The 61005-nt window shown below is 40.8% G+C and overlaps 5 non-coding genes and 1 pseudogene across 5 annotated transcripts; 5 read left to right on the top strand and 1 right to left on the bottom strand.

Moving 5' to 3' along the window:
• Positions 1–846: 846 nt before the first annotated feature.
• TRNAS-GCU (transfer RNA serine (anticodon GCU)) lies at positions 847–929 on the top strand. The gene has a single exon. It is a non-coding gene; the product is annotated as a tRNA-Ser (tRNA).
• A 2573-nt stretch (positions 930–3502) lies between these two features.
• Positions 3503–22391, top strand: LOC126062154 (etoposide-induced protein 2.4 homolog; annotated as a pseudogene).
• Positions 4138–4209, bottom strand: TRNAA-AGC (transfer RNA alanine (anticodon AGC)). The gene has a single exon. It is a non-coding gene; the product is annotated as a tRNA-Ala (tRNA).
• Positions 21414–21495, top strand: TRNAS-AGA (transfer RNA serine (anticodon AGA)). Its single transcript has one exon. It is a non-coding gene; the product is annotated as a tRNA-Ser (tRNA).
• Positions 22392–33796: 11405 nt separating the features above from the next.
• Positions 33797–33878, top strand: TRNAS-GCU (transfer RNA serine (anticodon GCU)). The gene has a single exon. It is a non-coding gene; the product is annotated as a tRNA-Ser (tRNA).
• Positions 33879–42644: 8766 nt separating this feature from the next.
• TRNAK-UUU (transfer RNA lysine (anticodon UUU)) lies at positions 42645–42717 on the top strand. Its single transcript has one exon. It is a non-coding gene; the product is annotated as a tRNA-Lys (tRNA).
• Positions 42718–61005: the final 18288 nt, after the last annotated feature.

Below are 61005 nucleotides of genomic sequence, written 5' to 3'. Positions count from 1 at the left end.
TCTTTGACACCCGTAATACAAGACAGACTTTTAACAACTCCAGGTTGTACAAAAGCTACCCTCGAAACCTCTTGTGGCTATTTACCCAACACATATTTCCAATCTCTGCCTTCACTTTCAAGTCCTATAAAGAATCAGCACCCTCCACTGGTTCTTGAGCCCCTCCTGCCTAGAGCAGGTGCTGATGTCTCTTAACACTGAGCAATACTACCTCAATGGTCTTAGAGTGTGAATCTCAGGAAGTAACACTTTTAGATAAAAGTTATCCAGCAGCACCTCAGGAACAGGTGTGTGTAGTTCAGTGGTAGAGCACAGGCATTCCATGTATGAGGCCCTGGTTTCAATCCTCTTCTACACTTTTTCTCTGCTCCAACACTGTTTAAACCCAATATTGAAGGAATACAAAATCACTTCTCTTAATATTTTCCATTCAATTCCTGCACACATAGACAGGAAAAATAGAACCCAATGGATTCCTTGAATGCTCTTCTTTCTATGCTATGAGCTTCTACATTCCTTAACGTGACTGTGACAGCAGAAGGAAGATGACAAGAAAGGGGAGAAAAGAAGAACCAGAATCTCTTCAATCACCCAGAACAAAAGCCTGCACATGAAGCACCTCTTTTGTACTGTTATTAAAGAGACAGAAAAAAAGATAAGGGGGAGGGAGTTTGAAAGGACCCTGGGGACAGTTTTGTTTTTTTTTTCTTAAGCAACTAAACCACAAAGCCCCCGAGTGAGGCTCTGGCTGGGCTACCCCGGGGATGTGCTGATGTCTAAATTATTTCAAAGAAAAACTGCGTGTATAAGCTTTTCTTCTCTTTGATTGACTTTCAGTTAACTCCTGGCGAGGTGGCCTAGTGGTTAAGGCGATAGACTGCTAATCCATTGTGCATTGCATTCGTGGGTTCAAATCCCATCCTCGGTCGTTCTTTCTTTATGTCATTGTGTTGTGGAAATGAGATTTCGAGCCCTGGTGGATTCTTGCTAACCAAAAAATTGTCAGTTCATATCCACCCGCTGCTCCTTGGAACCCCTAGGAGGAGTTCTACTCTGTCCCATAGGGTCGCTCTGAATCTGGATAAACTCCACTGCCACTGGTTTGGTTTTTTGTTTGTTTTTGTTTTTAACCTCCTGATATTTGCCCAGTGCTACCCAAGCAGTGAAACATAGCTTTGGACTATCGTCTTCCATTTGGCCAAGCACGGATTCTCCAGACAGACATCATTTTCCTCTTGCTCTTCATAACTTGACTGTATTTGGTTTGGATCCCCGATATTGTTTCAGAGAAATGTTCAGGCAGCAGGCAAAAGCCATAAGAGATAAGAAGCCTCCATAAATCAAGGGGAATCCATATTTGGACATGTTTTCCGCAGAAAACCAGTTGTCCTTATGCAGATTTTGACTCATGGTGACCTCATGTGTGTCCAAGTAGAACGATCTCTGTACAGTTTTCAATAGCTGATTTTTTGGAAGTAGATCACGAGGTGCCTCTGGGTGACTGGAAACTCCAATCTTGCCGTTAGCAACAAGCAAGTGTAAACTATTTAAGTCTACCTAGGGACTCCTTTCCCAGGGAAATACTAAAATCCAACTGCTGCATGGGGTATCTAGAGAGCAGATGATGGATTGGACTGCCGACCTTTGACTTAGCAGCTAAGCTTTTCACCACTTGCAGCACCAGGACTCCTTTCAGGAAAAGGGAGCAGTTGAAACCCAGGCCATTGAAATCTCAGCGATGGGCAGTCATTAATAACCAAAAATACTCACTGCCCTGGAGTCCATTCTGACTCATAGCGGCACCACAGTTTCCAAGGCTGTAAATCTGCAGAAGCTGACTGCCACATCTTTCTCCCTTGGAGCCGCTGATAGTTCAAACCATCAAACTTTCGGTGAGCAGTTGACCACCTTAACCACTGCTCCCTTCCAAACAAAAAACCGAAACCATTGCCGACTTATAGCAACCCTATACCCAGCAGTAATTCAAGTACCTTCAGCTTCAAACTCCAAATTAGTTATTCATCTCCAAAGTCTTCATGGTATTACAAATTTGCTACCCATCACATTGGGGTCCGCCTGTCCACTATTCCTGGCTATCAGAGCCACAGCAGATAATTGTCCTTAAGGATACAAATGAGCAGAACCCAAAAAGTTGACTTGGGAAACTTAGATGCACATCAAAGGAGAAAACAGATCCTACGCGAAAAACAGTAAGTATATGGTGTCACAGACAGTCACCCTTCTAGTAAACCCTGGAGTCCAAAACCCTGATTGGGAAATGGAGTAGTGGCTTTGTCTTGCAAAACTGCAGCTAGGGTTCTGAGAACCACAAAGAAGTATGAGGGAGGTGTGATGGGGCTGAGAAAGAACTGCAAGCATATTAACCTTTTGTAACAGCCCTCTCCTGCCGCTGGACTGTCATTCAAACCTCAGCCATCACAGATGCTAAAAGTATAGGAGTTTTAGCCTCTTGCCAAAATTTGTGGTATCAGTCAACCCACATGTGACATTTAGGAGGCAATCCTTAATCATTGTGTCTTCTCTTGCTTTTAGTTTTCATTCTGATATTTTTCTCACATGTGGGAAGTTTGAGTCTTCCTGAACATTAAAAAAATTAGAATACATTATATGTCAATTCTTTTGTTCTTCCCAACACTAGTGGTCTCCCTTACCCTAACCTCCCTCAGAAAACCCACTGAGGCTCAGGTGGCACTGGGAAGTAGCTGACATGGGTGCTTAGAAGCAGAAAGACATTGCAAGGTAGATAGTAGCAAAGTCCAATACAGAGTTGATAGGGAAGTAAATGCCTTAGATCAGAATGCAGTGGTTCCCAAAGCTGGGGAACTGCCTGAAAACTTTGTGAATATATGCATTCCTGATTCTACCTTTATAGATCCCAAATGGACTGAGAATCACTGGATATAGACAGGATGGGATCTGTAATGTTGAAGTCTCCACAGATGTGTCCATTCAGCCATGTTTGAGAACTTCCAGCCTAGGAAGTGGTGCTGAGGGAATTGGAGTGAACTGAAAAAAAAATTTTTTTTTTGAGCTGCTAGGAAATTTTCGCTAGGAGGAAGCACTGGATACAGGATAAAGGGGGGCCAGGAAAAAGGAAAGTGAGGGTGAAGATCACACATTATCTGATGAAAAAAATGAAGGGGAAGATAAGAAGAGGAAGGTGGATGTCGGTGTGGAAGAACTAGAAGAGAAGCTTAAAGAGGGTTTTAAACTAGGTCTTTAGGATGCATTGAACTGGTATGGCCCAGGATGTTTGAGACTACCAGGGTTGCCTACGTTTCCTCTGCTCTCTCTACAATGCAGGAAGTCAGAAAATTCCCTTCCTCCTAAGAAAAAGAGAGTAAAGGTATTTTTTACATAGAAAGATGCAGCTCTTTTTGCCCAAGACATACCTGGCTTGAAGAGAGCTTAGCAGATCTTTCCATTTCTGGAAATAATTTTATCAACTGTGGATGCTGGAAGACTAAGGGATTCCTGAGAAATGCCTTACCTGTGGATAGCATCCAAACACTTCTTCACCATTAACAAAGAGCTAGGATCACAGATCTCTGTGGTGGGCATCACAGGTATCCATGACAGGTGATTGCACTTGCTTTTTGCTGACCAAGAGTATGTGGGAGGGCATGGAAGTGTAAGAGGAATGGGAAAAAGAAAATCAGAAGGACACTTTTCTCCTGAACCTGCAATCTGTCCATTGGCACAGGCACAGGTGAGGGGGAAAAAGGAGAAGGCTCAAAAGGAATTTGTCCAACAGTCACTTACCCCTCTCTCTTTCCATCTGTCCTTTCCTTCCCTACTTGTTAATAATAAGGAGAAATTGTAGTAAAGGAGACTAGGCTGTCTATGAAGTGGTGGAATGTTGTTGCTTCACCGTCAGCAGGCCCTGAGTGAGCACCTTCTTTTATTTCAGTTCCTCCTGACTTCATTCTGCTTAAGCAGTCAAGTTGGGAGGCCCGAGGAGTGCCCAGGAGTATGGTCCACGTGAGTAACTATCAAACGATTTTTTTTTTTTATGGGTAGGAAAAAGGCAGCTAAAGATATTCACAAAGAGGAAAATAGGGAAACCAAGAAAGAAATTTGCCAATATTCAGCTGTGAGGAAAGAAAAAGGGTAACATGGAGGTGCTAGGAATTAAACCCAGGGCCTCAAGCATGCTAAGCACATGCTCTACCACTGAGCTACACCCCCATTTTGCATAAAGTTATGAGAACAATCCATAATACTGACTTGTAGCATAGTCTACAGGCTTTTTAAAACAACTTTCCACAAGTAAACATCCATTATGTTCAATTCTTGTGTTCCTGGATTAGATCCTGCCTCACAACTATGCCAGGAGAAGGAAAAAAAACACATTCCGGACCTAATGATTCTGAGATCTCCCAGCAGTCATTGGCTTTTTCAAGGACTACTTTTAGCCAATTGCCTGAGTGTCAGTTCCAGTCCACCACGAGGGAGAGTAGCAGGATTGAACGTTTGGTTAAGTCTTCTGATGTCTTCTTGAAAAGTCCTTCTTCTGTACCTATGAAGCTTGCAGAAAGACACAGAAGATAGTGCACGGGAATATGAAGATGAGTTCTAGGAAAGAATGAAAATCCAGGTGAGGAGGTAAGACTAGATGTTAAGTAATACAAAGAATTTGATGGAAACAGGTCCCTGGTGCACAGTGGTTAGGAGCTATGGCTGCTAACCAAAAGGTCCAAGGTCACTCCTTGGAAACATTATGGGGTCAGGATCCACTAGACAGCAACGGGTTGATTAGGCTGAAACGAAGAGTGACAAGTACAGTCATGCTCCTACAAACACCTGCGTCCAGCACCTGGATTTGGAAACTTAGTTTTGACTCCTTGATGCTGTAGCTCTGCTTTTGAAGAGGTAGAAGGTAGAAGAGAGGAGAATGATGTACTCTTCTATCATTAAAACGTCTCTTTTATACCAAAATTCCTTAATGAGGAAAGCACAAGAGATGCACTTAATGTGCAAATTCAAAATGAATTTGCTCTTTATTAACTTTCCCTAATCCCAGACCCACCCATCCCAGGAAAGTCAGAAAACTCCTGATGTGATGAGACTGTCACTCAGATATGAAGGAGAAATTCCAGATCTTTGTGGATGGAAGGGATGAGTGCCCGAAATCTATAAGTTAAGTTACTACTATACCACAAAGACACCTCTCTGGGAACTGGAATGCGAGAAGGAGTGGGCTCGAAGAAGGGAGTGAATACGAGAGAGTGGCAGGGTTTATAGCTGGGAGAAAGGCGGACACTGAGTGGAGGAGAGAAGCAGCAGCAGAGGAGTAGGTGGCAGAGAGAAGAGGAATAGGGTTTGAGGAAGGGTCTCTAGGAAAGTATAGGATATGGACTGGAACACAAGTAGAAAGGGACCAAGTTCCCATCTTTACTATTCTTTCTGCAGGCCCTCGGGAAAAGAGAAGCTAAAGTAAGTGCTTTCAAAGCATATGTCCCACAAACAGATAAGACTGGTTTTGCCCAAAATTTTGTGACTGAGAGCTCCTCACTGCTCTTCCCATCGCTGAGCATTTTGGAAAGTGCTTGTGTGGTTCTGTGTTTCTGGAACAGCCCTTGTTGGTATTGGAGGCTTTGGAAAAAGCCACAAGGAGGCAGCGTTGTCCTGATCCCAAGTGCCAGCAAAGCAGCCTGGGGCTTAGAAGCAGAATTCCCTGAGGGCTTTCAGCTGGAGTATCTTGCATTTGCAGCCACTTAGTTTTATTGTGTTTGAGCTAAATATTCAAGGAAAGAATGAGAAAAAAAAGTAAAGCAGTGACCAAGTGTTTTTGGTTTAAATACATTCTTAGTGAATCCATCAAACACCTGGAGAACTCAGTGCACCAGGCCTCTAGTCTGAGGATCTAGGACTCACTAAGCTGTTCTGGTGTAGATACTTTCAGTTTTCCCATACTTCTTTCTAACTCGTAAACAAAAGGCTACTGAGCCTAGCTTTCTCCTGGAACAGCTCTAGGAATATTTACAGTGCATTTTTTTGTTGTCGTTGTTGTTGTTAGGTGCCGTCGAGTCGGGTCCAAGTCATATCGACCCTATGCACAACAGAACAAAACACTGCCCAGCCCTGCGCCATCCTTACAATCATTGTTATCCTCGAGTTCATTGTTGCAGACACTGTGTCAGTCAACCTCGGTGAGGGTCTTCCTCTTTTCCACTGACCCTGTACTCTGCCAAGCATGATGTCCTTCTCCAGGGACTGATCCCTCCTGACAACATGTTCAAAGTATGTAAAACGCAGTCTCAGGATCCTTGCCTCTAAGGAGCATTCTGGCTGCACTTCTTCCAAGACAGATTTGTTCGTTCTTTTGGCAGTCCATGGTATGTATAGTCAATTTTCTTCGCCAACACCACAATTCAAAGGTGTCAATTCTTCTTCGGTCTTCCTTATTCATTGTCCAGCTTTCACATGCATATGATGTGATTGAAAAATACCATGGCCTGGGTCAGGCACACCTTAGTCTTCAGGGTGACATCTTTGCTCTTCAACACTTTGAAGAGGTCCTTTGCAGCAGATTTGCCCAATGCAATGTGTCTTTTGATTTCTTTCTTCACTGCTGCTTCCGTGGCTGTTGATTGTGGATCCAAGTAAAATGAAATCCCTGACAACTTCATACTTTTCTCCGTTTATTATGATGTTGCTCATTGGTCCATTTGTGAGGATTTTTGTTTTCTTTATGTTGAGATGTAATCCTTACTGAAGGCTGTGGTTTTGACCTTCATTAGTAAGTGCTTTAAGTCCTCTTCACTTTCAGCAAGCAAGGGTGTGTCATCTGCATAATGCAGGTTGTTAATGAGTCTTCCTCCAATCCTGATGCCCCGTTCTTCTTCATATAGTCCAGCTTCTCGGATTATTTGTTCAGCATACAGATTACCTAAGTATGGTGAAAGAATACAACCCTGACGCACACCTTTCCTGACTTTAAACCAGTCAGTGTCCCCTTGTTCTCTCCGAACAACTGCCTCTTGATCTGTGTAAAGGTTCCTCATGAGCAAAATTAAGTGTTCTGGAATTCCCACTCTTCGCAATGTCATCCATAGTTTGTTATGATCAACACAGTCGAATGCCTTTGCATAGTCAATAAAACACAGGTAAACATCCTTCTGGTATGCTCTGCTTTTAGCCAGGATCCATCTGACATCAGCAATGATATCCGTGGTTCCACGTCCTCTTCTGAAACTGGCCTGAATTTCTGGCAGTTCCCTGTCGATATACTGCTGCAGCCATTTTTGAATGATCTTGAGCAAAATTTTGCTTTTGTGACATTAATGATATTGTTCTATAGTTTCCACATTTGGTTGGATCACCTTTCTTGGGAATAGGCATAAATATGGATCTCTTCCAGTCAGTTGGCCAGAAAGCTGTCTTCCATATTTCTTGGCATAGACGAGTGAGCATCTCCATTGCTGCATCTGTTTGTTGAAACATCTCCATTGATATTCCATCAATTCCTGGAGCCTTGCTTTTTGCCAGTGCCTTCAGAGCAGCTTGGACTTCTTCCTTCAGTACCATCGGTTCCTGAGCATATGCCACCTCTTGAAATGATTGAATATCGACTAATACTTTTTGGTATAATGACTCTGTGGATTCCTTCCATCTTCTTTTTTTTTTTTTTTTCTGGACACTCTTTTTTTTTTTTTTTAATAACTTTTATTAAGCTTCAAGTGAACGTTTACAAATCCAATCAGTCTGTCACATATAAGTTTACATACATCTCACTCCCTACTCCCACTTACTCTCCCCATCTTGAGTCAGCCCTTTCAGTCTCTCCTTTCTTGACAATTTTGCCTGCTTCCCTCTCTCTCTATCCTCCCATCCCCCCTCCAGACAAGAGTTGCCAACACAATCTCAAGTGTCCACCTGATATAATTAGCTCACTCTTCATCAGCGTCTCTCTCCCACCCGCTGACCAGTCCCTTTCATTTCTGATGAGTTGTCTTCGGGGATGGTTCCTGTCCTGTGTCAACAGAAGGTCTGGGGAGCATGGCCGCCGGGATTCCTCCAGTCTCAGTCAGACCATTAAGTTTGGTCTTTTTATGAGAATTTGGGGTCTGCATCCCACTGATCTCCTGCTGCCTCAGGGGTCCTCTGCTGTGCTCCCTGTCAGGGCAGTCATCGATTGTGGCCGGGCACCAACTAGTTCTTCTGGTCTCAGGATGATGTAGGTCTCTGGTTCATGTGGCCCTTTCTGTCTCTTGGGCTCTTAGTTGCCGTGTGGGCTTGGTGTTCTTCATTTTCCTTTGCTCCAGGTGGGTTGAGACCAATTGCTGCATCTTAGATGGCCGCTTGTTAGCATTTAAGACCCCAGACGCCTCATTTCAAAGTGGGATGCAGAATGATTTCATAATAGAATTATTTTGCCAATTGACTTAGAAGTCCCCGCAAATCATGTTCCCCAGACCCCTGCGCTTGCTCCGCTGAGCTTTGAAGCATTCATTTTATCCCAGAAACTTCTTTACTTTTGGTCCAGTCCAATTGAGCTGACCTTCCATGTATTGAGTGTTGTCTTTCCCTTCACCTAAAGCAGTTCTTATCTACTGATTAATCAATAAAAAACCCTCTCCCACCCTCCCTCCCCCCCTCGTAACCACAAAAGTATGTGTTCTTCTCAGGTTTACTATTTCTCAAGATCTTATAATAGTGGTCTTATACAATATTTGTCCTTTTGCCTCTGACTCATTTCGCTCAGCATAATGCCTTCCAGGTTCCTCCATGTTATGAAATGTTTCAGAGATTCGTCACTGTTCTTTATCGATGCGTAGTATTCCATTGTGTGAATATACCACAATTTATTTACCCATTCATCCGTTGATGGACACCTTGGTTGCTTCCAACTTTTTGCTATTGTAAACAGAGCTGCAATAAACATGGGCGTGCATATATCTGTTTGTATGAAGGCTCTTGTATCTCTAGGGTATATTCCTAGGAGTGGGATTTCTGGGTTGTATGGTAGTTCTATTTCTAACTGTTTAAGATAACGCCAGATAGATTTCCAAAGTGGTTGTACCATTTTACATTCCCACCAGCAGTGTATGAGAGTTCCAATCTCTCCGCAGCCTCTCCAACATTTATTATTTTGTGTTTTTTGGATTAATGCCAGCCTTGCTGGTGTGAGATGGAATCTCATCGTAGTTTTAATTTGCATTTCTCTAATGGCTAATGATCGAGAGCATTTTCTCATGTATCTGTTGGCTGCCTGAATATCTTCTTTAGTGAAATGTGTGTTCATATCCTTTGCCCACTTCTTGATTGGGTTGTTTGTCTTTTTGTGGTTGAGTTTTGACAGAATCATGTAGATTTTAGAGATCAGGCGCTGGCCGGAGATGTCATAGCTGAAAATTCTTTCCCAATCTGTAGGTGGTCTTTTTACTCTTTTGGTGAAGTCTTTAGATGAGCATAGGTGTTTGATTTTTAGGAGCTCCCAGTTATCGGGTTTCTCTTCATCATTTTTGGTAATGTTTTGTATTCTGTTTATACCTTGTATTAGGGCTCCTAGGGTTGTCCCAATTTTTTCTTCCATGATCTTTATAGTTTTAGTCTTTATGTTTAGGTCTTTGATCCACTTGGAGTTAGTTTTTGTGCATGGTGTGAGGTATGGGTCCTGTTTCATTTTTTTGCAAATGGATATCCAGTTATGCCAGCACCATTTGTTAAAGAGGCTATCTTTTCCCCAGTTAATTGACACTGGTCCTTTGTCAAATATCAGCTGCTTATACGTGGATGGATCTATGTCTGGGTTCTCAATTCTGTTCCATTGGTCTATGTGTCTGTTGTTGTACCAATACCAGGCTGTTTTGACTACTGTGGCTGTATAATAGGTTCTGAAGTCAGGTAAGGTGAGGCCTCCCACTTTCTTCTTCTTTTTCAGTAGTGCTTTGCTTATCCGGGGCTTCTTTCCCTTCCATATGAAATTGGTGATTTGTTTCTCTATCCCCTTAAAATATGACATTGGAATTTGGATCGGAAGTGTGTTAAATGTATAGATGGCTTTTGGTAGAATAGACATTTTTACTATGTTAAGTCTTCCTATCCATGAGCAAGGTATGTTTTTCCACTTAAGTATGTCCTTTTTAATTTCTTGTAGTAGAGCTTTGTAGTTTTCTTTGTATAGGTCTTTTACATCCTTGGTAAGATTTATTCCTAAGTATCTTATCTTCTTGGGGGCTACTGTGAATGGTATTGATTTGGTTATTTCCTCTTCGGTGTTCTTTTTGTTGATGTAGAGGAATCCAAGTGATTTTTGTATGTTTATTTTATAACCTGAGACTCTGCCAAACTCTTCTATTAGTTTCAGTAGTTTTCTGGAGGATTCCTTAGGGTTTTCTGTGTATAGAATCATGTCATCTGCAAATAGTGATAACTTTACTTCTTCCTTGCCAATCTGGATACCTTTTATTTCTTTGTCTAGCCTAATTGCCCTGGCTAAGACTTCCAACACGATGTTGAATAAGAGCGGTGATAAAGGGCATCCTTGTCTGGTTCCCGTTCTCAAGGGAAATGCCTTCAGGTTCTCTCCATTTAGAGTGATATTGGCTGTTGGCTTTGCATAGATGCCCTTTATTATGTTGAGGAATTTTCCTTCAATTCCTATTTTGGTAAGAGTTTTTATCATGAATGGGTGTTGGACTTTGTCAAATGCCTTTTCTGCATCAATTGATAAGATCATGTGGTTTTTGTCTTTTGTTTTATTTATGTGATGGATTACATTAATGGTTTTTCTGATATTAAACCAGCCTTGCATACCTGGTATAAATCCCACTTGATCAGGGTCAATTATTTTTTTGATGTGTTGTTGGATTCTATTGGCTAGAATTTTGTTGAGGATTTTTGCATCAATGTTCATGAAGGATATAGGTCTATAATTTTCTTTTTTTGTAATGTCTTTACCTGGTTTTGGTATCAGGGAGATGGTGGCTTCATAGAATGAGCTGGGTAGTATTCCGTCATTTTCTATGCTTTGGAATACCTTTAGTAGTAGTGGTGTTAACTCTTCTCTGAAGGTTTGGTAGAACTCTGCAGTGAAGCCGTCCGGGCCAGGGCTTTTTTTTGTTGGGAGTTTTTTGATTACCGTTTCAATCTCTTTTTTTGTTATGGGTCTATTTAGTTGTTCTACTTCTGAATGTGTTAGTTTAGGTAGGTAGTGTTTTTCCAGGAATTCATCCATTTCTTCTAGGTTTGCAAATTTGTTAGAGTACAATTTTTCATAATAATCTGAAATGATTCTTTTAATTTCATTTGGTTCTGTTGTGATGTGGTCCTTCTCATTTCTTATTCGGGTTATTTGTTTCCTTTCCTGTATTTCTTTAGTCAGTCTAGCCAATGGTTTATCAATTTTGTTAATTTTTTCAAAGAACCAGCTTTTGGCTTTGTTAATTCTTTCAATTGTTTTTCTGTTCTCTATTTCATTTAGTTCAGCTCTAATTTTTATTATTTGTTTTCTTCGGGTGCCTGATGGATTCTTTTGTTGCTCACTTTCTATTTGTTCAAGTTGTCGGGACAGTTCTCTGATTTTGGCTCTTTCTTCTTTTTGTATGTGTGCATTTATTGATATAAATTGGCCTCTGAGCACTGCTTTTGCTGTGTCCCAGAGGTTTTGATAGGAAGTATTTTCATTCTCATTGCTTTCTAAGAATTTCCTTATTCCCTCCTTGATGTCTTCTATAACCCAGTCTTTTTTCAGGAGGGTATTGTTCATTTTCCAAGTATTTGATTTCTTTTCCCTAGTTTTTCTGTTATTGATCTCTAGTTTTATTGCCTTGTGGTCTGAGAAGATGCTTTGTAATATTTCGATGTTTTGGACTCTGCAAAGGTTTGTTTTATGACCTAATATGTGGTCTATTCTAGAGAATGTTCCATGTGCGCTAGAAAAAAACGTATATTTTGCAGCAGTTGGGTGGAGAGTTCTGTATAAGTCAATGAGGTCAAGTTGGTTGATTGTTGTAATTAGATCTTCCATGTCTCTGTTGAGCTTCTTACTGTATGTCCTGTCCTTCTCCGAAAGTGGTGTGTTGAAGTCTCCTACTATAATTGTGGAGGTATCTATCTCGCTTTTCAATTCTGTTAAAATTTGATTTATGTATCTTGCAGCCCTGTCATTGGGTGCATAAATATTTAATATGGTTATGTCTTCCTGATCAATTGTCCCTTTTATCATTATATAGTGTCCTTCTTTATCCTTTGTGGTGGATTTAAGTCTAAAGTCTATTTTGTCAGAAATTAATATTGTTACTCCTCTTCTTTTTTGCTTATTGTTTGCTTGATATACTTTTTTCCATCCTTTGAGTTTTAGTTTGTTTGTGTCTCTAAGTCTAAGGTGTGTCTCTTGTAGGCAGCATATAGATGGATCATGTTTCCTTATCCAGTCTGTGACTCTCTGTCTCTTTATTGGTGCATTTAGTCCATTTACATTCAAGGTAATTATAGATAAATAAGTTTTTAGTGCTGTCATTTTGATGCCTTTTTATGTGTGTTGTTGACAATTTCATTTTTCCACATACTTTTTTGTGCTGAGGCGTTTTTCTTAGTAAATTGTGAGATCCTCATTTTCATAGTGCTTGACTTTATATTATTTGAGTCGTTACGTTTTTCTTGGTTTTTATCTTGAGTTATAGAGTTGTTATACCTTTTTGTGGTTACCTTATTATTTACCCCTATTTTTCTAAGTAAAAACCTAACTTGTATTGTTCTATATCGCCTTGTATCACTCTCCGTATGGCAGTTCAATGCCTCCTGTATTTAGTCCCTCTTTTTGATTATTGTGATCTTTTACCTATTGACTTCCATGATTCCCTGTTATGTGTATTTTTTTTTTTAATTAATCTTGATTTGTTTGTTTTTGTGATTTCCCTATTTGAGTTGATATCAGGACGATCTGTTTTGTGACCTTGTGTTGTGCTGATATCTGATATTATTGGTTCTCTGACCAAACAATATCCTTTAGTATTTCTTGTAGCTTTGGTTTGGTTTTTGCAAATTCTCTAAACTTGTGTTTGTCTGTAAATATCTTAATTTCGCCTTCATATTTCAGAGAGAGTTTTGCTGGATATATGATCCTTGGCTGGCAGTTTTTCTCCTTCAGTGTTCTGTATATGTCGTCCCATTCCCTTCTTGCCTGCATGGTTTCTGCTGAGTAGTCTGAACTTATTCTTATTGATTCTCCCTTGAAGGAAACCTTTCTTTTCTCCCTGGCTGCTTTCAAAATTTTCTCTTTATCTTTGGTTTTGGTGAGTTTGATGATAATATGTCTTGGTGTTTTTCTTTTTGGATCAATCTTAAATGGGGTTCGATGAGCATCTTGGATAGCTATCCTTTCGTCTTTCATGATGTCAGGGAAGTTTTGTGTCAGGAGTTCTTCAACTATTTTCTCTGTGTTTTCTGTCCCCCCTCCCTGTTCTGGGACTCCAATCACCCGCAGGTTATCCTTCTTGATAGAGTCCCACATAATTCTTAGGGTTTCTTCATTTTTTTTAATTCTTTTATCTGATTTTTTTTCAGCTATGTTGGTGTTGATTCCCTGGTCCTCCAGATGTCCCAGTCTGCATTCTAATTGCTCGAGTCTGCTCCTCTGACTTCCTAGTGCGTTGTCTAATTCTGTTATTTTATTGTTAATCTTTTGGATTTCTACATGTTGTCTCTCTATGGATTCTTGCAACTTATTAATTTTTCCAGTATGTTCTTGAATAATCTTTTTGAGTTCTTCAACAGTTTTATCAGTGTGTTCCTTGGCTTTTTCTGCAGTTATCCTAATTTCATTTGTGATATCATTAAGCATTCTGTAAATTAGTTTTTTATATTCTGTATCTGATAATTCCAGGATTGTATCTTCATTTGGGAAAGATTTTGATTCTTTTGTTTGGGGGGTTGGAGAAGCTGTCACGGTCTGCTTCTTTAAGTGGTTTGATATGGATTGTTGTCTCCGAGCCATCACTGGGAAACTAGTTTTTCCAGAAAATCCGCTAAAAAAAAAATGCAGTCAGATCCCTATCAGAGTTCTCCCTCTGGCTCAGGCTATCAGATGTTAATGAAGCCGCCTGGGGAGGGTGGGGGAGGGAACAGAGAGATAGGAGAGTAGCACCTCAGAATATAGCCAGAGTTGCTTGTCTTGCTTGGAATGACTCTTATATCTGAGATTCCCGCGGGCGCATCGCCTATGTGTGCTGGCTGTGTGGAGATTGCCCCCGGGGGTCTGGCCCGCTGGAGTCACGGTCAGATCCTCCGCTTCCAGCCCCACGCCCAGCGTCAAGGCTCCCCTACTGGGACGGTGCACTCTCGACTCCAAAATCAGTCACTGCCTCCCGGGGACTTCTCGTCCCTCCAGCCGCGTGGCCGTGCCGCTTCTGAGAACCAGTTGGGCCTCCTCCCGGGGTTAGTTCAGATGGGTGGAGCAGCTCCCCGTGCTTGTGCCGTAACCGAGTGTCCCGGCTGGAATGCTGTTCCCCCCGCTCCAATACTAGTCGCTGCCTCCCGGGGACTTCTCCTACCGGCTGCGTCCCACGCCGCCCGCGTGACCCGGCTGGTCCCCTTCCCGGGGTTAGTTCAGGGGGGTGGAGCAACTCTCCGTGTTTATGGCGTACCTGCGTCCAGTCCAAATCCCTGCGGGATGGTTCCCCGGCTCGGATGCTGGTCTTTCTGCTCCAAGACCAGTCACTGCCTCCCGGGGACTTCTCCTACCGGCTGCGTCCCACGCCGCCTGTGGAACCGGCTGGTCCCCCTCCCGGGGTTAGTTCAGGGGGGTGGAGCAGGTCTCTGTGCTTGTGCCGTACCTGACTGGTACGCTGGCTCCAGGCTCTGGAAACAATCGCTGCTTCCCCGTATTAGTTCGTTCTCCGTCTCTAATTCTGTGTTTGTTGTTCAGGGTTCGTAGATTGTTAGGTATGTGATCGATTCACTTGTTTTCCCGTGTCTTTGTTGTAAGAGGGATCCGAGGTAGCGTCTGCCTAGTCCGCCATCTTGGCTCCGCCCCCCCTTCCATCTTCTTTTGATGCTTCCTGCGTCACTTAATATTTTCCCCATGGAATCCTTCACTATTGCAACTCGAGGCTTGAATTTTTTCTTCAGCTCTTTCAGCATGAGAAATGCCGAGCGTGTTCTTGCCTTTTGGTTTTCCATCTCCAGCTCTTTGCATGTGTCATTATAATACTTTACTTTGTCTTCTCAAGAGACCCATTGAAATCTTCTGTTCAGTTCTTTTACTTCATCAATTCTTCCTTTTGCTTTAGCTGCTCGATGCTCAAGAGCAAGTTTCAGAGTCTCCTCTGACATCCATCTTGGTCTTTTCTTTCTTTCCTGTCTTTCCAGTGACCTCTTGCTTTCTTCATGGATGATGTCCTTGATGTCATTCCACAACTCGTCTGGTCTTCGGTCAGTAGCGTTCAATGTGACAAGTCTATTCTTCAGATGGTGTCTAAATTCAGTTGGGATATACTCAAGGTTATATTTTGGCTCTAGGGGACTTGCTCTGATTTTCTTCAGTTTCAGCTTGAACTTGCATATGAGCAATTGATGGTCTGTTCCACAGTCGGCCACTGGCCTTGTTCTAACTGATGATATTGAGCTTTTCCATCGTCTCTTTCCACAGATGTAGTCAATTTGATTTCTGTGCATTCCATCTGGCGAGGTCCATATGTATAGTCGCCATTTATGTTGGTAAAAAAAGGTATTTGCAATGAAGAAGTCTTTGGTCTTGCAAAATTCTATCGTTTGATCTCCAGCACTGTTTCTATCACCAGGGCCATATTCTCCAACTACTGATCCTTCTTCATTCTTAGAATTCTTTTATCTGATTTTTCTTCTAGTATCTTGGTTCCAAGTGTTTTGTCTTCAATCTCACTAATTCTGGCTTCCACCTCCTCAGTTCTGCTCCACTGACTTTCTGTTTAGTTGTCTACTTCTGTAATTTTATTGTTAATCTTCTGAATTTCTAATTGCCATCTCTCTATGAATTCTTCCAGGCTATTAAATTTTTCATTATGTTCCTGAATAACCTTTTTAATTTCTTCAACTACTTCATCTGTGTGCCTTGGCTTTTTGTGCATATTGCTTGATTTCCTTCCTAATGTCTTGAAGGGTTCTGTATATTAATCTCCTGTATTCTGCATACGGTAATTCCAGAAAGTCAGTTTCATCTAGAAGATCCCTTTATTCTTCATTTTGGGATCTTGTTGAAGTGATCATGGTCTGTTTCTTTATGTGATTTGACATTGACTTTTGTCTCCAAGCCATCTATAAGTTATTATATTAATTTATTTTAAGTTTGCTTACTGTATCCTAGCTTCTTGCTTTGTTTTCTTTTGATATGCCCAGATGGGTTTCTTGAGTGAGCTAGCTTGATTATTTTCACCTTTGAAGCTCTGACATCCTGTCACCAGATGGCTAGAGCTGCTATCAGGTGTATTCGTCTAGGAGTCCATTTACTTTTCTTGTATGGATTCAGCTCAGGTGTCCAGGTAGCTGGTCATCAAGTGCTTGGTACAGGCTCTGTCCTAAAGTCTTAGAAGGGCAGGGGTGATTGGTGTAGGTACTGGTATCTGCTTGCAGCAGAGGGTCACACTCTAAACAAGGCAGGGGGCTGAGAATGGTCCCCCAAGTGTCTCTGAGGAACGCACGTTCCTCTTCCCTAGCTTGTACAGGTGGGTGTATTCTGCAGATGGACCATGGGCACCCAATGTTTTTGGTCGTAGGGGCTGGGAGGTACCAGTTATCCTTGGAACGCTGTCATGGGTGGCTGGGTGACCCAAGTGGAGCCACCAGTCCTTAGGCCCTTGATGTGGGTAGGTGAGAACCCCAGTTTAATTGGCAAAAGTGGTGTCAAACATCAAACACCCACCTCTCCACCTCACAGCTGAAAGAGTTGTAGTCTGCCAACAAGGGCCTATTCTCTTGAAATAGGCCCACACACTTCCATGCAGGGGGGAGAGGTACTCAAAGTCCACAGACTGTTTATGTCTGAAAAGGAGCCACTTCTGTCCTGAGCTCTCCAGCTTAGTTGAGCTGGCAAATTATCTTTTCCCCCAACTGCAAATTTATTCCTTCTCCAAGGCCGGGAAAATGGCTCTAGGCACTCAGCTGGGCCTATCTCAGACCCAGGGAGATCAATAGCCACTGAAGTCAGCTTGGGAGTTGGGGGCATGGTAAAATATATGCACATACTTAGCTTTTGCCAAAAACATCATTCCTCTCTGGTTCTGGAGCTGTGAGTAGGCTGTGTTGGTGGCTGCTTTTCCCTGAGGAAACTGGGGCATGGTGCTAGTACCAGCCTGCCACAGCCACTCCTGGGAATGGTGCCTAAGGGCTCCTGGGAATTCAGTTCCATTAACACCTCTCTGCTTCTGGTCTGTCTCTTCCTCCGCCTGCCACTCAGCTTGTTTTCTAATTTTGCCTTTGATGTTCAGGGCTCGGAGCTTATCAAAAATATACTTGTTTCACTTGTTTTTTTGGGACTTTGTTGCAAAAGGGCTCACGGGAAGCGTCGGTCTATTCTGCCATCTTGGCCCTGCCTCTAGAACCTTATGTCTTTCTTGAGTCGTTTTGGCCTTTATGCTTCTTTCTTAACTAACTTGCTGAAACAATGGTGCTCACTTAAAGTTATTTGTGTTCTCTCCAAGCACTCTCAATAATCACTGTTATATGGGCCACCGTCTGCATGCCCATTTTGTAGGGTTTGATGGAAAGCTGAGTGTTAAGAGGCTAGAGAATCTGAAAGAAGAAAAGTCTGCTCTAGTGCTTGGGAAAAATTGATGTTCCTTCTGCAGAATGGAGAACACAGGATTCTCAAATAATGTCAGGAAAAGAAGAATTCATTCTTACCAAAGAAGAGATCCTTTTTTTGTCTCATCCCCTTTTCTGGCATGTTCTAAAATGTTGAGAAGTAGATGTTTAACCCAGGTTTATGTTGAGGAGGCAAAGACTTGCTGCCAAGTCTTGTTGACCTCTCATTCATGGACTTGGATATCGAGCAGAAAGAAGCCACAGAAGAGCATAGAAATGTCTTTGTCCAGCTGTCCTGAACTCAGTCTCTGGGTGGATGGGAGAGTCTCACTTCATGAAGAAACTACCAAAGAAGAAACAAAGCACAAATCCTAAACACCATGGGCCAAAAGAGGAGAGCACAGACACATTAACCCAAAGACCTCGGGCAAGGGCTACATTGTTTCAGGACAGTTGCCACTTCCTTGTGGAACGATTCTATATTTCCCTATAAATATTTTCAATTATTGATCCTGAGAAGAAAAATAACAATCTTAATGAATCAATGTAGATATGATCATACAATCCAGAATATGAACTAAAAGGGTTTTTCTTGTGTATATGTTTTGACCTAAATAGGAGAAAAATCTTTTAGAGGGACCTTGCAGCCAAAGGCTTGAAGGCAAGGAAATGGCTAGTTTCTCTGTAGGAAGGAGCTATCAATTATGGTAGCAGAGGTGAAAACCCAAATGACCTGGAGGTCTTTTGTAATGCATCACCCCCTTTCCTCTTCTCTCCAAAAGCCATAACTATCCAGCTTCTAGCAGCCTGTCACAGGCCATCCCTAAGCCAATTTTGAGGTTACCTACTTGATTGACTTGGGAAGAACAAACCTACATTGCCTCTTAGCCTATACTATGATTGAGGAAAAGATGGCCGAGAATGTAGTTATTAAGGATTGTACAGAGTCTCTGACTCTCTGTGGTCACAGTCCTCACTTTAGACTCCTTTTGAGTAAAGAGCAGGATGTGAAGAGTAGAGGGGCCAGATAGAATTACTTTAGGAAAATGCTGGGTTTCAATAGGCTTCATTTAAGACTTAGAAATATGTGGAGCAAACAAGTGGAAACTTTCTTTTATATTATTTTCACTTTAAGCAAAACCTCATGAACTTCCCCAATTGCAGTGGTGCTTAATCTCAAAGCTGAGTGCCCATCCCGCTTCTTCTCTCAACAATGCTCCCACCACACCCATCCACTGAAATCAGGAAATCCCTGCAGCTCCCACTGAAGCCACCAATACCAACAACACCTGAACTGCAAACAAAAATTCAACCTGGTTAACCCTCTTCACAGTGCTCAGCATGTCTACCCCAGGAGAGAAAGAACAGTGAATCACTCTCAAAGGCAAGGCAGTCTTGGGGAAAATGAACCGAATGCTCTTCTGGAACAAGCCTCCTTCTCTTTTCCTTGACCTCTTCCTCTCTCTCATTTTTCTCTTTCTTTCGTTTCACACCACCCCAACTCTTTCCTCTGTCTCTCAGCTGACGTGTCTCTCTCCTCCCCCTTCCCTGCTGCGTACTCCAGAATGATGTTTACACAGTAGTTTAGCTCACTCCTTGCCCCATAAAAACTCATTTTAATCTCTGTATTGAGATTCACATGGAGTTGATATTAATTTCTTCCCTCCCCTAATAGACCTAGTGTAACATCTCCCCAGCATAGGCCCAGGCTCATTCAGACCAACCGTAGAGCTGGGAAAAATGGAATGTAGATGAATTTTTTCCTCTAAACTAAGAAGAATTGGACTTCATGCTAGGAAGAAAGAATTTGTACAAGAATCTAAAATATTTTTGGATGACATATTTTAAATACTTACATCCAAAATGACTGTCACATCAAAATGAAGTTAAGGCAGAAAGCCTCAACTCCTTTGCTCATCAGAGACTGAGTTTGAGAACCTGTCCAGACACATGGAGGGGTTTCATTAAAATTTACTTTGCAGATGGTCTTCAGCTGCTGCGATTTCCTCATTCATTTCAGAGAAGCTGATTCTGAAAGGAGAGCTGTCACCAAAGACAGGGTTCCTTCTTTATTTTCAGTCATGTCCGAGGCCTGTTTTCAGACCACAGCTCTCTAGCACATACACCACTTGTCATCTGGCTCCTTTAGCCTTCTTAACCTTGATTCACACACGTAAATTAGAGTTACAAAAAAATAATATTAATTTGACTTCCATGTTTAGCTAATGGAGTCCCCGAGTGGTGCAAACGGTTAACATGTTGGGTTTACAGTCAAAGAGTTGGATGTTGGAATCCACCCAGAAGCCCTGGGAAAAAGCCTGGACCATCTACATCTGAACAAATCAGCCTTTGAAAACTCTATGGAGCATAATTGTAGTTTGACATACATGGGGTCATCATTCATCAGAATCAGCTGCAATCAACTGGTTTGTGTTTTTAATTATTTTAGCTAATAATGTTAAATTACAAATATAGAAAGCAGGCTTAATTAAGATTAATATCATTTTAAAATAATAAATAAAAGTAAATAATATTTCATCAGATTTGTGTATTTGCTTGGGTTCTAGGTGTCCAATCAATCTTACAATTTTGTAAGTGGCAACACAGTTCTAGTGCTTGATGATTAGTGGCCGGCACCACATTCCACTCACCCAATTCCTGCAAATTGTTTTACTTGCTTAATAGGAGGGGTCCAATGTCCTGGCACAGTCAAATTGATACAAAAGTTTCTAATGCTCGCATACAGGCAAAACACAGTTCTTAGAAGGCATCAATTTGCATACTACAATTTCAACAGTGCTTAATGAGATAGGATGTGCTGGAGGTGAGAAGATATCCAAGGAAATCCTTCCTTCTTCTTTTTGTTTAAATTGAGGATTTATTCAGAAAGAGTAAGAGGCATACAACTTAACTGTTCAGCTCAATGAGTTATTACATATGTACATCTCACATGAGCAACTTGCAGACCAAGATAAAGAATTTTTCAGCTCTCAGAAGCTCCCTTGTATCTATCCTAATCAATTCCAATCTTCAGACCTCTACCACCGTTTTCCTGTGTTTTGAAATACTATAAATGGAATCATGCAATAGGTGCTTATTTGAGAACAGATTCTTTCACTTAATACGTTTTTCATTAGGTACATTCATATTGTGTCTAGTAGCAGTAGTCCTTTTTTATTGCTGTCATATTCCATTGTATTAATACTGCATATCACAATTTTTTCATTCATTTTGCTGTTGATGTACATATAAATCAACTAATGCTGCAATGAACATTTTTGCACATACCTTTCAAGGGCAATAAGCATTCATTTTTCTTGAGTCTAAATGCAAGTGTGGAGTTTCAGGGTTACTGATTTTTTTGTTTTATTTCGTTTCGGGCAATATTTCTAAATAGTGAACAAGTGTGAATGTGTCAGCTGACAATGTCATCAGCAATGTGTGAAAGTTTCAGTTGTTCTGTATTATCAGCAACACTTGATATTTTCACTCCTTTTATCTTAAGCCATTGTGGTGAAGGGGAATATTTTTTCATTGCGTTTAATTTGAATTTTCCTTACAGTTAATAACGTCCAGCTCTTGCATCCCACGAGACCAGCTGCAGGAATGGCTGCGAAGGGCACAGGTCCGATTCCACGTGGAAGAAAAGGCAGTTAAGTGAGTCAGCTGTAGTCGTGGCCGAGTGGTTAAGGCGATGGACTAGAAATCCATTGGGATTTCCCTGCGCAGGTTCGAATCCTGCCGACTACGGAATAGTTGGCGTCCTGGTGCTGCATTGGCTCCGAGTGACTCCTTAGAAACTCATTTGTCAGCTCCGGAGTTGATTGCACCGTAAAGGCTCTTTTTTGGGGGAAGGGGCACGGAGGAGGCGAATGGGCCCTTGACAGAGCTGCTTTGGCAATTCACGCCGACAGATTTTGAGGCAGCTCTCTCTCCCTTTGTAGTTGATAGTGAAGGACAGCAAAGAGATTGCCCACAGCGTCAAAACCTTTCCTCAAGACCTTGCAAGGGGAATCAAGGACTCCATCTGGGGTACCTGTACCATCTCAAACCTGGAGGCTCCAATACTGTAAAGGAGGGAGGAACAGCGTCAAAGAAGGCAAAACAGTGTCCAGACACAGAGGAGAGCCCAGGGTATAAAGCCAGAGCAAGAGAGTGAGCCAAGTATTCTTGGTAGAATTTTTGAGGGCTCACGCCTTGGAATGGAGGAGTATTCTGCTTGAGTCTCCTCTTGTTTTACCAAGTGTGTATTCCTGTGCTTCAGTTAGGAAGAGCACAAATTATTGGTGATGCATTACTACATGGAGATGTTTGGCTGTGGCTGGAATTCTTCCTCATGTCAATTTTTAGTGCTCTTTGGGTGCTCCCCTATTTGTGCTTAGCAAAGTTTTCAATGTCACTTGGTTTCAAGATATAGCTGGTATGGCATTTAAGGTATCAGGTAAGAAGCCTTACCCATGCCCTAGTGTCGGCAAAGTAATTGCTGATACGCTCTTCAACTTTTTGCTGCAGGCTCTTTTCCTTCCCAGGTGATGTTTGTGAGTCTCTTCCCCATCAATATTGTTGGTCAGCTTCATGTTTCCCTTCTGTATTCACTGTACTGCTTTGAATATCGCCAATTCAATAAGGGAATTGAAATGTACTAGTGGTTGTCAAACGTAGAAAGAAATTGCCCCTACTACTTGGATTTGGTTTGCCCTTGGCTTTGCTCACAGCAGTGAAGCAAAGACCCCTGACAAAGGGTATCTTTTCCAGTTGAGACTCTTCTCCCTGGGGGTCTTCTTAAATAACGGACCCAACAACAAGACAGTCTACCTGTAGTCTGCTCAACTTCTACAGAGAGGTTTCCTTCACCACATCTGTCTTCTGACAAACTGAAGGCTGCTGCAGGCCACTGACTTCACCTGCCACCCACAGGGGATGGGTAGGATTGGAAGGAGGATGTGGCAGCTCTTTTCACTCTTTACCTCCCCTGACCCAGGGAAGGCAGGACTCTTTCTGCCAAGGGCGCTTTACATATTCTGTTCTCTCTGAGGAACTGGAATTTTGTCTCTGGTGCACTTAAGCAGAATCCTCCTGACACCAGTATGTGGATTTTTAATACCATGAGTGTGAAAGGACCACAAGTTTTTCTGTAGCTATTTTCTTGCATATGCCAGACCTTGTGCCTGAATTGATTTGAATACTTTTTCTCTCTGTCCCATTTACTCTCCCACCTCCCCTCCCTGCCTTCCACTCTTGGATGAATGGGTTTTGTAAAATTAGCTGTTGAATTTGTGGATTTGTTATTTCTGTTCTTCTGTGAAGCACGTGTATTGGATGTGGAGGGTGAAGGAGTACCTCAGTTGGTCCTGGTCACTCCTTTTATAGCCATCACTGTCTTGTTTTTTTAACTCTGGATAGATTTTGATCTCTCTTGTTTCACTGCAAAAAATAAGTCTGAAGAGATGGGACAGGAGGAAAGATCTTGCAGCCAGATCTGTTGGGTTTTCAGGAGTGTTTTTCTTTCTTTCCCTTAAAGGGGCAAGGGTTTCTTCGCTGGTGCATACTACAGGGAGGTAACCAATTCTGAGCAAGCACCACTGAAAAACAAAATGCTCAGAGAATCTGAACTTTTAACTCTGGATATCTGAGATTTACTGTTGGCCATTGCCAGGTCTGTCTGGTATTTCAAAGGAATATTAACTGCTGCAAATAGGAGCTGAAGGGTAGGTTTATTAAGCCCACTGAGCTTGTGGGGAGGGGGAGAAAAAGAAATAAAAGCCATGTCGATCAGACAAGGCTTTATTGGGGAACATATATACAGAGGGGAAACACTGGTGGTGTAGTGGTTAAGAGCTATGGCTGCTAACCAAAAGGTCAGCAGTTCAAATCCACCAGGTGCTCCTTGGAAACTCTATGGGAGCAGTTTTACTCTGTCCTATAGGTTCGCTATGAGTCGGAATCTGCTCGACGGAAATGGGTTTGGTTTTTTGGATATACAGAGGTTGACACTAGGATTCTCATGAAGGACAGGAAGCATTGAATGTCATCCAGGTAGAGGTCCATGCAGGAAAGTGTGGGTTGTGGGCTTATATACCCGGTTTTTATGTGCAAGGATATGTGCAGAGGGACCAGGGAAAAACATATCTAAACTATGGCGGATGGGGCTGTTTTTGTACTAGCTAACAGGATCCACTTGACAGCTACCACAAAGTCAGGTGTTAGCTGTGATTTCTTCTGGTCCAGGTCAATGCTCAGGCAGGTACTCTGGTTTTTCCCCACAGTTCTTTGCGGGCAGGACCTATCTTGCATTGTTCCTGGCCCTCACACCAGTAACTTTTGAAATTGCTTATTGGGCAGTTGAGCATACTCTTCTGTGAAGCACATGTTTAATCTTTGCTCTTTCTAATTAACCTTTCAGTCTTTTTCTTATTATTTTGTAGAATATCCCCAAATATTCCACATAAAAGAACTTTGTCAAACAGAAGCATTGAAATATCTTCTCCCATGCAAGTAAAATTCTCATCATTCAAAAATGGTTGCTGCTGTACATAGACAAGAAACTGCCAGAAATTCAAGTTGGATTCAGAAGATGACGTGGAACAAGGAATATCACTGTTGATGTCAGGTGGATAGTGACTGAAAGCAGAGAATATCAGAAAGATGTTTACCTGTGTTTCATTGACTATTGAAAGGCATTCAACTGTGTGGATCATAACAAATTATGGATAACATTGTGAGGAATGGAATTTCAGAACAAAAAATTTTTTTATATTGTCCTGGGAAACCCTGGTTGCATAGTTGTTAACTGCTACAGCTGCTAACTAAAGGGTAGGCAGTTCGAATTCACCAGGCGCTCCTTGGAAACTCTGTGGGGCAGTTCTACTCTGAAGTCGGAATCGACTTGAGGGCCTTCAGTTTTTTTGGTTTATATTGTGCTCATGAGGAACCTGTGCGTAGACAAAGAGACAGGCGTTCAAAAAAACAAGAGTAAACTGGGTTGTTTAAACTCAAGAAAGGTGTGCATCAGGGTTGTATCCTTTCACCATACTTATACAACCTGCATGCTGAGAATATAATACATGAAACTGGAATCCTCAGGATTGGAGGAAGACTCATTAACAACCTGCAATGTGCAGATGACACAACCTTCCTTGCCGAAAATGAAAAGGAGTTGAAGCTTTTACTGATGAAGACCAAAGACCACAGCCTTCAGTATGGATTGCACTTCAACATAAAGAAAACAAAAATCCTCACGACTGGACCAATAAGCAACACCGTGATAAATGGAGAAAAGTTCGAAGTTGTTAAGGACTTCATTTTACTTGGATCCACAATCAACACGCATGGAAGCAGCAGTCAAGAAATCAAAAGATGCATTGCCTTGGGCAAATCTGCTGCAAAAGACCTCTTTAAAGTGCTAAAAAGCAAAGATGTCACCTTGAGGATTAAGGTGCACCTGACCCAAACCCTGGTGTTTTCAAACACCTCACATGCATGTGAAAGCAGGAAAATGAATAAGGAAGATGGAATAAGAATTGATGCCTTTTGAATTATGGACGTGGTGAAGAATATTGAATATACCATGGGCTGCCAGGAAAAACAGACAAATCTCTCTCGGAAGAAGTACAACCAGGAAGCTCCTTAGAAGACTTCGTCTCACATATGTTAGACATGTTACTCAGAGGTCTCAATTCCTGGAGAAGGACATGGTGCTTGCTAAAGTAGAGGGTTAGTTTTAAAGAGGAAGACTCTCAATGAGGTGGATTGACCCAGTGGCTGCAACAATGGCCTCAAGCACAGCAATGTTTGTGGGGATGGCACAGGAAGGAGCAGTGTTTTGTTCTGTTGTATGCAGGATCGCTAAGATTGGGAAACAACTCCATGGCACCTAACAACAACAACAACAGACCATGGCTATCCTTCCTTCTTAAAGAGAAAAAAAAAAAAAAAAACCAGTTGCCGTCAAGTCAATTCCAACTCATACAGACCCTATAAGACAGGGTAGAACTGCTGCAAAGGGTTTCCAAGGAGCTGTTGGTGGATTCAGATTTGAACTGCAGATCTTTTGGTTAGAACCTGAGCTCTTAACCATTGCACCACCAGGGTTCCTTCTTAAAGAGAAGAGGGCTTGAAAAACTTCATAAGAAGAGAAAAAAAAGAAAGGTGGAGAGAGGAGAAGTTGAAAATATAGAAGTTCCATCTCAGATTTTTCCTGGTGTTTGTGAAAAAATGGCCCTAGGAGGTTCACTGAGAAGGGAACTTTGCAGCAGGCTGAGGGACGAAATGCCCTAGCAGCAGAAACAGTGTTATTTGGTCTGCAAACCCCTTATACATGCCCTGGTATAGCAGTGTAGTAGAATATATGTTTTCAAGCATAAAAACAAGTGGGATTTGAAACAGTGGATTTTCTCTCTGGCCAGCTATTGACTATGTGAAGACCCCTTACAAATATGGGTAGTATTTCAAGAAAAATTTTCATGATGTCTTTGTTGTGAGTGATGTTGGCCCAATGGGAGTGTGTCCTCATTCTGAGAAGGTTTGAAACCATACACACTTATCTGCTCTTTTACAATTCCCAACAGGTCTCTACTTTCCTCCTTTTTAAAACACATTTTGCATACTTGTATGAAGATAAACCCATTATCCAATGGATTGCCTTAAAATGTTTCCCTGTTTCTACTCCGTGTGTCTCCTCACCAAGCATGACACCTGTGTCAGCACAAGGAAGACAAGGAAAAAGGAGAGAAATAGAGAAAATCTTGTGACTTGCACAAGATTTCTCAATCAGCAGTGAAAAAGCTCACTCCCACATTAATGTGCTCAATAATATTCTTTTCTTCAGCGTCATTGACAAACCTGACAGGAAAAGAAGGACTGAAGGTAGGAAGAATGGCTGGATCATTTCATTTGAAATTCCCTTAGTTTCCCAAGCAGTGTTTGGAACCTGAAATCGCCAGAGGCAAACAAGCAGAAAAGCTTCTTCCTGTTTTAACTATTCCTCCCCTTTTTTGCCCACCTCCTCCTCTATCTACCCCTCCACTGTCTCAAAAAATTGAATATTATTTTCAAACATGGATGGCAAAGGAGCCCATATAATTCTGAGTGAGTGAATAGGTTACATTGGACACATTAAGATTAGGTATTTAAAACCGCAAGGACCTTGCAAATAAAATTAAGAAATATTTTGAAAGAATAGCTAAAACAGGCAGCTGAAATAGCTTGGTTAGCAGAGGATAGACTGGGGAACTAGAGATAGATCCCTGGCTCAATCCTAGGTTCAGAAGTTGTGTCTAGTTTTCCAGAATATGATCCCCTTTATTATAGGACAGTTGCCTCCCAAGGCTTGGGATTCTAATAGAACTGAGTATAGCACAGTAATACCTGCAAAAACAAAAATCTGTGTAAGAAAAACTCAAATATTTTCCATTAAAAAGAGTGATAGAAAAGTGGTAAGACTGTACACCGTCAAAGGCAGAAAACTTGAGAGACCAACAAAAACAAGGCAGTCCCATCAAGTCCAGCTCTCATAGTTTCACTCTACATCTATCCAACAGAGGACTATGTGAAAAAAGTTACATTAACATCTATATCATCTCTCACTAGAATTTGTGCTAATTTTTTCAATTCCAGTCAAGTCGTACACATACATATTTTTATAATCCTCTCTTTTGTTTACATACTCCTTAGGTCTTCTATGAAGTGTTAAGTGACATTTTCCATCTGTTATTTTTCTTATCTTTAACTGACAACAGCTAAAAATCTGTTTGAAATAATAGTTTAAAAAAAAAAAACCTATTGCTGTCATGTTAATTCCAAATAGGACAGAGTTTAACTGCCCCATAGGGTTTCCAAGACACAGCTGGTAGATTCAAAATGCTAAACTTTTTGGTTGGCAGCAAGCAATGGTGTGTCCTCTGCACATTGTAGGTTGTTAATGAGTCTTCCTCCAATCCTAATACTGCATTCTTCTTCATATATTCCAGCTTCTCATATTATTTGCTTATCTTAAAGACTGAATAAGTATGGTGAGAGGATACAACCCTGACACACAGGTTTCCTGACTTTAAACCACACAGTATTCCCCTGTCCTATTCAAATGAATGCCTTAGTCTATGTACAGGTTTCTCATGAGCACAATTAACTGTTTTGGATTTCCTATTCCTCACAGTGTTATTCATAATTTGTTACGATCCACTCAGTCAAATGACGGTGTATAGTCAATGAAACACAGGTGAACACCTTTCTGGTATTCTCTACTTTCATCCAAGATCTATCTGACATCAGCAATGATACCCCTGGTTCCATGTGTTCTTCTGAATCTGGCTTGAACTTCCGGGAGTTCCCTGTTGATGTGCAGCTGCAACCATTTTTGATCGATCTTCAACAAAATATTACTTGTGTGTTGTATTAATGATATTGTTCCATAATTTCTGCATTCTGTTGTATCACCTTTTTCATGGATTGAATTGTGTCCCCCAATAATATGTGTCAAATTGGTTAGGTCATGATTCCCAGTAGTGTGTGGATGTCCTCCATTCTTGTGTTTATAATTTTATGTTAAAGAGGATTAGGATGGAATTGTAATACCCTTAATAAAGTCACAACCCTGATCCAATAGAAAGAGCCTTTCCTTGGGGTCTGGCCTCTTTCACCACCTTTTATCTTACAAGGGATGAAAGGAAATGGAAGCAAGTAGAGATGGAGGTGGCAGGAGGGCAGGGGGAGGACTCACACCACGAAGAAAGCAGTGCCAGGAGCAAGGTGTGTCTTTTGGACCCAGGGTTCCTGCATGCAGAAGCTCCTAATCCAGGAGAAGAGTGATGACAAGGACCTTCTTCTAGAGCCGACAGAGAGAGAAAGCTTTCCACTGGACCTGATGTCGTGAACTTGGACTTGTAGCCCACTAGACTGTGAGAGAATAAATTTCTCTTTGTGAAAGCCATCTGCTTGTAGTATTTCTGTTATAGCACTATGTGATGAATAAAACACCTTTTTCTGGAGTGCACACAAATTTGGACCTCTTCCAGTCAGCTGGCTATGTAGCTGCCTTCCAAATTTCTTGGCATAGATGAGTTAGCACCTCCAGTACTGCATCCATTTGTTGAAACGTCTCTGTTGGTATTTCGTCAATATCTACAGCCTTGATTTTTTCCAATGACTTCAGTGCAGCTCGGATCTCTTCCTTCAGTACCATCAGTTCTTGATCATATGCTACCTCCAGGAATGGTTTAACGTCAACAAATTCTTTTTGATTGTTCCTGCACCATTTAATATTTTGCTCATAGAATCCTTCAATATTACAACTTGAGCTTTCAATTTTTTCTTCAGTCCTGTCAACTTGAAAAATGCCAAGTGTGTGGGGGACATCTAGCTCAACTAGCATAACATAGTTTATAAAGAAAATATTCTAGTTTCCCCTTTGGTAAGTAATGTCTGGGGTCATAAAGGCCTGTAAGCAGCCATCTAGGCTACCCCATGGGTATCACCCCTTCAGGAGCAAGGAAGAATGAAGAAAACTAAAGACACAAGGGAAAGATTAGTCCAAAGGACTAATGGACCTCAACTACCATGGCCTTCACCAGACTGATTCCAGTATAACTAGATGGTGCCCGGCTACCAGCACTGACTGCTCTGACAGGGATCACAATAGAGGGTCCCAGACAGAGCTGGAGAAAAATGTAGAAGAAAATTCTAACTCAAAAAGAAACACCAGACTTGCTGGCCTGACAGAGACTGGAGAAAACCTGAGAGTATGGTCCACAGACACCCTTTCAACTCAGTAATGAGGTCATCCCTGAGGTTCACCCTTCAGCCAAAGCTTTAACAGGCCTATGGAACAAAGCAAGACTAAAGGGGCACATCAGCCCTGGGGCAGGGACTGGAAGGCAGGAAGGAACAGAAAAGCTGGTAATAGGCAATCCAGGGTTGAGAAGGGAGAGTGTTGGCATGTGGTGGGGTTATTAACCAGTGTCATAGAACAACGTGTGTACTAACTGTTTGGTGAGAAACTAGTTTGTTCTTAAGCCTTCATTTAAAGTACAATACACAAAGAAAAAAAAATTTTTTTTAAGTGCCGAGTGTGTTCTCTTTTGTTTTTCTAACTCCAGGCCTCTTTGCACATTTCATCATAATACTTTACTTTGTCTTCTGGAGCCACATTTTGAAATCTTCTCTTCAGCTCTTTTACTTCATTATTTCTTCCATTCGCTTAAGCTATTGTATGTTTAAGAACATGTTCTTCTGACATCCATTGTGGCCTTTACTTTCATATCTTTTTAAGAAAGCCTCTTGCTTTCTTTGTATATGATATCTTTGATGTCATTCCACAACTTCTCTGGTTTTTGGTCTTTAGTCTTCAGGTATGTCAAATCTGTTCTTGAAATGGTCCATCATATATCTGTCAGTTTGTCTTACTGTGATGACTCGTATGTTGCTGTGATATTGGAAGCTTTGTCACCAGCATTTTAAGTACCAGCAGAGTCACTGGACAGGTTTCAGCTGAGCTACCAGCCTGGGAGAGACTTAGAAGAAAGATTTGGCAGTCTACTTCTGCAAAAAGTGACTAGTGAAAACCTTATGAATAGCAAAATATTATTATACATATTGTGCCAGAAGATGAACCCCTCAGGTTGGAAGGCACTAAAAATACGACTGGGGAAGAGCTACCTCCTTGAAGTACCGTCGACCTTAATGATGTGAATGGAATCAAGTTTTCAGATCCTTCATTAGCTGATGTGTTACTACTTAAAATGAGAAGAAAAGGCTGCAAACATCCATGAATAATTGGAATGTGAAATGTACAAAGTATGAATTTAGGAAAATTGGAAGACATCAAAAAATGAAATGAAACCCATGAAGATCAATATCCTAGTCATTCGCGAGCTGAAATGGACTGGTATTGGACATTTTGAATCATGCAATCCTGTGGTCCACTATGCTGGGAATGACAAATTGAAGAAGAATGACATTGCCTTCATTGTCTAAAAGAATACTTCAAGATCTATCCTGAAGTACAGTGCTGTCAGTGACAGGATAACATCCACATGCCTACAAGGAAGACCAGTTAATACGACTATTATTCAAATCTGCACACAAACTGCTAATGCCAAAGATGAAGAAATTGAGGATTTTTACCAACTTTTGCAGTCTGACACTGATCAAACACGCAGTCAAGATGCATTGATAATTACTGGTGATCAGAATGCAAAAGTTGGAAACAAGGAAACATTGGTCATTGGAAAATATGGCCTTGGTTGTAGAAACGGTGCTAGAGATGTGTGTTAGAATTTTGCAAGACCAGCAACTTCTTCATTGCCAGTACATATTTTCAACAACATAAATGAAACTATACACATGGATCTCACCAGATGGAGTACACAGGAATCAAATAGACTACATCTGTGCAAAGTGACGACGGTTAAGCTCAATATCATCAGTCAGAATAAGGCCAGGGGCCGACTGTAGAACAGACCATCAATTGCTCATATGTAAGTTCAAGATAAAGTTGAAGAAAATTGGAACAAGTCTACAAGGGCCAAAGCACAGCTCATGCATAAACATAGGCATACATAAACATATGATCTGGCCATTGTGCTCCTAGGTATTTACCCAAATGAAGTAAAACTTAAGTCCACCAAAAATCAGCCACAAATGTTTAGAGCAGCTTTACTGATAACTGCCAAAAATTGGAAACAATCAAGATATCCTTCAATAGATGAATAAAGAAGCTGTGGCACAGTCATATAATGGAGTATTATTCAGCAATAAAAATAAATAAGCTTTCATGCCATGAAATGCTGTGGAAAAAAAAATTGTTTTTGCTGTGGAGGAAACTTAAATATATACTGCTAAGTGACTGAAGCTAGTCTGAAAAAGCTACATATTGTATGATTTCAAATATAAGACATCCTGGAAAAGGCAAGATTTTAGATAGTAAAAAGATCAGCGGCTGCCAGGAATTCAGGGGACATTGGGAGGGATGAACACGCGGAGCACAAAGCTTTTTTAGGACAGTGAAACTATTCTGAATGAAACTGTAATGGTGGACACTTGACATTACACATACTGCTTTTACAGCATCAAACAGCCAATAAAGCACCCAGCATTTACACACACATACATATACACACAGACATATACACATCCCCACCAGTTTTGTGTGTGACACTCTCATTTTCTCCTTAAGAACCTACCACACACCATTTCTTGTTCTTATTGTGCAAATCTCGTGATCCAAATGAAAGAACAACTCTGACAGAAAAATATTCTGCCAATTTCAAAAAAGACTCAATGTTATTTTTTGAATATTGGAAAAGGCTCATATATGTGCAAACCATGATGAGAAAAGGCTAACAGGCACTAGAAATCTGGTACCAGGAAATCAATTTTTTTCCTTTTTTGTGGTCTTCTTATGTTGTTCAAAGAACTGCATTTTAACCCTGACAAATCTCAGGGTTCTAGAAGAGTCTTGGAGCAAGCTTGTCTGTTTTCCATAAGTATGCCGAATGAATTTCTAATCCCCAAATCTCAAGGTATATTTTTCAGTCTTTATCCACCCTCCACATGCCTGTGCTTACTGATCATTCACAAATCCAAGACTGCAGACCAGAGTACTACTCTGAGTTCACTGTGTAATATTCTCACAGGTGTGTTCCAACATATCTTGAATTCCCTATGAGCTTATCTTCTCCCTCTTGCAGGCTTCTTCTCATGACCCTCCAGTCCCAATTTTTCAAAACTCCCTTTTCTGAACCTCCTACTATTTGGAAATGACTTTAAAAAATTTTTTTTAATGAATAAATGCTTCACTCAGTATTGTTCTTTAAGTCCTGTCCATTTACCTTCTATGTTACTCTTATAATTCACCTTTCTCTAAATCTTGCAGCTGCTGTTTCATTCATGCCTTATGAATTCCTCTTCTGTACTCTTTGTAGAGCCCCTGAGTTACCTGATATCTCGAGTAGAAGAGAAAAGACCCATAGAAGGAAATGCAGAGCTCATCACTATATGGCTTTCTTCTGCCATTGCCTTCCTCCATCAAGTTCGGCTGTTACATTTTGATCCAGCAAATGGAAAATACAGTGAAAATGTTTAGGCAGCCAAAGGGTTAATTTCTCTAGCTTTGTGCCTTAGGTTAGGACAACCATAGTGGAAATCAAAAGAGCTGAAAATGAGGACTTTATTCTTTGTCACCCACAACAGAGGACAGAGACTTTTAACAACTCAGGATTGTAAAAAAACCACCATGGAAACCTCATGTGGCTATTTACCCAACACATGTTTCCAGTCCTCTGCCTCCACTTTCAAACCCTATAAAGAATCAGTATCCTCCACTGGCTCCTGAGCACCTCCTGCCTAAAGCAGCTGCTGATGCCTCTTAACACTGAGCAACACTACTGCAATGCTCAAGGAGCGTGAATGTCAGGAAATAACACTCAGCTTTTTTTTTTTTTTTTTTCTAGATAAAAGTTAGCCAGCAGCACTTCAGGAATGAGGTGTATGTAGCTCAGTGGTAGAGCACATGCTTTGCATTTTTGAGGCCCTGGCTTCGATCCTCCACACTGCTACCCTTTTTCTCTGCTTCAACATTATTTAAACCCAATCTTGAAGGAATACAAATTCACTTTTACTAATATTTTCCATTCAATTCCTGTGCATATAAACAGCAAAAACATAGCCCAGTGGACTTCCTTGAATGTTCTTCCATTTCTGTGCTATGAACTCCTGTATCCCTTAAGGTGACTGCAACAGCAGAAAGAAGATGACAAGAAACGGGAGAAAAGAAGAACCAGATGCTAACAAAATCTCTTCAATCATCCCAAACAAAACCTGCACCTTAAGTGCCCATTCTGTACTATTACTAAAGAGACAGAAAGACAGATAAGGGATGGGAAGGTTTGAAAGGGCTTCATACATAGTTTTTTCTTTTTTTTAACTAACTAAAGCACAAAGCCACCTAGAGAGGTTCCTTCTGGGCTACCGACAGATATGCTGATGACTAAATTATTTCCGGGCAAAACTGAGTGCATAGCTTTCCTTCTCTTTGATTCTCTCTCCCTTTATTCCTGACGAGGTGGCCGAGTGGCTAAGGCGACGGATTGCTAACCCATTGTGCATTGCATGCGTGGGTTCAAATCCCATCCTCGTCGTTCCTTCCTTACACACTGTGTTGTGTGAGTGAGATTTGGAGCCCTGAGGACACAGCAGTTTTTTGCTAATGAAAAGTGGGCAGTTCATATCCACCAGTGACACCTTGGAAACCCTATGGGACAGTTCAACTCCATCCTATACTTTTGCTGAGAGTCAGGATCATCTCAATAGCAACGGGTTTTTTTTTTTTTTTGTCTTTGACTTCCAACAGGTGTGCTGCATCTCCTAAGCAGTGAAATACAGCTTTGGACTTTCATCTTCCATTTGGCCAAGCACAGATTCTCCAGACAGACATCGCTTTTCTCTTGCGCTTCACAACTTCACTCTATTTGGCTTGGAGCCCTGATATTGTCTCAGACAAACTTACAGGTAGCAGGCAAAAGCCATGAGAGATAAGAAGCCTCCATAAAGCAATGGGAATCCATATTTGGAGTTGTTTTCCCAGGAAAAACCAGTTGTCATCAAGTTGATTCTGACTCATAGCAACCTCATGTGTGTCAGGGTAGAACTGTCCTTTCTAGGGTTTTCAATGCTAGTAGATCACCAGGTACCTCTGGATAACTGGAACCTCCAATCTTTCAGTTAGCAGCAATGAAGCGTTAACGATTTAAGTCCACCTAGGGATTCCTTTCCCAAGGAAAATCCAAAATCCAACTGCCCCATAGTATTTCTAGAGAGTGGCTGTTGGTTTGGAACTGCCAACCTTCTGCTTCACAGCTAACCTTTTCACCACTGACATCAGCAGGACTCCTTCCAGGAGCTGTTAAACTCTAGAACACTGAGGTCTCAGCCAGGGGCATACATAAAAACCAAAAAACCTCACTGCCGTGAAGTCAATTCTGACTCTTAGTGACTGTATAGGGTTTCCAAGTCTATAATTCTACAGAAGCATACTGTCACATATTTCTTCTGTGGAGCCCCTGGTGGTTTGAAACCGCCACCATTTTGGTGTGCCATTGACCTCCTTAACCACTATAATTGTCATCTTGAATGCAAGCAGCTTCAGCTTTCAACTCCAGATTAGTTGCTCCTTCTCTGCACAGTTTTCCTGGTATTAGGAATTTTCCAACCATCAAACCAGGATCCAGCACCTTCACTACTTCTGGCTATCAGAGCCACAGTGGATAATTCTCGGGCAAGAACACAGAAGAATCTGAAAAGTTGGCTTAGAAAACTTAGACAAAGATGGAACCAAAGATATATCCTAACTGAAAAAACAGTAAGTATATAGTGTCATGGACAATCAATGTTGTAGCAAACCCTGGAGTCCAAAACCCTGGTTGGGAAATCTAGCAGTGGCTTTGTCTTGTGAAGCTGAAGCTATGGTTCTATGAACCACAAAGAAGCATGAGGGAGGCATGTTGGGGGATGAGTAAGAACTGCATGCATATTAATCTTTTGTAACAGCCCACTAGTGCTCCTGGACAGGCGTTCAAACCTCAGCCATCACAGAGGCTAAAAGAATAGAAGCTTCAGCCTCTTGCCAAAATTCGTGGTGTCAGTCAACCCACATATGAGTTTTAGGAGGTAATCCTTAATCTTTGTGTCTTCTCTTGCTTTTAGTTTTCATTCTGATATTTTCTCCCTGTGAGAAGTTTGTATCTTCCTGAATATTGGAGCATGTTATATATCAACTCTTCATTTCCTCCCCATCACTAGTCTTTTCCCCTATCCTAACCTCCCTTGAATAACTGACTGAGGCTTGGTTGGTGCTGGGAAGCAGCTGACATGGGTGCTCAGAGGTGGAAAGTTTTGGTTCCCAAACCTGGGGAACTGCCTGAGAACTTTGTGAATATATGTATTCCTGATTCCACCTCTATACATAGTAAATGGACTGAGAACCACTGGATAGGTAGAGGATGGGATCTATATCACTGAAAAGTCTCCACAGATGTTTCCATTTTTCAGCCATGTTTGAGAAATGCTAGCTTAAGAAGTGGTGCTGGGGAAACTGGAGTGAACTGAGCTGCTGGGAAATTTTTACTAGGAGGAAGCACTGGAGACAGGATAAAAGGGGGCTGGGAAAGTGAAGGTAAAGGTGACACATTATGTGATGAAAAAAATGAAGGGGAACATAGGAGGAAGGAGGGGGGTGTGGGTGTGGAAGAACTAGAAGAGAAGGTAAAAGAAGGTTTGGAACTAGGTCTTTAGGATGCACAGAATTTGAATGGCCCAGGATGTAGTTAGAGCCTGACTGGGTTGCCTATTTCTCTTCCGTACTGTCGACAATGCAGGAAGTCAGAAAGTTCCCTTCCTCTTAAGGAAAATGGACTAAGGGTGTTTTTCCCATAGGAAGATGCATCTCTTCTTGCACAGAACTTAACAGCTCTTTCCATCTCTGGAAATAGTTTTCAAAACTGTGGATGCTGGAAGACTTAAGGTTTCCTTAGAAATGCCTTTCCTCTGTGTACCATCCAAACACTTCTTCACCAGTAACAAAGAGCTGGGATCACAGATGTCAGTTGTTGGGGTCACTGATCTCCATGACTGGTGATTGAACCAGTTTTTGCTGACCAAGATTATGTGGGTGAGCCTGGAAGTGCAGGAGAAATGGAAAACAGAAAATCAGAAGGAAAATTTTCTCCTGAACTTGCAGTCTGTCCATTGACACAGGCACAGGTTGGGGGCAGGGGGGGGAGAAGACTTAAAAGAAATTTGTCCAACAGTCGCTTCCCACTCCTCTCTCCATCTGTCTTTTTCTTCCCTACTTGTTAATAATAATGAGATACTGTAGTAAAGGAGAAGAGGCTGTCTATGGCATGGTGGAATGTTGTTGCTTCATGGTCAGCAAATCCTGAGCGAGCACCTTGTTTTACTCCAGTTCCTCCTAACTTTATTGTGTTTAAGCACTCCGGTTGGGAGGGCCAAGGAGTGTCAGGGATCACGGTCCTACTGACTAACCATCAAATAATTTCTCCTTTCCGTGAGTAGAAAAAAAAACACTAGGAAAAGTATTCACAAAGTGAAAAATTGGGAAAGTACAAAAAAAAAATTGCCAGCATTCAGCTATGGGTCTGTGAAGAAAGAAAAGATACATGAACTTGCTGGGGGTTGAACCCTGGGCCCTGAACATGCTAAACACTTGCTCTATTACTGAGCTACAGCCCTTGTCAAGCAGAGTTGTGACAGTACAAAATAATAGTGACTTCTAACATGGTCTGCAGGCATTTTAAAACATATGTTTTCACAAGTCAAAATCCATTATGTTCAACTCTTAGGTTCCTGGATTGGATCTTACCTCATAGTTATGCCAGGGGAAGGAAAAAACTTATTCCAGACCAAATGACTCTGAGATCTTCCAGAAGTCACTGGCTTCTTCAAGGACTCTTTCAACCAACTGAGTGAGTGTCAGTCAGCTGAGTACACCAGGAGAGGGGGTCAAGGGATTGAACATTCTGTTAAGCCTTCTGACTGTGTTCTTGAAAAGTCCTCCTTCTGTGCCTATGAAGCTTGCAGAAAGACACAAAAGACAGTGCAAGGATAAAAAATTGAGTTCTGTTAGTGCTGCGAAAGAATGAAGATCCAGGTGGGGAGATAAGACTAGAGGTTAATTAATTCACAGTATTTGATGAAAATGGGAGCCCTGATGACGCTTTGGTTAAGAGTTATGGCTGCTAACCATAAAAATCACCAGTTTGAATCCACCATCAGCTCATTGGAAACCTTATGGGGTCGGATTGGCTCCGTAGCCACAGGTTAATTAGAGGCAGGAGAAGAGCGACAAGCACAGCCACGGCTCTTGCAAAGGACTTTGTCCAACACCTGGGTTTGGAAACAGGGTTTTGCCTCAGCGATGCTGTGACTCTGATTTTGAGAGAGAAGAAAGATGAATGCTCCTGTCATTAAATGGTATCTTTTAGACCTAATTATTTCCTTAAAGAGGAAAGCACAAAAGAAGTGCTTTATAGCATGGACACAACTTTCAAAACAAATTTGCTCTTCATAAACTTTCCCTGTGCCTGGGGAAAACCTCAAACTCCTGATGTGGTGCGACTGTTAATCTTGATATGACGGAGAAAATCCAAATCTTCTTAGATGGAAGGGACAGGTGTCCGGAATCTATAGATTAAGTTACTGCTGGATCCGAAAGACACCTGTCTGGGAATTTCAGTGCGAGGAGGAGTGCAAGTGAGGAAGGGAGTGAATAAGATAGAGTGGTGGGTTTATGGGAGGAGAAAGGAGTACGCTGAGCAGAAGAGAGAAACAGCAGCAGAGCAGTAGATGGCAGACAGAAGAGAATAGGGTTGGAGAAGGGTCTCTAAGAAGGGATAGCATACGGACCATCATAGAGGTAGAAACGGACCAAGTTCATGTCTTTAGTATGCTTCCTGCAGACCCTCTGTAAGGGAAAGGCTAAAGTAAGTGCTTTCAAAGCCTATGACTCGCAAACAGATAAGAATCATTTTGCCCAAAATTTTGTGACTGAGAGTGCGTCGCTGCTCTTTCCATCACTGAGCATTTTGGAAAGCGCCTGTGTGTTTGAACGTTTGTGGAATAGCAGCAGTTGATACTGGAGGCTGTGTGAAAAGCCACAGGGAGGCCAAGATGTCTGGATCCTGGTGGCAGCACAGCAAAGTCCTGGCTTGGAAGCAGAATCCCAGGATGGTTTTGAGATAGAATATCTTATTTACAACAACTTAGTTTTAGTGTGTTTGAGCTGAAAATTCAAGGGAAAGAATGAGAAAGAAAGGTCAAGAGTAACCAACCATTTTTGGTTTGAATAGACTCTTACTGAATCCATCAAACTCCTGGAGATCTCGGTGCACCAGGCCTCTAATCTGAGGATCTAGGATTCACGACCCTTTCTGCTGTAGCTGCATTTAGTTTTCCCATGATTCTTTCCAACTCATACACAAAACTGACCCCAACTTTCTCGAGGAGCAGCTCTGGTAATATCCACATTGCATTTTACTATTCACATAGTCTCTTTTCTCAAAGGGAATCTGAAGAGTGAGATTTCAAATGTGGAAAGTCTGATCTGCAAATCATTTGAGAGTTATTCATTCAATGCAAACAGCAATCTTCTGCTCTGCCCTACTGTCAATAAATGAGCAAAATAGTGACTTAATGAATAATGAGGATGGCACCGTGTTGAGAGGTCAAGGTTGATGACGGAACTTCAATTTGGAAATTTTTAGAAAGATCCTCAGGTCTCTGGATTGTGGAGATGCTAGGTCATTTCACTTTGGGAACGGAGCATTGGTCTTACCGCTTTTTGCTAGGTCGTTTTCTTTTTCTTTGGGGGCTTTGGATAGGATTGGAAAGGGGAGAGAAGGAGTTTGATTTGGAACTTAATATACTTGAGATACTTATGAATTTAAGGTGCAAATTCACATTAATGTTTTATACATACAGTGATTCCTGAGACTAGAATGTTACAAAAATCTCTCACCTGGAGATCTGTCTAAAGCATGTGGCCTTAGAGGAATGGGTCTCTGTGCAGAGGTAGAGTGAGCCCTGAAGAAAGTCTATTATAATTTGAAGATTTGGAGCTCATTAAAGGTATTCATTGAAAACAGAATAAGCTTTGCCTCTGGAGTGATCTTGAACTCTGGAGTTCTTCCTGGAATTTCTTAGAAGACCTAAGAAGCAGCAATGTCCAGGTGAGATGACTTGTATCTCTTCTTTCCCAATTTCTGCCCCAATAAGAATCTTCTCCACAATCACAGGAATTGCACGAAGTCCCCTTATAACTTGGGAGGACTTCATTTCTCTAACGGAACTTGCCTTCCAGCTGACCTAGAAGGCAGCTCATCAGAGCAATGCAATGTGAGAGCTGTAAAGAGAAGCAAAGATCTCCTTGAAAGCCACCATTAGACAGACTTCAGACACAAAGATACGCAGTCACTTGAGTATGGGCAGAATGATAGAGCAGGGGTTAATTAGGCTTTCACTCTTGTGAAGCACAATTAGGATACTTTGGGGGTAACTTTAAAGTTATTGGTTGATATTGTGGCTAGTGAAACCTGGGCTCCAAATATACTCTTTCTTGTATGTTTTTGATATGGAGGAATGCAGGGGTGTGTTCTTGTTAAATCAAGATGTACTTGAAAGTCTCTAAAGGGAATTCTATGTATTTGTGAGAAGATCCAATCTATTGCATACAGTAGACTTTGAACATCTCAAAGGAAGAACTCTGGTAAGAATTCTTAAACTACAGGATTTCATGAGATATTAAAGTTGAACTTAGTTGAAGAAACATACATATGTTCCCTGCATTCTTTTCAGGAAACCCAAAACATTTACATTGTGTATGTAATCCACATAAATCCTGGGAAGAATGGAAGCCAATGTGTTTTGGAAGGATTCTCAGTAGTGAAGGTATTTAAAAATGTTTTGAAGATAAAGAGTTATATATTATGTCCTGCGTTTTACAGACTACATGATCGACCATCCATATAGAACCTTTGGCAGAAGAACCATAACCATCACATCATGGGTTAGTTTCCAAAAGTCAAATAAGGTTCTTGCTATGATTCGTACAAATTGAAAGAGAAGGGGACCAGGAAAAAAAGAAGATGAGTAACCACGAAGGGCCTGGAATTGATGGAGAAGATAAGGTATCCATACAAAGTAAAGAGAAAGGGACATAGTGACAACTTGCGATTCAAAGTTTCTTGCAATTTGGGTAAGATTCACTAATGCCTTGAAGAAAAGACATAAAAACCCATTGAAATCTTGAAAAGTCAATACAAAAAAGTAATAAATTAAGAGGATCATTAGTGAGTACACAGATTTCCTTCCTTGTCTTTTTGAGACTGAGCCCATTTTAGGTTGCCAAAGCCTATTTATTGTTAGTTTCTTTTTTATATATTTTTAAGCATTGATTTGTGAAAGAAGAAACTTCACCTATATTAATTCTCCCTTCTTGCAATACCTCAGGAATTAGTCACTGGGAGTCACTTCAAGAATCTTCTACTTGTTGCACAATAAGAAATAAACGACCACAAAGGGACTTGAACCCTCAATCCTCTAGATCTGGAATCAGAAACCTTATTCATTTACACCACACAGCCAACACCTTCTCCATTACACCATGCAGCCAATACTGTGAGGACACTGTGCAAGCGTATAAGTGAAAGTGTTGATAAGGGAATATTAGGCTTCTGTTTTCAAATTTTTAACTTTGAAATTGGGGGAAACATTAACAACATTCAAAAAATGAATTAAATATCATCTAAAACCTCTGAGAACAATTACTTAAAATTAATAAACTGACATTGTGAGATGATTAGAAGGGGCATATTTCTTCCAGAGCACTCTCAGCTAAGTCACTTATAATGATGATGCATTTGGATGGAGAATTATGACCAAAAACTAAACTGTTCTATAAAGGTGTGCAGATGACAGCATAAAGAGAGGGATTTCCAGAACCTGGTACATTCAGAACTTTTGGTCTCAAAGATAATACAGTGTTCCTCTAGGGAGGAAAGTCTGGAACTCCAAACAAGAGCTCCATTTTGTCCAAAATGTGTGCTTTCAAAGCCAGAAAAATATTGTATTATAACCCATTCATAATACACCTTTTAAAAACTTTACCCTCTACCCACAAATAGAAGCATCACCTGACATGGAGGTGGGTTGAGGTAGTGAGTTCTAAAACTCCCAGGAGAGTGGTCCTGAAGTGGCAAGTACAGTTTGGTGACTTGCAAGCTATGTCAAATGGAGAGAAAGGGACCAAAATAGCTTGGAGGGGATGCTTGTCTCACTGAAATGCTAACTAACCCCATGGTATTTTGCCTAAAAGACATGCTGTTGTTTTCCTGCAGATTGATAGATGAAACAACTCAACAGAATTTTGTGTGACCAACCCCCAACTCTGCCTTGTGTATTGGTAGGGTGGGAGAGACAAGAAATCTACAAATTCCTAAAGTTAAGTAATCACAAATTCTCTCAGTTTTCACATAGTCTTGGTTTCTTGGAAGGGTCAAGTTATTTGGAAGAAATAAGCAATAGCCTTTTCCCATTCCCTGCCCTGTCTTTCCTCCCCAGAGAGGTTAAGCTTTCCTTCACTCCAAAACTTCCTCATTTGTTCCCATATCCCTTGTACAGCATATTCTCCGGATTTAGGACACAATTCAAAATCTATCTTAGGTCAAACTCTGGATGGTATGTTTTAATGTACCCTAATTCATCAAGATAACTATCAAATTCCATTGGGTGTGAGTAGTAAACTGTATCCATGACATGAAGACCTGAAGGAGGAAGAGAAAAAAGGAGACCTAAGAAAAGGAGGAGAAGAAATAAAATGAAAAGAATTAGGAGTGGCTCACAGATGGTAGAGAAGTTGCACCGTGAAGAATAGCAAGCATACAGATGCAGAAGCTTAAACCCATGCACCTTTGCTTGCCCACTGTTATGGGACATTCTCACCAGGCTTCAGTTTTTCTCTCCTTCAACTCCTTTCTCCTCTGCCACCCAAGGCTGCAAGAAAGACAATGCAGAGGAATACAAAGAACAGTAGCATGAGTGTTGCTTTGGGAAAAATAGATGCAGGTGGGTAAATAAGAAACAAAGGACACTTGGTAAAAATGAAGCCCTCTGAGTATAGCAATGTGATCTGAAAGCTGGCAGTGCTTTGTCTAGCTGACGAAGCCTATTTCTGAAAGTCTAAAGAGACAGAAGACAAGATAAAAGGAAGGGAAATTCTTCTAGCAATTGTAACCTCTGTTTGAAACAGAATCTTCTTGGCAAACAGGAAAATTACAAACCAATTGGCCTACCTAAAATCCCCAGTAGGGACCCAAGAAAAGTTGGATGTACTATCCTGGATAGTTCAGTTGGTAGAGCATTGGGCTTTTAATCTGAAGGTCCAGGGTTCAAGTCCTTGTTCAGGCAGTTATCCCCATTTTACCCTCCTTATTTCTTAGAACTCTGTTAACATTCTGCTTCCTCTTAGGGAAACCCATCCCGACATTTACTGTAGACTTTTTCATTCCTCTCTTCCTGCCTTGCTCAACAAGAAACAGAATAGAGCAATGAGAACAGAGAAAGAGCAAAGACTTAAGCGCTACCTGTAAGTAGCTCTGGTCCCCAGAAGATTCTGCGTGGGACTGTAGAAGGGCTGTGGGAGGCAGGGTGAGGCAGCAGGGTCCAGCGCCCCTAGGATAAGCAGTGAATGAAAAGCCTGAGGGGATGAGATGGGGGAGTGGGGCACTGGCTGGCGGTTTGAACCCACCCAGAGGTGCCTCGGAAGACCCGCCTGGTAATCTGCTCCTGAAAGGTGAAAGCCTAGAAAACACTATGGAGCAGTTCTACACTGATCACAAGGGGTCAGTAAAAGTCGAGGCAACCCAGTCCTTCCAAATGAGAGGAAGGTTTCTAAAAACAAACTTTGTTGTTACTGTGCCTCATCTTTTTGTAATTTAGATTCTTCGTTCGAATGCCCTAAGTGAGGGTCTCTAACAAAAGAACTCCGTTAAGAGACTCAGACCGCCAAGTACTCAACACTTTGGCTCACAGCAAGTAGTCATTTGGAGGGGAGAAAAGGGAAAGCTAGGAGGGTGGAAATCAGCTACAGAAACTCGCTTAAAATCGTCGCTCCCTTAAAATCCCAAGATGCCAATGTCTAGGGCTGCAAAGACTCTAATCACACAACCAGAGGTGTAGGCCTTCTTGGGAGAAGGCGGAGGTGAAGTGGGGCCGGCTGACCTCATGGGGTTCCTGATCCAGGCACAGTCCTAAGGTGAATAACCTATGGCTCCAGCAAACCACCACTGTGCCCTCTACTCACCCAAGGCCTGCTTTCAAGCACAGTAGGTCATAGACTCGCAAAGAAAGTATTCTCTCCTCTAACCTGGCCCTTGCATCCAGCGGTGACTCCCCGAGCTCACTTCCTAGCCCCTCAGAGGATTCCCTCCTAGGACGCTCAGAGGACCTGGCCTGCTGGCTGTGAACCTGTAAGTGGCTCTGGGCCCTAGAAGATTCTGCCTGGGACTGTAAAAGGGCTGTGGGAGGCAGGGTGAGGTAGCAGGGTCCAGCACCCCTAGGATAAGCAGTGAGCGAAAAGCCAGAAGGTATGGGGGCGGGGCGGGGCACTGGACGGGACCCTCAGGAACCCGGCTCAAACCGCCTCGGTGAGGTGAGAGCGGGCGGCTAGCGTGCTCTCTAATAGATCTTTTTTCTTTGGCTGTCTCTATGCTTTGTGATATCCTGGTATCATAAACAGACAGTGGAAGATGTGAAACTTAGGTTTCTGGTGTCCCTACTCGATGGACCAAAAGCCAAACTTGTTGTCACGAAATGGTGTAAAAGGGGAGGTTGTGGAAGTGCAAGATTTTCACTGTATATATACACTTTCGTTTTTGTAATTTTGAAATATGTGAAAGTTATATTTAATTCAACACAAAGATTTTAAAAACATAACAAAATGTTCCCTTGGGCACGAAATACAGTTCTTAGATATAAAGAATAGACAGAAATGATAACAGTCTGATTTTCCTTATAACGCTGTAATTGGTCTTATCCAAACGCCAAACACAGTCAGGTTGACCCGCTAAGCCTCTGGTGGTTTTGAACTGCCGAAAGGTTAGCAGTCAATCACATTAAGCACTGCCCCATGAGGACTCTGACATACTATTGGGAAGATAAATTCCTTCTTTACGTTACCTGCATTAGGCAATTATTCCAAAAGACATCTACAAATTCTGTTCTTACATGGATTCCATTTATAATAGGATTGGTGCGCTGGGATTCGAGCCCACATTCCCTCGGACACTGGCACCTAAATCCAGTGCCCTAGACCGCTTGGACACGCTACCACCCACGCTGACGGATTTTAAATCCTAACCTTTGCAGAGAAAAAAGAATGTTTTCCAACACGTTATTCTTTCCCTAGAACAGGTTTACTTGCTACTTGTCCAAAACAACAATAAATAACAACTAAAATTTATCAGGGACTTATTATGTGCCATGCACTGTCCTTACATTTATTGTCACTCAGTCCTCCTAACTGCCTCAAAAGACAGGTACTTTTACTATGATCTCCATTTGCCTGATGGAGAATGAGGCACAGAGATGATAAGTAACTTGGTGGATCTAACCCAGCAGGAAGTGACGTTTAAAGCAGAGTGGAAAACTTCACGCTGTTGTATATTTATTTATTTAAGGGTAAAATCCTGAAATACTTTTGATCAAGGTTATTGTGACAAACTCAGAGCAATAGCCAGCTTACGTATGAGGTAGCTTCAATTCCTTTTGGGACATGGAGGTGTATAGCGTATAAAAACCTAATGCTTCGGGAATTGTAGTGAGGCTTGAAATAGTTCGAATTGAGAGCTTTGCTAAAAGTAGTTGGTGTAACTACCCTAGTGCAGTAGACAGCTGATCAGTCTCTGATCAGTTTCCTAACCTGAAGGTGCTAAGTTCAAGGCTTAAAGAGGGCATGCAGGTTTTTTGTCTCTTCTACATACACTCACTTGAAAAAGAAACCTGGTAGTAGGCGAAATTATTCCACTGATCAAGTTTTTGAGTATGAAACACAGATTCCAGAACTAACTCCTAATCAATTTCATGTGATGCGATTACAAATGGACCTGCACAAACTGATTTTTTAACACACTGCCAAGGAATTCATCAAGAACCTTATCCCTCTCTCTTGGTAGTAAGACATCTTTTCAATACACTGGCTACAGTACAACCTAATACCAAACTCTGGATTAGTTACCTATTGTTACTGTACCAAATTACCACAAGCTTAATGGCTTAAAAAAGCACAAATTTATTATCTTACAGTTCTGGAGGTCGGAAGTCTGAAATGGGTTCTGTGAGGGGTCGGATTAAGGCACATGAGGGCCATAAACACTAATAAACTATGGGGTATCCTCCTCTGCTTACTCAGGTATTCCAATGGGACATGTCCGTTATACGTATACAGCTGTGTATGTCTTAGCTATCCATGATGTAACTCCTTTTTAAATGTGACTATAATATTAGAGACTGGACATAAAAGTGACATATGCCATTTTAGTGGAATGAGATGAACTGGATTATAAAAATTTTAGTGGATGTGGGGCACTCAAATTTTTACAATATAACTAATTTTCTACAGAAAGAATATTCCCCATATTCTATAATAACGGAAATGAGTCTGTGAGCTTAGTTGTTTCAACACTCAGTGTAAAATTCTGTTGATCTCCCACAACAGCAAGTTGACTCACCATTTTTGCTTTAAATGGCTCATACTTCATTTTTGCTGCTTGTTTCATAATAAAGGCTATAATTACACATGAACAAATAAAAAGATGTCTTAAAAGAAAATTTAATGTTCATAAAACAAATATTACAGAAGCTCTGGGGGCCATGACCACCGGGGTCCTTCTAGTCTCACTCAGACCATTAACTCTGATCTTTTTATGAGAATTTGGGGTCTGCATCCCACTGCTCTCCTGCTCCCTTAGGACAGGAACCATTCCCAAAGCTGACTTTTCAGACAGGGATTGGACTGGACAATGGGATGGAGAGAGATGCTGGTGAGGAGTGAGCTTCTTGAATCAGGTGGACACTTGAGACTATGTTGCCATCTTTTCCCTGGAGGGGAGATGAGGGTGGAGGGGGTTAGAAGCTGGCAAAATGGACACAAAAACAGGAGCGGGGGCGAACAGGTTATCTCATTGTGGGGGAAGCAATTGGGAGTATATAGCGGGGTGTGTATTAGTTTTTGTGTGAGAGACTGACTTGATTTGTAAACTTTCAATTAAAGCACAATAAAAATTTTAAAAAACAAATATTACAACAAATTACTTATATTTTATTTTTAAGTAGATCTTTCATCTCTAATGTCTTATAATTTAAAAAATTCGTTTTTTGCTCTTCCAAATTCTTCAATGATTTAATCACAAATAAGTTGCTGAACAATATCTACTTTGATACATAAAAAAGATAATGGGTAGAGTCCTTTTTGAATCATTGTTGTACATTGAGGGTTTTTGAGTATCTTTAGGAACGAAAACCGGCTTTCTGTCATACAGTTTGTGATCATTAAATTTAGGAATATGCATAAAGCAATTTCAACATTGGGAAATACGCCTTTATTTTATCTCCTGTTATGCAATCATACATGCCTACATGAGTAAAATTTGTCTTTCCTGAATCTGCAAACTTAGTTCTCATGTAAGAATGACGTAGTGACACCTCTCCTTAAAAGTCTGTATTTAAGTCATTGGGATAAACCTGCACTAATTTCTTTGATGTCTTTATGCATTCTTCATCAAGTACATCCACATTGTTTAAGAAAAATCTATTTCAAAGAACTTCATACACATTCGCCCTTCTTTTCATTCAAGATTCAAGTGTGTCAATGATGGTGTATTTTGCAGTTAAGAGAAATTGACCTCTGGCACTCAATGATACTTCAGGAGCACTTCTGTCATTTTACTTGTTTCTTTCTAATGCATCTGTGATGGAGAACTGCTTGATAATCAGTATTTGGTAGTATTTGTATTGTTGTACTTTCAAATTTTTAAAAAGCTTCTCTTGAATTATGTAAATACCCTGTTAATGACTGGTAGAGATCTGTGCATGCCTTTAAATTTACTTCTGAATCTTGGAGAGCTTGACTCATCTGATGAAAATGTCGCATTATTCCACAAAATCAATATAAATGCATACTCTAGTGTTTGCTTTTCCTTGGCTATGTTTTCCGTTTCTCCTTTGGCATCTCCTTTTTATGCCTGGTCTTCGGCAGTATTTTCCAAGGCATCTAGAATTTGAGTGTATGCTTCCAGAACTGCACTCATTGCTACAGCATGCGCCTCCCAGCTTGTGTTAGAAAGACAATTTAACACTCGATCATTGCCTAAATATGTTTTTAAGAACTTCCCATCGGTTAGCAGGGCTGCAGAAGATATGCAGAGTAACTGAACAGTAGAGAAAAAAAATCAACTGCTTCTAGACAACAAGCTATTATAGTTACATCCTTCAAGATTAAGTCAATGTGTCTGCAGCACATGGTATGAAAATGGCCCGTTTATTAGGTTCTAATATTTTCTGTTGTATGCCTTTATAATTGGCAGCATTGTCATAGGACTGGCCCCTGTGCTTAGAAAAATCAGTTTTGCACAGTTCACATAAATAGTGAAATACTTGAGGGAGGACTTCATACCACCAAGAAAGCAGTGCCAGGAGAAGAGCATATCCTCTGGACCTGGGGTCCCTGAGTCTGAGAAGTTCCTAGAATGGGGGGAAATTGATGACAAGGACCTTCCTCCAGAGTTGACAGACAGAAAGCCTTCCCCTGGAGGTGACGCCCTAAATTTGGGCTTCTGTTTTTTTAGTCTACTAGACCATGAGAGAATAAACTTCTGTATGTTGTTTTTATGTTGAAGCAAAAATAAAATAGCAAAGTACTTGATTTGCAAATTCTTCCCCACTTTGAATTTCTAAGCTAGTAAAAAAAAAAAGCTAGTAAATGTGAAAAATTGCTCAACAAGTTTTCCATCTGTTGGAGATCCAAAAAACCAAAGCAAACTTTTTGCTGTCGAGTTGATTCAGAGTCATAGCAACCCTACAGGACAGAGTAGGACTGCCCGCAGAGCTTCCAAGGAGCACCTGGTGCAATTAAACTGTGGACCTTGGTTGGCAGCGATAGCACTTAACCACTACACCACCAGAGTTTCTCTCTGTTGGAGATGCATATCTTAAAATAATACTTAGCTGATCTGTATAAGAAACATCAGGATGGAATCTACAAACTGAAACATCAAGCTATACTTATTTCACTGAAAATAATTGATCAACTTATCACTATTTCATTTCTTAATTCTTTACATGTTGTTTTAGAAAAATGTGATGGGTTGTCCTTTCTTGTGTTACTGTATTTTGAGATGCGACCTGCTAACAATAGATCAAACTGAGAAACAAGTTCAACTAAACCCTAAAAATTTCCATTTGGTGGGGACCCAAACACTTCATTTCTTCCTTGAAAAGATAGCCCATGTTCAGTGATTGTTATAATGACTGCAACAATGAGTTTCAAAATGGCTTTCCAATACTGATTTTCTTCATTAATTTGTTTCCAGTTCATGAATTAAGTGAAAATCATGTCTTTGGTTTAAATATGACAACATACAATCTCTGTGAATTGAACTGTTTTCATGTTTATCAATCATGCTCAAGTTGCTAAATCCATCTGTAGCAAATCCAGGGTTAAATGACTTAGAACTGAATAGTTTGCAAACAAAACAATATACAGAGGCTACTAATGCAGAATCTCTCTTATAATTTTCATCATTAGCTTTGCCCCCGAGAAGTATATTCTGACTACAGAACCTTGTTTATTTACCATCCTGAAATTTTCAACCTGAGTTTCAGATATTTCCCTGTGATGTTGATAATCACTTGGCCTTCTTTTGATCCAATAATTTACATCATTAGAAGAAAAACTATTCCACAAAGCAGGATCTATATTTCTGCTATTTATGGGCTCTGCAGATGTCACAATTTCATATTCTAAAATAGTTTCACTTTCTACACCATTATTAATTTTTTTGCTACAGCAAGGAATGGGTGCAGAATTTGGATCAAATTCTGTTATATTCATGTCACTATTAGTATTTTGAGCACTAGGGTACCAATACGACAATTGCACCTATTAAACTCGAGCGCTCAATGGTAGAAGTCTCTACTGATTTATTACGCTTTAAAAAGGAAGTTAATTTTGGAACTGTCTTTAGGAATTCACAAGCCTTTTTCTTTTTATCTTCTGCGAATTTTCATTTCTGCGCTCCACTTAGATTAAATTTAATTTTTAAGTTTGGTTGTACCATAGCAAATAAATTTGAATAATTGAAAATAAATAAAATTTACTTTCAAATTTGGATGTTAACACATATTTCACACTTAGGAAGTAGGAAACATTCACTTAGTACCTGTAATTTTGTTCTTCAGGACTGAGATAGTCAAAAGAAATAGTACTTACAAAGTAGTAAAAAATAATTTCATTCACATACAATGTTAGTTGGTGCACCCTTTGCATATCCCCTTGAGTGTTTGTTGTCTTCAAATAATACTTAAAAACTTGCACACTCACTTTCTGTACCTTGATGCTGCATCTTCACAGTTCATGGGACTACTTTTGGTACCCAACAGGGATGAGAATGATGACAAGAGCATAATACCAGTACAAGGGTATGGTCAATCTGAAGATGGTTTTGGTTCACTTTGTGCAGGACAAGATGCATCATGATTCACATCATTATAGTGCTGCTGGCACATTCGTATGTGACCTACAAAACAGAACTAGATATGAGTCTATACCCTACCTGCCTGAAATTAAAAGGAAAATATAATTGTTATTGTATATCAAATATTCATAAAACGGCATCAGTTTCATTTAGTGCCATGCCTCTTCACTTCCACCAAAGTGCTTGCTTTTCCTTGTTTCCTGTCTGCTTGGCATCTGTAGGTCTTCGCTTTGGAAACTGGTGCCCGTTTTGTTGATGCCTGAAGCACATGCTTGCCATGCCAATAGGGTAATCCTTTCCTGGTCCTGCGGGTATAAACCGAAGATAATAGCAGAGTTGCATTCTTTCTGAAGACTCTGGTGGAGAATTCATTTCTTGACTTTTATGGCTTCTAGAAGTCACAAACGTTCTTTGACTCATGGCTGCATTCACTCTGACCTCTGCTTCTGTTGTCTTATTTCCTTTTATGGCTCCGGCCCTCAAGTCATCCTCTTATAATGAACTTGGAATTATACTGGTTCCACCCAGGAAATCCAGATTAATTAACTTAATCAAATCTGCAAAGTCCCTTTTGCCATGTATGGTAACATGTGCACAGTTTTTGGATATTATGATATGGAAATCTTCGCTGAGGCATTATTACATCTACCGAAGTCTGCCCTCCGGTCTCCAAACATTCACATCTGTCCCACACGCAAAAACATTCATTTCATCTCAACAACCCCCCAAATCTCAACCCATTACACCATCAACTGAGAGTCCAAAGCTCATCAGCTCAAAAGTCCCAAAACTCCATTGAAATTCTCTAAATTAAGTATGGGCAAGGCTCTAGGTATAGTCCATCCTGAGATACGATTCCACTCTATCTGTGAATCTGTGAAATTCAAGAAACAAGTTATCTGCTTCCAAGAATACAATGGTGGGACAGGTATAAGATAACAGCCACAGACATTCCAATTAAAAAAAGGATGAAATTGAAAGAAAAGAAAGGAGTCATTGGTCCCAAGAACTGTCTAAATTTAGCCAGGAAAACAACATTAGCTTTCAAGGCCTGAAATTCATGTTCTGTGGTTTGAGAGTTCTGCCATTCGAGACATCCTCTTGGAGTCATCCTTCCATTTCATGAAGGGTAGCATGTGTTTACAGTTGAGCAGTTCTATCAGCCTGGTTCCTGTCTGAGGAATATTAGGAGTGTGAGACAGGGATTGAGGGGTACAGGATTTATTGAGAGAGTCATCTTCAGGATGGGAAAGGGAAAGTACCAAGCAATAATATGTTCTTAGGTAAAGTCTAGATTTGTCCTGACACATGTCTTTATGAGTTGAAATTGACTCGATGACAATGGGTTTCATTGTTTTTTTTTTTTTTTCTTTTATGTAAAAGGGGCGCTGGGATATAAATCTCAGAGCAGAGTTGTCCTTGAGTCAAGGGGTTTTGATTTCCCACTTCTCACCTCCTCCAGTCAGTCATGGCTGCTGTTGGGGATGGAGTGGTGGCAGCAAACCAAGGGCAATTCAGTGGAGAAGGTCATAGGGATAAACCAGTGGGGGCTGGGTGCAGTGGCTATAAAAAGTAAGTGGGAAAATAAAGAAGTTGGTACGGGTACTAAGATCACAAAAAAAAAAAAAAAAAGATCACAGACTACTGTAAAACAATTAGGCGAGTGGAAGATACTCTAGGTTTGTAATTTTACAACTAAAGTGTGAATGTCTCATATGTCATCTCTTAGTTTAGGGAAAAGAGCAGATTTTATTTACTTGCTAATATAAATCACCTATTTTGTTTTAATGCTTGGAGCTTTTATCAGTAGATTTTAGATAATACTCAGTGTTGTTCAAAGAATTGAGTACTTGACACAAAACAATTGTTCAAAAATAAGAATAATGAGAACAATGATAGAAGTGTGATTCCTAGGTGGCACATTTGGTTTGCACTGAACTGCTAGCCTAAAGTTGGACTTTCCAACCCCCACAGTGGTACCTCAGAAGATGGGCTAGGTGATCTGCTTCTGTACAGGGTATAGCCAAGAAAATCCTATGGAGCACTTCTACTCTGTAATACATGGAGTCACCATGAGTTGGAATCAACTCCTCAGCAACTAACATCAACAACAACAACAATGAACTTTAGTGATTCTTTATATATGTGCCAGATACCTTTCTAAAGTATTTTATGTATATTTACTCATCAAGCCCTCCCATCAATTCTGTTAGATAGGCTTGTTATTATTTCCATTTCAGATATTGGAAATTGAGTCCCAGGGAGCTAAAGCAATTTGTCAAAGTTCCCTTCGCTATTAAGAAGAGCAGTTAAGGGATGGATACAGGTGGTGTAACCTAGATCAACATGGTCCCACTCAAAATGAACAGAGGTGAGTTCTAGACATGGTTGTGGGACAATTTTCTAATTACAAGCAAGCCCAAGTTACAAAACTCCAACTTACATACGAATTGTAGTAATGAACCATCCTGTGTAAAGCCTATTATATTAAAAATCTGAGGTACATACAATGGTTCGAAAGAACAAACAGGCACAATTCCGCAAATTGCATCAAAATATATTATTATTACTGTATTATTATGTAAAAGATGTTTTAGTGTATCTGGAAGTGTTTAATGTGTTTTTTTTTACACATAAAAAGGAACCCTGCATACTATACTGTATACTAAGACAAACATTTGACTAAAGGATATTAGATATGAACCATACCTAACTGTTCCAATTTACATACAAATTTGTTTCTACCTTCCTTAATAAGACAATTCCAATGTACTAGCATGTCAAATTGTTACAAAAGTTTATAATGCTCACAGTAAGCTTAATGCTCACAGTAAGCTAAAAAATAGTTCCTAGACAGGCACCAGTCTGCAGACCACAATTTGAACAGCACTGATGGGATCACCATGAGTCAGAATCACCTTGACTGCACCTAACAGCAACAACAATGAAGACAGAAGATCTACTGGCGGTGGAGCCCTGCTGGTGCAGTGATTGAGAGGTCGGCTGCTATCCGAAAGGTTGGCTGTTCAAATCTATCGTCTTCTCCTTGGAAACTCTATGAGGCAGTTCTACTCTATCCCAGAGGGTCACTATAAGTCGGCATTTACTCAACGGCAATGGGCTTGGTTTTTTTTTTTTTTTTAAGGAAGAAGATATTCAAAGAAACCCTTCTTCCTCCTTTTCTCTGTTTAAATTCAGGCTAGATTCACATAGAGTGAAATGCATAAAACTTAATTATTCAGTTTCGTGGAATAATGTATACATATATACACCATGGAGCCAACTTTCAAACCAAGATAAGGAAATTTTCAGCTCCTAGGAGCTCCCTTCAATTCCAATCAATACCAATCCTCTGACCTCTACTAGCATAGATTGGTTTTTCCTGTGGTTTGAAATAGAAGAAATGAAATCATACAGTACGTGCTCATTTGAGTATGAATTCTTTCACTCAAATATTTTTTTATTAGATGCATCCATACTGTTTCTAGTAGCAGTATTTCTTGCTTACTGCTCTGTCGAATACCATTGTATGAATACCGGACATCAGATTCTTTTCATTCATTTTACTGCTGGTACACATTTTGAAATGGCTAATGCTGCTATGAACATTCTCGTCTTTCAGGAGGAATAAGCATGCATTTTTGGGGGGTCTAATTGCAGCTGCGGAATTTCTGGGTTGTAAGTTGATGCTTATTTTGTTTGTGGCAATATTTCCAAATAGTGTACCAATGTGAATGTACCAGTTGACAATCTCATCAGCAATATATGAAAGTTTCATTTCTGTGTCATCAGAGACACTTGGTATCATCATTTATTTTAACTAAAGCAATTTTGGTGAAAGATAGTGTTATTTCATTGTGTTTGTTAATTTTTAAGTATATTCTTTAGCGAACTCTATGTTTAGTCTTTGTTCTTTCTCATTGAGGTTCCTTCCTTTTTCTTAGTGTTTCCTAAGAGTTCTTCATCTATTTTACATAAGGGTCCTTCATCAGATATAAGTATTGAAATGTCTTCTCCTGGACTGTGGTTAGTCACCTCTTTTTAAGGAGAAGGGGGCTTGAAAAGCCTTGTAAGAAGAGAAAAAAAGAAAAAGTAGATATAGAGAGAAGTCGAAAAAACATCATACATCTTTCCTGGTGATTGTAGGAAAAAATGGGCAGGGCAATTTTCTAGGGCAGGAAACTTGGAGTAGGATAATGGGGTGGAATGTCCTAGAAGCAGAAAGTGTTTTTTTGGTCTGAAATCTCTTTACTTATTTCCTGATGTAGTTTAGAGGTTTAGAAATAGTGAGATTTGAAACAGTGGATTTTCTCTCTTGTCAACTATCAAATCTGCAAAAACTCCTTAGAAGTATGGCAAATATTTCAAGGAAGTTCTTCATGACGTTTCTGTCATGAGAGAGGTGTGGCTCAATAGGAGCGTCCTTTCCTTGAGAGGATTCAAAACCATGCACACTCATCTGCTTTTTACTATTCCCAACAGTTCTGTATTTATCTCCTTTTTAAAACACATTTTGCATACTCATAGATATTAAGCACATTATCCAATTTACTGCCTTGAAATGTTTCCCCGTTTATATGCCCTGCCTCTCCTCACCACTCAGGATGGCTGTGTCAACACAAGGAAGACAAGGAAAAGGAAGAAAATAGAGAAAACAGAATTGGCTTGTTCATGATTTCTTCTATTCAAAGCCAGAAGCCCGCCACCACATTAACCTGGTCTCTAATCCTCTGTTGCCTTTTCCAATGTCATTGAAGAGCAAGACAGAAAAAGAACTGAGAGAAGAGGGAAAGAAGAGGCTCCATCATTTCATTTAAAAATTCCCTTAGTTTTCTGAGCAGTGCTTGGAATGTGAAAGAGACAGAAATTACCAAGCAGAAAAGCTTCGTCCCTTTTACCTATTCCTCCCGTTTGTCACCTTCCTTGTCCTCTACCAACCAGTTCACAGTCCTCGAAAATTGGATCCCATTTTCAGGCATGGACGGCAATGGAGCCGTTATAATTTGGCTGAGTGTGTAATGTAGAATAAGTTAAGATATGATAATACTTTGAAGGAATGACTAAAACAATGCATTTTAAGATTGCCAAAATAGTTCAGTTGGCAAAGCGTTAGCCTGGAGGTCCAAAGTTCCTTGCTTCTATCCCGGGTTTCCACAACTTGGGTGAATTTCACATAGTTACTTTCTTAACAAAAATTTGCATTTCAAGGCTTTGGATTCTAGTGGAAATGAATAGTACAGCTATTCAACACAGAACTATTTAAAAAAAAAAAACTATTATCTCTCTAGGAGCCTTGGTCGTGCAGTGATTAAGCATTTGGCTACTAAGACATTTATTTACCCACCTGCATCTATTTTTCTCAAAGCAACACTCATATTACTCTTCTTCATATTCCTCTGCATTGCCTTGTACATTTTTCTTAGAGTCTTGGGAGGCAGAGGAGAAAGGAATTGAAGGAGAGAAAAACTGGAGACTGGTGAGAACGTTTCATAACGGTGGGCAAGCAAAGGTGCATGGATTTAATCTTCTGTGTCTCTATGCTTGCTTTTCTTTATGATGCAACTTCTCTACCATCTGTGAGCCATTCCTACTTCTTTTTATTTTATTTCTTCCCCTCCTTCTCTTAGGTCTCCTTTTCTCTCTTCCTCCTTCAGGTCTTCATGTCATGGATACCCTTTACTATTCACATCCAATGGAAATTGATAATTACCTTGATGACTATGTATACATTAAGACATACCATCCAGAGTATGACCTAAGATAGTTTTTGAATTGTGTCTGAAATCTGGAGAAAGCACTGTACAATGGAGCTGGGAACAAATAGGGACGTTTTGGAGTGAAGGAAAGTTTAAACTCTCTGAGGAGGAAAGACACGACAGAGAATGGGAAAAGACTATTGTTTATTTCTTCCAAATAACTTGGCACTTCCAAGAAACCAAGACTATGTGAAAACGGAGGGAATTTGTGATTACTTTACTTTAGGAATCTGTAGATTTCTCATGCCTCCTATCCTACCAATATACAAGGCAGAGTTAGGGATGGGTCACACAAAATCACCTTGAATTGTTTCGTGGATCACTTCACAGGGAAACTAGGGAAGGACTTTTAGGCAAAATACCTAATACTCATTTCAATGAGACAAGGGTCCCTGCAAGCTTTCTTTCCATTTGATGTAGCTTGGAAGTCACCAAAGTTTACCTCCCACTTCAGGCCACGCTCCTACGGAGTTTCAAGACCCACTACCTCATTGCACCTCTGTCTCAGTTGATTCTTCTACTTGTGGGTGGAGGATAAAGTTTTTAAAAGCTATGTTATGAATGGATTATAATAAATATTTTTCTGTCATTAAAGCAGGCATTCTGACAAAGGGAGCACCTGTTTGTGGTTCCAGACTTTTCTCCCTAGAGCAACACTGTATTATCTTTGGGACCAAAAGGTCCGAATGTACCAGCTTCTGGAAATCCCTCTCTTTATGCTGTCATCTGCACCCTTTAGAGCAGAGTTAAGTTTTTGGCTCATAATTCTCCACCCGAATGCATCATTGTTTTAAGTGACTTAGATGACAGTGCTCTGGAAGAAATATGCCACTTCTGATCATCTCACAGTCTCAGTGTTTTAATTCTAAGTAGTTGTTCTCAGAGGTTTCAGATGATATTTGGTTCCTTTTTTGAATGTTGTTAAGATTGCCTCCAACTGCAAATTTAAAAATTTAAAAAGAGAAACCTAATGTTCCCTTAGCAACACTTTCACTTACGTGCTAGTACAGTGACCTCACAGTATTGGCTGTGTGGTAATGGATAAGGTAATGGCTGCATGGTGTAAATGAATAAGGTTTCTGATTCCAGATCTAGAGGACTGAGGGTTCAAGTCCCTCCATGGCTGTTTATTTCTTACTGTTCAACAAGTAGAAGATTCTTGAATTGACTTCCAGTGACGAATTCCTGAGGTATTGCTGGGAGGGAGAATTAATATAGGTAAAGTTTCTTCTTTCACAAATCAGTAATTAACAATAAAGAGGCTTTGGACATCTAAAATGAACTGAGCCTCAGAAAGACAACGGAGCAAATCTGTGTACCCACTAATGATCATCATCTTGTCCTCTCAGTTTATTACCTCTTTGTACTAACATTTCAAGATTTTAATGGGTGTTTATTTCTTTTCTTCAAGATATTAGTGAATCTTACTCTAATTGTAAGGAACTTCGAATCACAAGTTGTCACTATGTTCCTTTCTCTTTACCCTCAAATGATATTGCAAATCTGACTTTCCACACTTGAAGTCTTACTCTTCAGATTCCCATTGAGAAAAGAGACTCTGTGAGTCGCAAAATGCAGTGTAAATGTTCCCAGAGCTGCTCCAGGACAAAGCTGGGCTCAGTAGCCTTTTGTGTATGAGATAGAAAGAAGTATGGGAAAACTGAAAGTGTCTACACCAGAAGAGAGTCATGACTCCTAGATCCTCAGACTAGAAGCCTGGTGCACTGAGCTCTTCAGAAGTTTGTTGGGTTCACTAAGAGTCTAATCAAACCAAAATTCTTCCTCACTGCTTGACCATTCTTTCTCATTCTTTCTCTTGAATATTAAGCCGAAACACTCTAAAATTGAGTTGCTGTCAATATAAGATACTTTAGCCCAAAACCATCAGAGAATTCTCCTTCTAAGCTCTGACATTGCTTCTTGGCACATGGGATTGGAACAATGTGGCCTCCCTGTTTCGCTTGCCAAAGACTCCAGTGTCAACAACTGCTCTTCCACGGACACTGAACCACAGGCACAGTTTTGAAAGTGCTAAGCAATGGAAAGCAGCGAGGTGCTCTCAGTCACGCAATTTTGGGAAAAATTAGTCATATCTGTTTGTGAGACATACTCTTTGAAAGCACTTACTTTAGTCTCTCTCTTATAGAGGGCCAGCAGAAATAATAGTAAAGATGGCAGCTTGGTCACTTTCTACCACCCTGATGGTCCCTATCCTATCTGTTCTTAGAGACCCTTTAACCCTATTCCTCTTCTCTCTGCTATCAACTGCTCTGCTGCTGTTTCACTCCTCAGCACAGTGTACTCCTTTCTCCTGCCATAAACTCCTCACTCTCTTATTCTCTCCCTTCCTCCCGCCCACCTCTGCTCTCATTCAAATTCCCAGACAGGTGTCTTTCTGATACAGTAGTAACTTAATCTATACATTCCAGGCACTGCCCCTTCCATCAAAGGACATTTGGATTATCGTACCAGGATTACTAGTCGCACCTTATCAGGAGTTTGCGGTTTCCCCCAGGTGTAGGGAAAGTTTATAAGGAGCGAATTTGTTTGTTGGTTGCGCCCAGACCATAAAGTGCTTCTCTTGTGCTTTAGACACTAAGGAAATAATTGGGTCTAAAAGATACACTTTAACGACAGGAGCATCCACCTTTCTTCTCTCTAAAAATCAGAGCTGCACCATAGCTGAGAGAAAACCTGGTTTCCAAACCCAGGTATTGGACCAAACCATTAGCAAGAGCTATGGCCCGTGGCTGTGGAGCCAATCCGACACCATAATATTCCCAATGAGCTGCTGGTGGATTGAAACTGCTGACTTTTATGGTTAGCAGCCGTAACTCCTAACCACTGCATCATCAGGGCTTCTGTTTTCGTCAAATACTGTGAATTAGCTAACCTCTCTACCCACATTTTTTTTTTTTTCTACCCACATAGTCTTATCTCCCCACCTGGATCTTCATTCCTTTGCAGCACTTACAGAACTGAATTTTGTATTTCCCTGCACTGTCTTTTGTGTCTCTCTGCAAGCTTCATAGGCACAGAAGGACTTTTCAAGGAGAAACTCAGAAGACAACAGAATGTTCAGTCCTGCGACTCTCTCTCTTGGTGGACTGAAGCTGACTGACACTCAGGCAGTTGGCTAAAACAGTCCTGGAAGAAGCCAGTGACTGTTGGAAGATCTCAGAGTCATTTGGTCTGGAATGCATTTTTTCCTTCTCCTGGCATAGCCACGAGGTAGGATCCAATCCAGGACCCTAAGAGTTGAACATAATGGATTTTCACTTGAAAACGTATGTTTTAAAAAGCCTGCAGACCATGTTAGGAGTCACTATTACGGTGTAGTCTCACAACTCTGCTTAAGTTTTTTTTTTTTTTCTCACAACTCTGCTTAACAGGGGATGTAGCTCAGTGTTAGAGTAAGTGCTTAGCATGTTCAAGGCCCGTGGTTCAAGCCCCAGCAAGTTTATGTATCCTTTGTTTCCTTACAGACCCCCAGGTAAATATTGGCAAATTTTTTCTCATATTTTCCCCATTTTTCTCTTTGTGAATACCTTCCCTTGTGTTTTTTTCCACTCGCAGAAATGAGGAATTGTTTGATAGTTAGTCACTTGGACCATGAGCCCTGATACTCTGTGTGCCTCCCAACCTGACTGCTTAAACACAACAAAGTCAGGAGGAACTGGATTAAAAGAAGGTGATGGCTCAGCATTTGCTGATCGTGAAGCAACAACATTCCACCATGTCATAGACAGCCTCTTCTCCTTTACTACAATATCTCATTATTATTAACAAGTAGGGAAGAAAAAGACAGATGGAGAGAGGGAGGGGGAAGTGACTATTGGACAAATTCCTTTCAAGTCTGTATTTCTGTCATGAGTGCCTGTGTCAATGGAGAGACTGCAGGTTCAGGAAAAAATTTTCCTTCTGACTTTCCTTTTTCTGTTTCTCCTGCACTTCCATGCTCACCAACATAATCTTGGTCAGGAAAAGGTCAGTCCAATCACCAGTCATGGAAATCAGTGATCCCAACAACAGACATCTGTGATCCCAGCTCTTCGTTAACAGTGAAGAAGTGTTTGGATGCTATCCAGAGGAAAGGCATTTCTCAGGAAACCTTAAGTCTTCCAGCATCCACAGTTTATAAAATTATCTCTAGAAAAGTCTTGTGCAAAAAGGCTGTATCTTTCTATGAAAAAAACACCCTTAGTCCATTTCCCTTAGGAGGGAAGGAACTTTCTGACATCCTGCATTGTAGAGTGCAGAGGAGAGATAGGAAACCAAGTTAATCTTTGTAACTCATATGTGGGTTGACTGACACAACAAATTTTGGCAAGAGGCTGAAGCTTTTATTCTTTTAGCCTCTGTGAGGAACAAGAGTGGGGTGTTACAAAAGGTTAATATGCTTGCAGTCCTTGCTTAGCCCCCAACATGCCTCCTTCATGCTTCTTTGTGGTTCTCAGAACCCTAGCTGCAGCTTCACAAGACAAAACCACTGCTCAATTTCCCAATGAGGGTTTTGGACTCTAGGGTTTGCTACAACAGTGACTGTCCTTGATACCGTATACTTACTGTTTTTCACTTAGGATCTGTTTTTCATTCCATTTGGCTCTAAGCTTCCCAAGCCAACTTTTTGGGCTCTCTTTGTATTCTTGCCTGAGAATTATCCGCTGTGGCTCTGATAGCCAGAAGTAGAGGATTTGCTGGACCCTGGCATGATGGTTATAAAATTCGTAATACCACGAAAACTGTGTGGAGAAGGAGAAACTAATTTGGAGTTGCAAGCTGAAGCTACTTGAATTCATGCTCACAATGGCACAGTGGTTAAGGAGATGGGCGGCACACCAAAATGTTGGTGGTTGCAAACCACCAGGGGCTCCACAAGAGAAATATGTGGCAGTTGCCTTCTGTAGATTTACAGACTTGGAAACCCTATGGGGTCACTATGAGTCAGAATCAACTTCATGGCAATGAGGTTTTTTTGGTTTTTATGCATGCCCCTGGCTGAGACTTCGAAGTTCTAGGGTTTAAATGCTCCCTATCCTTGAAAGGAGTGCTGGTGGTGTGCATAGTGAAAAGATTAGCTGTGAAGCAAAATGTAGGGAGTTGCAATCCATCAGCCACTCTGTAGAAATACTATGGGGCAGTTAGATTTTGGTTTTTCCTTGGGGAAGAAATCCCTAGGTGGAGTTAAA

The sequence above is a fragment of the Elephas maximus genome, chromosome 1 (genome assembly GCF_024166365.1).
Source record: "Elephas maximus indicus isolate mEleMax1 chromosome 1, mEleMax1 primary haplotype, whole genome shotgun sequence".
NCBI lineage: Eukaryota > Metazoa > Chordata > Mammalia > Proboscidea > Elephantidae > Elephas > Elephas maximus.
Note: the sequence above shows the minus strand (reverse complement) of the source record. Positions and strands in the feature narration are given on the sequence as shown.